The 72,089-nt window shown below is 38.1% G+C and overlaps 1 protein-coding gene and 1 non-coding gene across 2 annotated transcripts; both read right to left on the reverse strand.

The window, feature by feature from the left end:
• Nucleotides 1-8,010: 8,010 nt before the first annotated feature.
• LOC114663137 (sodium- and chloride-dependent neutral and basic amino acid transporter B(0+)-like) lies at nucleotides 8,011-26,562 on the reverse strand. The gene is made up of 10 exons (XM_051935401.1): nucleotides 26,516-26,562; nucleotides 24,567-24,699; nucleotides 22,908-23,048; nucleotides 21,682-21,910; nucleotides 20,814-20,939; nucleotides 19,325-19,443; nucleotides 16,922-17,021; nucleotides 14,857-14,966; nucleotides 9,150-9,317; nucleotides 8,011-8,352 (listed from the first exon to the last, which is right to left on the reverse strand). Exons 1-10 carry the CDS (start codon nucleotides 26,560-26,562, stop codon nucleotides 8,170-8,172), a joined length of 1,356 nt encoding a protein of 451 aa, XP_051791361.1. The 3' UTR covers nucleotides 8,011-8,169.
• Nucleotides 26,563-61,705: 35,143 nt separating this feature from the next.
• trnal-uaa (transfer RNA leucine (anticodon UAA)) lies at nucleotides 61,706-61,788 on the reverse strand. The gene has a single exon. It is a non-coding gene; the product is annotated as a tRNA-Leu (tRNA).
• Between the last annotated feature and the right edge of the window lie 10,301 nt (nucleotides 61,789-72,089).

Here is a 72,089-nt window from a genome sequence, read left to right on the forward strand (position 1 = left end):
AACCACCAGCTCCATTTAGCAGTGATACATGCAATGGAATCAGAACCTCTGGCTAAGAAGTTCTTTGACTGGTCAAATTCATTGAACACATTTTGTCACAGACATTATATTTCACACACATACAATACACCCACACTGAAAAGACTTCTAGAAATATGATGGATCAGTCATTATGATGTCACAAAGTCCATTGTCAACAATGAGGAAGCTATAAGGGGGCTTCTCTCAGATGTAGCAGAGGCTGACACTGCCCCTTTTGACATTTGCATAAAGCAGAATTTCTTCAATACAGGAAAATTCCTCCTTCATGTGCTTGGTGTGCTGAAACCAGCCAATGCAATTCTACAGGCACATGCAGTGGATTTGTGCACTGCTGGGGTGGTGGTGACAGCTTCACTGGCCACACTGAAGGAGATGAGATGCAACTCATTCCGGGTGGAGCATTTCTCTCAGTGTGAAAGTAGGCCTACCAATTCACTCAAAAGGAAACGGAAGGTTAATTCACAGCTTGATGATAGTATTGTCGTGTCTACGCTTGGGCATGGTGACTCTGATGAACAAATTGCTCCTGTGACAGGTGTCTGGTCACACTTACAGGTAATCTAACTTTGTCACCATTAAAATATCCAACTACGCCACCCAGTTTTATTAAGAGACTGGGAACTCCTGAAATTTACTGAAAATAGCACACAGGTTTCTTTAAATTGGGCGGTGAGTAAACACACAATGAAAGACACAACAGTAATTTCAGAAAAAAAAGCCACAGTAAGTTCTATTACACAAGACAATATAAAGTACATTAAAAAGATAAACGAACATAACAAAATCTAAACATATCAGGAACAAATTTCCTTTTTTTAAAAGGAAAACACACAGTCCATACTCTATAAGTCCGTTAAAAACAAGAATTGGAGGATACAACCTTTAGTGGTGCAGAGTCCAGTTTGCGCACTGTGTTACCCCAACACTTAATTGTTCAACTGTCCATGGATGCACTCTGATCACCGGACACTCGTTTCCCAACAGAAGTTGTGTCAAATCGTTGAATCCCTGTCAGCGTCTCTTCGTTGTTCCTTTTTCTTCAACTCTGGGCTCCTTGTGTTGCTGTGACCTAGGCACACCTCATTTCTCGTCTGTCAGCTTTGCTTGGTCCTTACATGCGGATTCCCTCTCTCGCTGAACCCACAACCGGCGTCTCCTTGTGGAGCTGTCTCTTCCTCCCTGGAATTGTTGCCATCCTTGTGCCTCACGTCGTGCCAGCCAGGTACCCTTGTCTGCCTACGAGCCCCTGTGCTCTGTCCGAGTGTCTTGGCAGCATTCTCAGTGGACCATTCCTTCTGCCTTCTGCTGCCCAGGAATTTAAATCTCCTTCAGTCCCTGCTGTTGTCAGTCCTGGACAATCAGTTTAATCAATGGCACATCTAAATTTCCTGGGTTTAACAATTAATGAAAACACAAGTTAACAAAATGTATTGTTACCAACCATTAATGAGTACACATCTGCTGATTAGAAACCAATATTGTCAAACATGTTAATTTCAGGTAAATACAGACATCCTCCAAGGAAGGAGCAGTTCTGTTATCACAACTTGGTATTGTTTGTAATCTCAACCAGCCAAAGTGACTCCTTTGCAATATGGCAAATACCTACATCCTGCACACAGCCTTTTAACTTCTCACCCCCCAATCCCAATAATGGGTGCCTAATGGAACCACCCAGTGCACAAAAAAATGTCCCCCTCTGACACTCCTAATCAGACTTTAAAAGGGCTATGTTCAGCATTCTTGATAGAGCTATTGTGGAAATGGAGACAAGATTCTCTCAGAGAAATGTTGAATTATTGAGGGCCACATCGCTTCTCCTGCCAAAATCAGAATTATTTCTTGATCATTCTCTCCTGAAACCACTTCAGGCACTTGCAGGCACAGAGCAAAACAGCACGAGCTTGCAAAATGAAATTGCTGTGGCAAAAGCAATGTTGATCAATAAACTGCCAGCTGATGCTAATCTCTCTGAAGCATGCAAATGCATTCAGCCGTACAAAGAGGTCATCCCTATGTTGCAATCGCTATATGTCACAGCACTCATCATTGGTGTGTCTTTAGCTGCACGCGAAAGCTCTTTCTCTACTTTGAACCACATTCTCACTCCACTCCACCGAACAATGCTGCATTCAAGGAAGAGAAATGTAGTCATTCTGGCACATGAGAAAAACATCACAGAAAATCTAGACATGAATGAATTTATTTCAGAATTTGCTAAGAGTAACCACAGACTGGCCCTGTATATAATATCCAGGTTAAACACTGGAAACTGATATCCTATAGTCTCCCTAATGACTACAATGAGCCACGTTTCTGTTCTTGCTCTCATATGTTGTATACATTTGACTTTTTTGATATTTACCTTGTAGATGTAGTTCTATATTTGTTCACAAAAAATAATAATACAAGTTCCATTGCCTCTGTTAATTTTATTGAACAATAGGTTATGATTTATGCCACAATTTTTGCTTTTATATGTTATATAAAACTATGTTGTTATTATTATTTGACCCCCCTACAAAAATGGGGATGGAAGGATATTTTTTGCCCCCGCCAGACAAGCCAAATACCCACCCACACATGATGTTCTCGTCACACCTCTGGTCGGTGTGCCGGTGACTGATCTGCGCCGTGTCTCTCAGCCACTCTGATGTGCTCCACATTGACAGCTTTGAATGTTTGGTGCAGCAGAGCAAATTCAACCTGATCTACCACAGTGGGTTTGTTATCACCTTATTCAAAGACGGGATTCATGGACGTCAAATGGCAATGAATAGAAGATGGATTAATGTAAATATGTGAGCTGCCTTACGCAATTAGTCATCGCATTTTGATGGCGATTCTAAGTGGGGATGATTCCCGAACAGATCACTTTTGTGATCCTTCCACAGTATCTCTCAAAATTATTTAGTTCAAATTGGTTATAAAGATTTCACTTCGGATCATTTTTATTATTATTAATTTTGATGAGTTTTTAAGTTGGATTGAACTCGGGCCAGCACTACGCTCAGAATTTGAAAAGCAACCACCTAAGTTAGTTGAGCCACTGACAGCATCTTTTCTTTGTAGCGAACTCATTACTTTTGTGCTCCACAAAATATTGTAAAGTAAAAGTAAAAATAAATGAAATATTTCAATACTTGATCAAATAATAACATCAGTGACTTAAGGATTTCACCTTTTCTTTCTCAAATGTGCTTACCTATATCATGGAAAAGTACAGGGATAAACCTTTATTTTCCGTCTACTCTGTTTTAATTAAGTCAGACCAAAGAAAACATTTAAGGCTATTAAATGTGATCTCAAGAAAATATGAGGGTTAATTATAATACTAATAACAGGAGCGATTATAATGATACAGTGCAAAAGTAAATACTAATTGAAAGAGCCGGGAATCCATGAGGTGATTCGTCTTATTTTGTTTAACTCTTGCTATCGTATAGTGCATTATGCCTGTCGGCGTTAGTTATATTTATATTTTTGAGACATCAGACACTAGAAGCTGCTGACGACCCCTTCTGTTCGTTGTCAGTCTGTAGCTGCGAAAATATAAAAGCAATAAGAGTTGTAACAGACGTCATTGAAGTGGATCATAAATTTGTGTAACGTTAATGAAAACAGCCAGGAGGTGTCACTAGAGAGGTGAGTGTCAAATGCTTCGAAGCTTCGATACGATTTCCGACACAATTGCTTCAAACATGTTGATGCTTCGTGAGGCTTCGCTCCGCCCATCACTACCTTTAATAAATAGAAGCCCAGCCGTCTGCTTTTTATATCACCGCGCTACAAGAGCTGGAAGTGACGTCAAACTGAAGCGCCGAAGCCTTGGTAAAGGCCTAATTAGGTAGCCCCGAAGCGCACTTTTGTAATATTTTTATCTAACATTATCCCGTACATACGCGCAAACATCTCATACGTACGTGAAAGTATCCCGTACGTACGAGATAAGGGTTATCCCATAATTTTTTTTCACTGCGGTTCAGAGCTTTTTTTACCTGCCCACATTAGAGAATGTGACAAGTGGGCATCACCATCACTCCTTTTGGCATAATACACCAATCAGCTACAACGTTAAACCTACTGTACCTGCGTAATATTTGAGTAGGTCCACCTTGTGCCACCAAAACAATGGAGGTAAGGACTCCACAAGACCTCTGAAAGTGTACTGTGCTATCTGGCACCAAGATGCTAGCAGCAGATCCTTTAAGTCTTTTCAGTTGCAAGGTGGGGTCTTCTTTGATGAGAATTGTTTTTGCAGCACATCTCACAGATGTTCAGTCAGACGGAGAACTTAAGAATTTGAAATCCAAGTCAACACCATGAACTCTGTCATGTTCCTCAAACCATTCGTACTTCCAAAACATCACCTTCAAGAACTGACTGCTGTTCACCTGCTGCCTGTCATATCCCACCCTTGACCGGTGCCATTGTAACAAGATAATCAATGTTATTCACTTCACCTGTCAGTGGTTTTAATGCTGTGACTGATCATTGTATACTAAGGTGAAAGAATGAGGGGTGGTTGCAGTGAATGATGTTACTTTTTTTCTCATGTTTAGTGTTTTTCTGTTTATTCTTGTTTCTAGTAATATACTGTACATCTGATCACAGAAAAAGAAGAGAGTAATGTCTTGTAATTAGGAAAATATGCCATTTCCTTTCAAACAATGTGACACTGCACTCATACATTATTGATATCCATTTATAACAAATTAGTTTCCATGTCTGAGCTGACTGAAATTTATAAAACAGTGCATAATACTTGTGAAACGTTCCTAAATCAGTCCTAATTTCTATATACTAAATGGTCCACTATAGTGGTCTGGGACATGGATGAATGGATCAATGAGTAATCAATGAGTACATGTAACGTGTAGTTTTAACATTAATTATACCCAAGAAGCCAATACAACAATTATGTCAAGACTGTGTAGGAAAAAGCATACCAAAAAATGTAAAGAATTTGTGAATGCAATTGAAATTTTTGAAAGAAACAAAAAAAGCAAGTCATCAAATTTATTGGAAATTTAAAATAACATCAAAAACCTCTATTCTTTACAAAAACTGTGCAGAATTCATTACCCCCTTTAAATTAGAACAGGATATGTACAATGAAATGCTTTCAAATTATCTAAGATTACATACATAGCTCAAAAAAATGTATTTTTAAAATGCACTACATAAAGAAAGACTTTGGCACTCAGATTGCTATTTACATACACATTTAAGAAGAAACTGAAAAAGTACAAAATGTGAAATCGTTCCCTTTCACTGATAAAGTGCTTCCTTGACGGAGGACATTTAATTGAAATGTTTTTCTTGTTTGTTTTTGTTTTTTTACAGTACTTTCACAACGCGATACCCTGTCTGCTAGATATTCACATATATTTAAATGCACAGAACAATTTCTAATCCAGTTTTATAGTATAGACATTTGAGTCAAATTTCAGATCATTTTGCCAATGAACACTGATGTTCACATGAACCTACCTAATATATGTGTGCTCAGAATATTTACCAAGCTTTGACTTTTCATTCCCATCTATAAATTCATACCATAGAATCATTTTCTATTGATTAAATCATCGATCCCTCATGATCTCTGGATAAAGGCCAGCCCGTTGTACATATGACAAACTGTGATTAGGTGCTAAGCTACACTATCATCTCCTTGATTTAGTCCCCATTAATATCTTACTGGACTGTGCCCACAAAATGGCTGTGTTGTTCACACAAAACAGTAGGGCAATGGAGCAACATAGTAAGTTATTTACATGTTACTGGAGTGATTCTTTGGTAGGATTATATTCTGATATAATGACAAATGGCCCTCCTCACCCTGTTAAATGTAAATGACACCAGTGGTGAGCATAAACCCGTGTATACTAAAACTGACCAAACTGGAACTAAAAAAGAAAATAAAAGCCCAATCTTTACATAGATGAGAGGTTCCTTTCTTCACATACAAATAATGTCTGATGACCTTTAGACAGTTAGAAGCATGAAATGTCCCATCAATAAAATAAAATTCAAGTAAACTGCCAACAGTAAAGATGCCAAAAATGATGTCCTCAATGACATTCAGTAGAGAAACATTTGTATCAGCTCAGAACTTAAGAAACAGACTAGCATATGAATAAAATCACAAAATTATGTTATTTACAGTAAATCTACTACAGGTAAAATTCCCAGGGACCTAAAAAATATTTCATTGTAACAAATATTTTGTTGTAATGAGATTCTGTATTTGTTACTATAGTGCTTTCTTTAACTTGTATACAGGTGTTTGCAATCATTTCAATAGCTTCTTTCGCATTACTTTTAATCTCCTCCTGCCTACAAGTTATGCTGATGAGAATTTTTCTCAGCATTTCCTTGCGATAATACACTTTCAGGGTGCAAATGATGCCCAAATCCAATGGCTGAAGCGCTGCCGTGCAATTGGGTGGGAGATATTCAAAGCGAACATTATCTGAATGTGGAAGCATGTTGTGGGCAGCACAGTTATCAGTCAGGAGCCGAATCATTATTTCTTCTTCATATTTTGAGGTTTCTGAACTCTTTTGAGACCCCCCACTCCCCACCCAACGGGAACAACACTCTGAAGTGCGTCCTGAAGCGCGATTGCAGCGTCTGTGGAAGATTGTTTGTCCGTTGTTGGGGCAGGGCAATAGGAGGCTCACATTGCTGCAGTGAAGCGCCACAGAAGCAAATCATAAAAGATCGGGGTCGCGCTATAAGTCCCTGTCTTGCACCCCAAAACACGAGGCTTAGTCTCAGTACTTTAGCAAAACCAGCTTTATTCAGCTTGAAACAGGAACGGCACAGTTATTTATTGTAGCGTGATCTGCCACTCTGCTATACACAGACATAGCAGTCAGGCAGGATTGTGGCCAGGTCAGTGATCAAGTAATCCTGTTACAGTATCTGCACTTACAATTTACGTGCTCCTAACCTTGCATCACTCATCGAGATCTTTTCTGTTTACTTTGGCGGAGAGACACAGCATGTCTGTAAGCCTGCTATTCTTCCATACAGACGCGGAGATCACACTTTGGGACACTCTGGCTTGCTGTCTAGTTGTGGTAGGTCCCAAGAGAGTTAAGAAACCTCACATTTTCTTGAATGAGTGCCGCATTAATAGGAATGCTTCTTGAACGAGCATCACTGAACCACATAAAAACGACTTTTTAGATGTCTTCAAATGCAGCAGTACACATACATTTGCAACCCGAGATTTTTCTTCTTTTTTTGCTCTGTCTTTCAAGAAAGTTGACAGTGTCGATGGCGAAATTCCGAATTCACTGGCAACATCTTTTTTCTTTTTGCCGCTATTGAGAGCTGCAAAAAATTAAATTTTTTTTTTTCTAATATGAACTGTTATTGTTTTTCCGGGTCTACTGTTTCTATTGGAGGGTGACAATGAGTTAAATTCCAATGGATATTTTTCAAAGGTTGACGAGCAATAAGTAAAAGGTATCACTGAAAACCGCTGGAAACAAATAAGGCAAAAAAAAAAAAAACAGTACGAGGAAAGTTCAAAGAAAGAAAAAAAATTACAGTGTTTCTGTTTGGGGATTGTTGTGCACAACTGAGCTGCAGCCACAGAACTAACTGCTCTGTGGATGATTCATTCAGGCATTTCAAGGTCTTTTGTGCACTTCGTTATAATGAAAGTATCTGCTGAATGTACTTCGTAGTAACGAAATTTCTATAGACTCGCATCATATGTGGAAGCTGTCAGGACCATAAAAATACTTTGTTGTAATGAAAATTCCGTTGTAAAAATATTCGTTATAATGGAATTTTACCTGTATTAACTGTCTTTAAATTTTACAGTAAAAATGATAAAATTATTATTTCTTCATACTAAATAATTTTGTTGTCAGTCCAAAATATTTTTGATCTTTAGGCTAAGCATATGATTTAAAATAAATTATGCACAAAACGCAGTAATATTTTGCGCCAATGAATACATGCTGTATGTGTGTCACATAGAGATGACATTTTCTTTTTGTGATTTATCCCATTAGATTGCCCACTGGCTTCAGATCTCACCATATCTGACTCCTTGCTGGTGATGGTTTCTACAATAATCTCTTTGGTAGCCTCCTACACGCGCATCTAATCACAGTTTGGCGATGAAATCATTATCATCTCATTAGTATAAACAACCGATAAATCATTTTCATTCTGCTTGGATTGCTGAATCCTCTGTGAACTCTCCTGATTCTTGTACCTTTCACCACGGTGGCATTCAAGGTAAGGACCCCAGTCAGGTGTAGGAGAAGAAATTTGTCTGAGGCGCTGTTTTGGAAAAAGAGAAATATCAAAATATTTTATTTTTCTTTGTTTTAAAACTTTTTTTAAATATTCATAATCTTGCCTGCTTAAAAATCCACAATGAGACTTAATTCTATAGGATAGTCAAAATTACAGGTGTGTCTCCAGCTACCATGCAACATTACCTTCTTATTCATTGAATATATTAAAATTATATTACGAAATGTCAAATGTAAGGTACATGGTTTAACCAAACACAAAGACAATTCATTCAAAGCAATACTATTTGAATAATGTTGACTCTGCGGTTCACATGCTATAAAATCAGTTAGTCATTCTCCAACCCTCTATATCCTAACACAGGGTCATGGGGGTCTGCCAGAGCCAAACCTGGCCAGCACAGGGCACAAGGCAGGAACCAATCCCAGGCAGGGCGCCAACCCAGAGCAAGACACACACACACACATACACACTAGGGACAATTGAGGATCGCCAGTACACCTAACCTGCATGTCTTTGGACTGTGGGAGGAAACCAGAGCACCCCGGAGGAAACCCATGCAGACACGGGGAGAACATGCAAACTCCACGCAGGGAGAAACTGGGAAGTGATCCCGGGTCTCCTTACTGCGAGGCAGCAGCGCTACCACTGCGCCACTGTGCTGTCCATGTTATAAAGTATTCATTATAAATTATTCACATACTAACAGTAGCTGTTAAATTCTTCACTTAGTTAGTTGGTAGTGGTCTACATATAAGCCCACTAAGATGCAGAAAATACAAACAGCAGACATTCTCTTTAATTTTAGTTTCTAGACTTACTTCGAATATGCCTCCCTTTGCTTTTGCAAAATTGAAAACAGCAAATATGGGAATCCAGATGATGCAGAAGGCTATCATAAACCATCCAAGCACCGTTCCCCATACTGGATAGAGAATAGGTCCATATGAAGGTGTTGAGAATTTTACCATGGACCACACCAATATGATCTGAATATATATATATAAAAAAAAAAAGTTGTATTAGTCTTGACTTCTAAAAAGGTCATATACACTTTGAAAACTGTAATTGTTGACATTAAAACTTTTCTAATTAAATATACACAGTATTTGGAATACCTTTGTAGACTGAAAGAGGCGGCAGGCTTCCCGAATGGAAGGACAGGGGGAGGTAGCTTATAAAGGGCATTGCCTCCCCCGAACCAATACGTCGCCATAGATTCCCGCAGGGCACGCTGGAAGTTAGAGTTTGCTACAGCCCTGCTGGGTTCTGTGTGGATGGCCAGGGGGTGCTGCAACGATTGTTGAGCACTTGTGTATAGGTCTCCCGCAGGTCATAAGGACACGACACTGGAAGCACTCCCAGGAACACGATGACAGGAGCCACCTCGTTTCAACCGGGGTGTCAGAGTCGGGTGGAAGAGGACGAAGCTTGCCAGATGAGGAGCAAGGGCGGAGCGAAGAAGAGAAAGAGAAAGAAGAAGAAGAAAGCACTGTGTCTTATTTGTATTGGTGCTAGGTCAGCTTTGGAACCGTGCTGCGATGGGGAGCAAGGGAAAAGTGCTTCCCCACTATAATAAACGTGTGCTGTGTGGCAAAATGTGTGTCTGTGTCAGGGCTTGGGCGACTGGAGAGCCATCTGATGGCAACAAGTCATTATTATTCATGTTATTATTTTTTATTGCAAAAAAAAAAAAAAAAAGAAAGAAAGAGTTAAAACAACATCATCATCGGCAACCGTGAATATGAAAATAAGTATGACATCTATGGTCATTTTCTTGTGATTTGTAAAAATGTTTAGTCAAACTGACGCGTTACTTGTATGTTTCTGTTACCAGATTACACACAGCACACTCAGTCCTGCTTTGACTTTGTAATTGCTCCCTGCAAACGGCCCGTTATGTGTGCTTCTTGTCTTACAGCATACCACTCCTGTAAAAATACTAATGCAGGTATTTTTATTACAAAAAAAGTATTTTGTTTGTGAGGTTACTCGTTACTTTAAAAAAGTAATTGGACAACGTAATGTTGTTGTGACAGATTATTCCAGCCAGGAGAAGGAACAATGCAATCGCTTGTACATTTGCCACCTGGAATTTATTTTGTGGACGCTTCTACCTGTGGCTGCTGTAAGCATGTGCAGCGCTACACAATAGCAGGCTGACGGAGTGCAACGTTCAAGAGAAAACTACAAAAACTAACAGTAATTTGGGTAAGGGTTTACATGCCCACTAACTGTGTTATTCGCTGAGGAATCTACCAGGTTTCTCAGAGGCCAATAACCTTATTTCTATAACCAGAATGAGGGTTTACGTGGCATTTTAGAAATTAGGTTTCCGTGGATAACCGGGTTATTGAGGCGCACGTTGACGCACTGAATATATAAGCAACTCAACCACGAAGCAAAATTGGCACCAGGTTACATTTAGGAGAGGCACTGGTTTTCACATTGGAGCACATTATCTTTGATTCATAACAGATAAGCCTGCAAGTGCACAAGCAACAGAACTTCACCCAGCACAACATAATGCTGAAGGATCCCACTGCAACAAGCCAGAGAAGATTGTATCAATCAAACCCAAGTAAGATGGCATCAGTACTTTTGCTTTTAAGTTTGCTGTTTCAACATCTCATTTGTAATGTTGTAATGTTATATACTTTATTGAATGCATTCCTAACTGGCACAACCAGTATAAAATACTATCCTGCATTGCATTTTGAGTTGCCTCCTCTGGCCGTATTTTTAAACTGTTGGGCAAAACTCAACTGAGGCATTGTGATACTAAAGAGTCTGTTGTGGAAAGAAACTCTCGGTGGATTCACTCTAGTATGAATTCTACATGGAGCTCTCTTTATAAAATATCTTTGGATTATTATTATTATCTATAAATACAGACAGACAGACAGACAGACAGACAGACAGACAGACAGACAGACAGACAGACAGACAGACAGATAGATAGATAGATAGATAGATAGATAGATAGATAGATAGATAGATAGATAGATAGATAGATAGATAGAGTTATATGAAAAAGTTTGGGAACCCCTCTCAGCCTGCATAATAATCTACTCTACTTTCAACAAAAAAGATAACAGTGATATGTCTTTCATTTCCTAGGAACATCTGAGTACTGGGGTGTTTTCCGAACAAAGATTTTTAGTGAAGCAGTATTTATAATCAAATGTGAAAAACTGGCTCTGCAATAATTTGGGTCCCCTTGTAATTTTGCTGATTTGAATGCGTGTATCTGCTCAATACTGATTACTTGCAACACCAAATTGGTTGGATTAGCTCGTTAAGCCTTGAACTTCATAGACAGGTGTGTCCAATCATGAGAAAAGGTATTTAAGGTGGTCAGTTGCAAGTTGTGCTTCCCTTTGACTCTCTTCTGAAGAGTGACAGCATGGGATCCTCAAAGCAACTCTCTAAAGATCTGAAAACAAAGATTGTTCAGTATGATGGTTAAGGGGAAGGCTACAAAAACCTATCTCAGAGGTTTTAACTGTCATTTTCAACTGTAATGAATGCACAGTTGCTGTTAAACCCAGCAGGTCAGGCAGGCCAAGAAAAATACTACAGACAACCCACTGATCACCTCCAAAGACCTGCAAGAACATCATGCTGCAGATGATGTATCTGTACATCGTTCTACAATTCAGTGCAATTGGCACAAAGAACATCTGTATGGCAGGGTGATGAGAAAGAAGCCCTTTCTGCATTCACGCCACAAACAGAGTCGCTTGTTGTATGCAAATGCTCATTTAGACAAGCCAGATAAATTTTGGAACAAAGCGCTTTGGACTGAAGAGACAAAAATTAAGTTATTTGGTCATAAGAAAAAGCACATTGCATGGCAGAAGAAGAGCAACGCATTCCAAGAAAAATACCTGCTACTTACTGTTAAATTTGGTGGAGGTTCCATCATGCTGTGGGACTGTATGGCTAGTTCAGGGACTGGGGCCCTTGTTAAAGTCGAGGGTCAGATGATTTCAACCCAATATCAACAAATTCTTCAGGATAATGTTCAAGCATCAGTCACAAAGTTGGAGTTACGCAGGGGTTGGATATTCCAACAAGACAATGACCCAAAACACATTCATGCAGAGGGAGAAGTACAATGTTCTGGAATGGCTATCACAGTACTCTGACTTGAATATCATTGAAAATCTATGGGATGATTTGAAGCAGGCTGTCCATGCTCGGCAGCCATCAAATTTAACTGAAGTGGAGAAATTTTATATGGAAGAATGGTCAAAAATACCTCCATCCAGAATCCAGACACTCATCAAAGGCTATAGGAGGCATCTAGAGGCTGTTATATTTACAAAAGGAGGCTCAACTAAGTATTGATTAAATATCTCTGTTGGGGTGCTCAAATTTATGCACCTGTCTAATTTTGTTATGATGCATATTGCATATTTTCTGTTAATTCAATAAACTTAATGTCACTGCTGAAATACTACTGTTTCCATAAGGCATGTCATATATTAAAAGGAAGTTGCTACTTTGAAAGCTCAGCCAATGATAAACAAAAATCCAAAGAATTAAGAGGGGTTCCCAAACTTTTTCATATGACTGTATTACTTAATATTTAAGAGGAACTTTAAGTCTCTGCATGACAGCTTACTTATAATGCAAAGGAGAGTTACAAGTCAAAGACATAATATAGAGAGTTTTAGTGATAATATAATTTCAGTTATAAAGTGAAAAGCACAAAATACAAAAATACAAAATTACTGTACTGTATAGAGTTCTACCTTAAAAAATTAAAAACTATTTTAAAAACAGAAAGGAGTCTTAACCTTCAACAAAATGCACAGATTAAATGTGGTATTAAAAGGGAGGTGAAGTACTGTATATCTACAAAGATTTCATTTGGAAATATCCCTTGTGACATTTTTCTGCTGCAACCAATACAAGTTAAATGTTAATGTTTTTGAAGTGAGGGAGAATGAATAAAAACCTCATTTGATTTATGTTTAACTGGAGCATGGGAAAATAGTTAATTTCAGACAGTAACTTATTAATGGAAAAGCTAGAAGTCTTAGAATACGAAAAACTTTACCAAAGCACAGGACACACTTGAGAGGTTTATGTTTGGGGCGAAGTCTAAATGGAGAGGAGGATTGCTTCATTATTTTCTGAGTGGAACACTTCCCATCTGAGAATGGACACTTTATACAGTACATCACACTCACCGAGAGGTGGAATGAGCCTCGTAAAATGTGTTGCTGTACAATCTCATTACAACTTACTTATTCTTAATATTTATGTACAATGGTATTACAACTTACTAATTCTTAAGACTTATGTCTACAAGTATGATCCCAGTAAGCTCTGCTTGAATTTTATATGTGACGTATTATTTCCCAGGTATGAATTATTCTGTGGTATTTGAAGGGGCTCATTGCTGACCATTTTTGGTATGTGGGTTGTGTCGTATACATTGCTAAAGTACATGCCAGGTTGTGATAAATAAAGCTACAGCCACAACCACTGTAATAAACAACAATTTGCACAATAGTCGGCTTTTATTTTTAAAATGTATTTTTTAATTATTATAATTTAAATACCAATTTTTGCTAATGATCCTGACAGATGAGTGTCCTCATTTAGTGGAGTTGAGCGCTGAAATTTTACCATTTTGTTTATTTATGCCTCAATATAGGGGTGGGGGCATACAACCCAAAAAAAGACAATATGAAATTTCCCTTAAGCTGGCATGAAATTCAGGACTGTACAAATTAACCACAAATGAATACAATACAAAATACCATATTACAAATAAGAAGCTTTTGCAGTACCAATGTTAGGTCAGAGACTGGGAAGATTTGTTCTGCAGTTTTAGCACACACTGTACATTTATAGTGCTTAATTCAAACTTGACCCAAGATAGGTTTGGGTCTGTTCATCTCAGAAAATAACAAAATAAGCTTTCATTTTAACAAGAAATGCATCTCACTCATAGTTACAGTATTTTCAGTTGAATATGCTTAGAGGTTGAATCCTAAGACTGAAAAAACCATTTTTGGAATTATTTTTGTGTGATTTTCTGTGTGTGTGCTTGTGCGTGTGTGTGTGTGTGTGTGTGTGTGTAAACATGATAACTTGAGTACACTTTCACTTCGGTCAACCAAATTTTGCATACAAGTATTAGGTACAAAACGTAGATTTCTATCAACTTTTAGGCTATTTCCGCTAACCGGAAGTGGTACTTAACCTTTTACTCATGCAACTATTCAACTTTACTTTTATAATAATTGTTTAATATATTATTAATTTGATTTGATTTGTTGTTGATGGTTCCTTAATATACATAATATAAAAATATAATCATTGTCTTGCGGTTTACTCCTCAAATGTCCATCCCCATATCTGAGTATACTGTATGAGAAAGTTGAGGGGAAACCACTCCCGATTTTTCTGTTTGGAGATGGACAGCACCTGTCTGAATGATCCTCACTTTTACATCTCCAATATTATGAATTGTTCCATTTTAAAATAAACCTCAAATGCAGTACTCACCGTAAGTAAACAGGGAGAAATGAAAAACCAGCAAGCTCTCCACCACAACCAGAAATAACAGTTTTTCTTGCCAATCATCATTTCAATATCCTCGATGAATCGATTTCCTCCTGGAGAACAAATGAGCAGAAGCAAAATGAGATAGCAAAACTTTTCACATAACAGTTTTATAAAACTTATGAAACAAAAACCAAAAGGATTTGATTTGGCCTTGACCCACAAAAATAGCAAAAGATGCTAATGAGAAAAACGTATTTACACAGTAGTATTTCCAACTTTTATTTAACTCCTATCTCTTCATATCCACAGAATGGCAGAAAGTTTCAATTGAGTCAGGTTTTTAGGTCTTTAGAAATTCTCCTGTTAAACAAGCTTGTATACATTCAGCTATTTTTTCTTTTTTTCTCTCTGTGTCCTGAAAGTTATGCATGACATCACTGTACTTTTGGCTTTGAAAATGGACCTCAGAGGAAATGAAAGACAACAAACTCACTGCTGGGAGACTCCAAAGTTAGACCACCAGATGAGCCCACCACAGTCGTGAACACTGGGCTCCACTGAGTACCGAAGAAAGACCCGAGTGGCAATGAGAGACCACCTGGATTTTTACCTTCCATTTTCTAATCACAATGGACACCTGAGGTAACATTTTGTTCAATGACCTTAATTCGTTTTCTTCTTCTTGATTGCAAATTGCCTTTACCATATGTTATTTACTTACATTTACAGGTTAATAACCTACAAGACTACAAGCGCCTAAAAATTACATTTATGTCTGTATGCACAATAAAGCTATTCATTTATTTGTATCCATCGTCTTTAATGAATTTGATGGTAACAACACCATTTTTCTTGTATGCTTTGACAGTTGTATGTATACAGGTATATGTGTAAGGTGTCATACATGTGCGCTTGGGGGCTCATTTAATGGTAATTCCACCCTAAGTCGAGGGTTGGCACTGTTGTCTAATGACGACAGGAAGCACCAGTGGTGTCACTTCTGGGTCATGGTTTCCTGGACCTGCCTCTTCCAGTAATGGTTTCCTCTTAATGGGTTCCATTGCCATCTTGAGATAATCTAATCTGTTGACTTGCGCCTCAAAAGATGTCTCATATATAAAGTTTGAACATACTTAAGATATTTTCATGATTTTGATAGAAAGTAATGTCTTTTTATCAAGATACCATGAAATTGACTTAGAAATACAGGTACAACATTAATAATATGGCTATTACTGCTAGAAATTTATGATTTTTGTTATTTATTATTCACATATGACTCCAAAGCTGGCGGCACGGTGGCGCAGTGGGTAGCGCTGCTGCCTCGCAGTTGGGAGATCTGGGGACCTGGGTTTGCTTCCCGGGTCCTCCCTGCGTGGAGTTTGCATGTTCTCCCCGTGTGTGTGTGGGTTTCCTCCGGGCGCTCCGGTTTCCTCCCACAGTCCAAAGACATGCAGGTTAGGTGGATTGGCGATTCTACATTGGCCCTAGTGTGTGTTTGGTGTGTGGGTGTGTTTGTGTGTGTCCTGCGGTGGGTTGGCACCCTGCCCACGATTGGTTCCTGCCTTGTGCCCTGTGTTGGCTGGGATTGGCTCCAGCAGACCCCCGTGACCCTGTGTTCGGATTCAGTGGGTTGGAAAATGGATGGACTCCAAAGCTCCATTTTCAGCAGCAATTCCTTCAGTGTCCTAATGGTCAACTCCCTTAGCTTATCCAAGTAGCAACAGTCATTAAAAACACTAGTAATGTCTTGGCTATATTTTAAAATGGAATGTAATGGTATTTTGATAAAAAGGGATCAATTTCAATCAAAAACATGAAAATTTCTGGACATGCCCATTCTTTTCACTAACAGTGTATACTAAAATGACCTTGGTCTATAACACACAAATTATTAAAAAAAAATATTTGCTATTACAATCAGTAATTCTTACAGTAGCTTCAATAAATCAAAATGAAAAAAAATCTAATTTCTCACAAGGGGCATTTGAACATACACACTGAGCTCATTATCAGCCGTTAAAAATAAGCCTGACAAAGAGGTTTACAAATAAGTTTATTTTACCATAGATGTAGATTATCCCAACGAGTTCCAAGACAGCAGCTATTAGAGGTACCCATCCAGAACAGAAGTGATCAATTAAATTCACCCAGTAGATTCCAGCCTATGGAAGACATCCATGATGAATTAATACAACATTGATACAACATTCCTTATCTATCTATCTATCTATCTATCTATCTATCTATCTATCTATCTATCTATCTATCTATCTATCTATCTATCTATCTATCTATCTATCTATCTATCTATCTATCTATCTATCTATCTATCTATCTATCTATCTATCTATCTATCTATCTATCTATCATACATCCACACATTCTTTGGACCAATTTAGGGTCACCTGTTTTTCTGTTTGTCTGACCTGCATGTCAGTTGGCATTTGGGAGAAAAACTGGGGGTCCCTGGGGAAAACTCACACAGATATGGGGACAACATCCAAACTCCACAAAGACAATAACCTGGAGCACGATTTAAACCCAGGACACTGGATCCATGGGGCTAACTACTCTACCAGCAATAAATAAATAAATATTTCCATAATCTAATTAAAATTAGCACATTGAAATGATACCAAATAAATAACACAAGGTGTTTGAATTACCTTGGGCCCCTTGCTGTGTGCAGTGCCACTTAACATGATTTACTTTCTATAGTGGCAAAAATGTACAAATAGTAAAAATGATAAATTCACACTAAAATTTTGTTCATCAGTCATTTAACTTGGAGGCCCTAATTACTTTCTTCAGTCATCTGCCACATTCACTTAGTTTTGTGTATTATTTTTTTTTTTTTGGTCTGCCTATTTATTGGTATTCACATCTTGATATGAACTACTTTTCCTTTTTATATTATGATTTGTACTTCATAAGACATACTTCTATATCACAGAATGTTTTCCCAGACACATGTACTACCTGAATTTGTTTAATGTGGCAAGGGGGTACAGTAGCTAGTACTGCTTTCTTACAGCTCCAGGTACTTTAGATCAGTTTTTCTCACAATCATGGCCTTTGATAGATAGATAGATAGATAGATAGATAGATAGATAGATAGATAGATAGATAGATAGATAGATAGATAGATAGATAGATAGATAGATAGATAGATAGATAGATAGATAGATAGATAGATAGATAGATAGATAGATAGATAGATAGATAGATAGATACCTTTTTAATCCCAAGGGGAAATTCACATACTCCAGCATCAGCATACTGATACAAAAAACAATATTAAATGGAGATTTGTGGTAATAAGGTAATATTTGTGGAGATTGTTAGGGTTTTTCTCTTTGGCTATTCCGATTTCCTCCCATACCACAGATATGCAAGTTAACTGATCACTCCAAAATGGCCTGGTAAGAGTAAGTGTGACTGTACCTTGGAACAATTTGGTGCTTATGTTAAACCTGGAACATCTGATCTCTGTTAATCTAAAACTGGATTACAAAAGTTTGGGAAATGGAAAGATGTATGACTTTTTATTTTTAGAACAAGTGAATTAGTAGTGTAGCTGAATTATCACCTTACAGATCTTCAGATCATATTTGAGGATATTCACCACAAATTATGGTTAGTTATTTTTTTGACCTTGAAAACAGTTTGCCTGTATTTTAAATATGTTATGTAGCAACTGCTACAAAACACTTTCCAGGTTTGTTCAGAAGACACTTCAGAGCATCTTTCCATTCTAAGATTTTGTAGTATTAGTATATTAAAAACATTCATATCAAGCCGTGTCTTATTAAATGAAGAACAATTGATTGAGTGAAAAATTATTTTAATTTAGCATATTAATAAAAATCAAAAGTGGGAGCTATAATTTTCACACAAGGATATCAAATCACACATGGTGTACCTCAGCAAATTAGTAGTATAGCTGAATTATCACCTTACATTCCTTCAAATCATGACTTATTTGTTAATGGGCTGTTTAGTGATAGATTTTGTCAAGAAAAGGCAATCTGTGTCATGTTATAATAAACTTCAGAACATCTGTGGTTGCCTTATATTTTAATTATCTTGCAGTTTTGTGTTGCTTATGGAAAATCACTTTGCGATGGGCAATGCAGTGAAAGGCACTTTATAATGATGATCTTCTATAATGAAGATTAAATGGTATAGCTCTTAAAATCTATCCTTACTTCCTAACTGCTACTGCACCGGTGGCAGAAGTAACACGTTCAGTATCACCTAGAGAGCCAGGGATGTGATTTTAAACCTTCAGCCTTGAGATCAGAAGTGCACTTCCTTAGTCATTACAAGACATCACCGTCAGTTTTAATTACATTATCAGCTACTTGGTAATAACAGCATCATTTTTGACAACTTAACCATTTTCCATATTAAATTGTTCCTTCTCCCTACCCCCCCATCAGGTTAACTCAAAAGATTTACTTACCCCAGTTACACAGGGCAGGCCAAGAAGATAAAGCACAACACAGGCAACTACTGTAATGAGGACTCTCCTTGAACAAAGGTACTTGGGAAATTCATCTTGTAGCACTGATGTAATGGTTTCTAGGAAAAGATAAGCATTCATTTACTGCAACTCCAGAAAAAATATTCAAGAGTTTTTCATGAAGCAATATGTGCTTAGATGACCTCTAACCAGTGTTGTCTACTCGATATGAAAGATAGCAACCCCGAGTTGGTTCTGACACAATTTTGGATGTCACTCAACCCAGACAGGTTTTACCCTTTTCTATAACTTCCATTTCTCTTGTCTTATCTGTTATTACACACTTTACTAAAGCACTATAGGAAAATTCAGCCATTTTCATCAGAGCCGCCTTAACGTATGGGCACAATGGGCAATGGCCGGGGGCCCCAGGACCATAGGGGCCCACAATGTTTCTGATGCCTATGCATGTTTCTGTTTTTCTATCAAAACAGGGGCCCCAGCACACTACTTTGCCCCGGGGCCAATGATGCTGGTTAAGAGAGTCCTGATTTCCATTCTTCTCATCAGCACGCTTTGCCATTTTTGTTATTAGATAATTACAGCCTCTTCCTATAGAGAGACAGCTTAGTATTCTATTTTAGTCCTGACTCAGCAGCAGGTTTTTACATTCACTAATGAAATGCAGTGGTCAAAATGGGAGAACATAATTACAGAACAGATGAAGACTGAGAATGTGGCCTACAATGTGTGGTCACACCACCATTATAGTAGGACTGACCTTTTTTCCTGTGGATTCAGCATAACACTGAGTAGCTACTGTATATTATAATGATAAAGAAATCAATACGGAATGCGTGGGCATTCTCATGGGCTTTTATACTTAAATGGAAAGAGGACAATCTAAGAGCAAGATGACTATTTTCCCTATTGCCAGCTGACATAGAGAATGGAGTTCTGAATTACTGAATTAAGTGAAAGGCAGGCTGGACTGAAATGTCAGGCAATATTAAACACTTCTAGATCTTCTCCTTTCCTCATCTCCTGATTCTTTTACCCAGGCATCAATTTGATTGTCATCAGTGTGACATCACACTCAGATTTGCTAAATAATGATATGCACTTGTACCACATTTCTCTAAATGTGGATAGACTGGAAAATCCATCTCTGATGCTGAAGATGTAATCAATTTCCTGCACAACCACATAATGCACCTGTACTTGTATTGCAGGTTTCTAAACAAGAACTGAATTCTAATCATATTACCAGTTTTTGAACCAGGATGAAGGGGTAATGGGTTTTTAGGGGAGTATTCCAACTAAAAATTCATGTGAAAGTGGGGAGAACCTAGAAAGGCACCTCAGATGGAAACTAAAAATGGCCGCCTACACTGATATGTTCAGGTAGACAAAAAATGAGCAGTTATAGATAACAAATCACATATCAGGACAGAATAATATGCAAACCATTACAAACTGGGACACTTACGAATTATTGTAAACTGAGTGCCGAGACCGAGCGTCAGTAGCATAAAGAAGAAAAGGACAGACCACAGTGGGGATACGGGCAACTTTGCTAGGGCTTCTGGACATGCAATAAAAGCCAAGCCAAAGCCTAAAGAGATAAAAAGAATTGGGTAAAGTCAAATATATTCCATTTCAGCAGAGGTGAAAGGCGGCTCTAAGAAGGAGCAGTCTAGAATAGAGGAGTCCAGGAAAATTCAAGACATACTATAACTTAGGTCAAAAGTTTAGTTATACATGGCAGACTTTCACTGACACTTAGTCCAATCACTTTCTTGAGAACTGATGTAGAGGTAGCAAATATCAGAATAGTATGAAGTGTCAGATTTACAATTTAGAATTAACAATTCATCTAGTTTGTGCATCGTCTTTTTCCTAATATAGAGTTGTGGAGAGCAATAGGCTATAACTGCAGCACTAGGTGCACTGTAGGAACCAACACTGGATGGAATTCCAGCCCAAATAAAGTGTCCACTAACTTTAAAAGAGAACATTTATGGTTACTAGAATCAGTTCTGGATAAGGTATCTGTCCATGATAGGGCCCGCATGAAGCCACTTTATAATCTCTTGTTAATCTAACTTGCACATCTTTGGGATTTGTGAGGAAAATAGGTGTATTGACATCTCACTAGGGAGATGTTCCACACAAAAACTGATCAGGCATGTGATCTGAACGCAAGACACTGAATCTGTGTATCTGTACTAAACAATGTACAACTATGTGCTTCCACTGCCTTTTATTTCTATAAAGAATATTTTTTAATAACAATTGATCAATTAAATAGACAACTTAATTCCTTTCTTAATGAGAGTACAGAGTAGTCCCAATACCTGATTGGGCGACTTCAGACACAGGCTTATGTGATATACGAGCAATGTGCCCAAGGACAGAAAAGATGGCAAATCCAGCAAAGACACTTGTAGCGAAGTTGGTAAGACAAATGATGATTGCATCTGAATAGCCGTTGTTGTTGAATTTGTTGTACGAAGACAGGGCAACAAGGCCTCCCCATGCAGTAGAAAGGGAAAAGAAGACCTGGGTGGCAGCGTCCTTCCAAACCTTTAAAACAACAAAAAAGGAAATATAATATTAAGTTAACTTAAAGGCTGATTACTGCTACATGGGAGCATCTGGCCTAAACTCAGTAACAGTTTAAGGGGATATACAGAGCCAGTTTATGTACTCTGGTCAATAACTTTTTAAGGGTTTTTTTAAAGGTTTTAAACGTGCTCCTTGACAGGACAGAGATGACAGTTCTGTCTCTCAATTAAAAGTATGCAAAGGTATCTTCTTCTTCAAAGGAGTACGTGTCAGGAGCAGGAAATGTCTGAGAGAGAGAGAGAGAGGGAGAAGCAAAAAAATCAATTTCAAATCTGACAGGAGCCCGTACAGGCTTTTTAAGTAAGTGGAGTACCGCACGAGAGGCTTATCACGTGACAGAGCCGCCAGAAAGGTAAGGAGCAATGTGAAGGTCAACATTTTTCAGGGGTTTTCCCAGGAGCATCTGTATTCTCTAGGGGTGCGATCAGCCCCCAGCTCACAACAGCAACATTGTTGTTAGCTGTTTGAAGTTCAAGGCCTTGGTCACAGCATTACACCATTTGCTTTGCCTTGAACTATGCTGGTTTAGAAAATGGGCTGATGGAAATTTTAGAAATATCTTGGCATTATAGGTTTATAGGGTTTTTCGTTTCCACAAGTACAGGGTAAAGTGAAATTCTTAGTTACATATGCTCTGAAAAAATCAAAATGTTACCACTATCCCTTCCCTAAAAAATCCCAGAACAAACAGTATATATTTTCCTGGGGTGCACCCCTAAACACTGGGGTGTCTGTCTCTTACAACATCTACTTTTTTGTAGCTAATAAAATTTTATTTACTAGCTCCATGTAATCTCCTCTAAATTTATTTGTAAAATACAAATATTATAACATCTTTATAGTATGTTTTATGGTGAAAATAACTTGCATTTATCCATAGAAGAAGACAAGCAAAGGCCTTAAGACTCAAATCAAAAGCTGTTTTCACAAAAGGATATCAAATCACATGGTGTACCTCAGCGTCAGACAGCTTTGAAATGTCTGAATGAGTTCCTATGTAGTATTCGATTCCTTCCCGAGCTCCTTCCAGAGTTACTCCTCGTATCAGCAGGATGATCAAAACAGCATAAGGAAAGGTCGCTGTGAAATACACCACCTAGGAACATCAAGGACAAGAAGTAAGTTAGTGTTGCATATGTACATCATCTGCAGGCACTTTCCAACTGCATGAACGTTTTTTTGAACCAAGAACTTTTTAGAAGCTCAGGAACTTTTGTAGCATTCCCTCCACTGAAACTTGGCATTTTATAGTTCTGACAGTTTTTTCAGCTCCTGCTCCATGCTAGGAACTATCATGTATGGGTCTCAGGTGACGAATTGTGCTGACTGGTTGACCACAAGCACTGAAGCCATCTTACAAAGTTGTTTGTACTTTGGAAAGTTATGGGTGAAGATGGTGTGCTGCGCTACCTTGAAGCAATAAGTGAACTCCAGATCATGCATCACTTTCTACCCCATTACTCTTCTTTGCACAGTTGCACATTTTGCATGAAGGTTATAGTTCCTGTTGTGCGGTATGAATGTAATGCAGAAACCAATCTCTCTGTTATATAAAAAAAAAAAAAAAAACTTGTGACAAGACGTGATCTTCTGAAGAGAGACAGAGAGACACTTCAGAAGAGAGAGACACTTTCACTTCCCGCGAGACACGCACGTAACGTCATACTGGCAACCTTTGTAAGCAAGTCCCTTGCTACACATGCAAGTTTCAGATAATGGAAGTAGGAAAATTCGAAAGTCTCAAAGCATACAGAGATCGCATAGTGTTTGAGGACAAAAAGACAGGTGCTGTACAGGCTTTTAGACATAAGAAGCGCCGCCCTAAATGCCGATCATGCGGAACGGAAGCAGCTGCAAGACAGCTGCAAGCCACAAGTCCTGCGAGACAGGCACTTCAGATTATACTTGCAACCTTTGTAAGCAAGTCCCATGATACACATTCACAGCAGGTTACAGATAATTGAAGTAAGAAGTTTTGTTGAAATGCGTGAAAACATCACAGTAGCGCAAACAAACGGAAACTATTACTTACTAAAATAATGGAACAGCGAAAAGAGATGGCATAGTGTTTCATTCAGCCACACTCCTCACAACGGTGCGTGGCGCTGGTGGGAGGTAGAGAAGTGGTAAGCAAACGATGTGCAGATCACACGACACATCAGCAGTGGTTTCGGAGAAGAGGCCGTGTCTCCTTGGGTTGTGCTCAGTCCCCCTCTTCACAATGATGTGAAGCGAATTGGGGGGATTAGAAGGGGTTGGCGAGCACCTATTCCTATGGTGGGAAAATACCTTATGTGTGAACAGGTACATGCTGAAAGCTGAGAAAGGCCTTGGGGGACTGGGGATGACTGCTGAATCTCAATGGTAGATAACGCTTTTATCCCATCTTTCTAACTATTCTAACAGTTCAATATCTTCTATTCAGAGATCAAAACAACCAGATTATCTTCTCCCATATAAAGCAGAAATATCTATTTTCTTTATTTTTAATTCAATTTACAACAAAAAGTTTGATTATCTTCTCCCATATAAAGAAGAAAGCTCTATTTTCTTTATTTTTAATTCGGTTTACAACAAAAATAAAGTCTATTTACATAAATAAAATATATCATACCTTTCCCAATGACTTTATTCCCTTAAACAAGGCAGCACCAACTATTATCCATGCCAGCAGGAGGCAGAGAGCAAGATGCCAGATAACACCTCCAGATTCATCTAATCCACTCGATCGACGAAGGGCTACTTTGCTGAAAATGTAACACAGATAAAATTTAAAATATGCAAACAGGAGTTCAACATAAAAACCTGCTTTTAGGAGCTGGACATACAACACATGCAATATAAGGCAACACAACAAACCTCCCAGATTAAGATGTGAGTGCAGCCATGCAACGGGTGACACTGCAGCTTCACACTGAAGAATGTGAGATTTTTTTTACTGTGGCAGGAGTGCCAATCCTGCCACCAACCCCCAGGTTGTCCCTGCAAGTTGGAGGACCTGGATGCAGATTAACGTCATACCAAGGACAGAGCAATTGCACGTTAAAGGCCTTGCTCAAGGGCCCAATGGAGCAGATGGCATTTAATCGTTAAGGAACTCCAATGTCTTCAAAAGCCTCCTTTTTGCTTTAATTTCTCATTTGTTTTTGGTCTCAACCGTTACGGGAGATAGACGTCTGAAGCGGAGCTCCATTGCAGCGGCTTTATTTTTTCTCTTATTTCTTATTATCCCGAGGTATCCTGTATTTACCCAACCTGAGAAGTTTCTACTACAGTATATAAACAAGAGTAACAAGAATGGGGGTCAGAAAGAAACAGAAACTTAAAGCTACACCCAAGTCTAGACAGGCATCAAGCCCAAGTGCAAGGTACGGCCTTTCAGAGACTGACCTGGAACAGGCAGGCAAAAGCACAACTTCCCAGGTCACTGCTCCACTGCATCATCTCCAGTTGAGAGCGAAAATGGGAGCGAAGGTGCAAATGATGCAGGTCACAACAGCTCGCTGATTCCAGAAGTTCACTTGAAACTAGAAATGGCCTTGCAGTCCGGGCTTTCATCTACTCCTGGCGAGCCTGAGGCATCCACTGTAACTGGGGTTGCCACCTCACCCGCGGAGCATGAGAGCCGAAACGATTTGTCCATACTGAAGGAAATGATCGTAACATTGGCCACAGCATGGTCATAAGTGAGCTCAAGAAAGTCATTCAGAAAAATATGAAGAAAGAAATAAATGGCTTGCTCAAGACAAATGAGAAGCTACGGCTGGAGATGTAAGAGCTGCGGTAGGATAATAAAGACTTGGAAAAATGTACATTTAATCATTTTGATGCAACCTTTAAAAGTATGCTGGGAAAAATTGAGGAACATATTCAGGAAAATGCATCTAAACTGGGAGAACTTGCCAATCAGCTGGAAGACGTTAAGCAGACATTCATGACTCGAATTGAAACAGCGGATCATTTTGCATCTACCGCCGATGGAAAAGCTACAGCTGCGAATTCCGAATGCAAAAAACTCGGAGAGAGACTTGCAGCTCTGGAAGATGGATGCAGAAGGAATAATATTAGAATCAAAGGTCTACCGGAGAATTGTGAAAGTCCATACCCAGTGAACTCGTAGCCGAACTATTCTCAAAAATAGTTGGAGAGGACTAAATCAGATATAGAGATAGCGGCATCTTATCGCATACATGGATCAAATACCTCTAAACCTAGGACTCTAATTGTCCGCTTCGAGAGATTACAATTTAAGCTTAATGTAATCACACTTCTCAGACAGAAACAAGAGATTATATTTGAAAATAACCACATTCGTATTTTCCTTGACTACTCACCCTCAACAGCTGCTAAACGTGCAGCTTTTAACAACATTAAACATCGGTTATGGAAAGCCAATATCAGATACAGCCTCTTGTATCCTGCCAGACTGAAAGTGGATATTCAAGACAAATATTACATCTTCTCCACCAAGGAGAAAGCAGAAAAAGAGTTAAGAAATCTGATCCCGACAGTTTTTTGAAATAGTGAGTCGCATCCTGTCATGGCATGGCAAGAAGATATTACCTGCTGTCTGATCCGCTTGTAACGATAGTTGTACCATAATTATACATCTTTTTCTCTTCTTGGACACTTTTTGTTTATGCCTACAATTATAGGCATATGTGTGGAAGAAATTAAAGTGTTTTGTTTTTTACTATTCTAAAGGAGACTGTTTAACATCATACCCTTGGTTTATTGTTATTGTTATTATTGCATTAGGGTTTACTATGCTTATCAAAGGCCACTTTTTAACACCATTCCCTGGGTTTACTGTCTCAATATTTCAAGACTGTTGAAGATTATATTTTATGCTTATATTATTTAGACTTTATCGGCAGTAGATATCTTTACTTTTTAATCCTCAAACGCTGCTTCTGGGGGGCTTGTTTTGTTTTGGACGTGCTCTGTCTCTAGGTATGTCAGAGGACTGGGACTTTGTGAAGTGGGGTCCAGCCTCACGTGGGGAGGCAAAATGGGGAGGTGGGGGATAAGGGGGTGAGAGAAAGAGGGCAAGCTATATCTAATCTATCCATTTAATTCTTATAATTATAACTACCAACGTAACAATAGGCTGCATGGCAATAACTTGTGGGAAAATTGGAAATTAAGGTTAAAGCTGTCTCACTTCCAGTTAAGACTACAAAATGACATACAAAATTCAGAATCAATGTCTCCATGATGGGACAGTTAACTTTGTGAGCTAGAATGTTAAAGGCCTGAATTATGAATTAAAGAGAAAGAAAGTATTCTCTCACCTAACAGGTCTAAACACTAAAATTGTATTTTTACAGGAGACCCACTTACTAAGCAAGGATCATTTCCAGCTGCAAAAAGACTGGACTGGCCAAATGTTCCATTCCAGCTTTACAAAGAAAACTAGAGGTGTGGGAAATCTCATACATAGAACAGTCTCATTTGTAGTATCAGATATTAGTATCTGATCCTGAAGGGAGATATGTGATTGTCATGGGCAATTTATTTAACTGTAAAGTGATTTTGATAAATGTTTATGCACCCAATGTCGATGATAGGGAATTCATGCAAAATGTACTTGCATCCATTCCCAATGTGAACACTCATAAAATTATAATGGCTGGGGACTTTAATTGTGTTTTAAATCCACTCTTAGGTAGGTCTCCTGTCACGGGGGGATGACATCTAACACTGCAAAGATAATTACACAGTTTTTAACTGACCACAACTTATCAGACCCCTGGAGGTTTCTAAACCCAAACTCAAGAACATATTCCTTCTACTCACCAGTGCATTATTGCTACTCAAAAATTTATTATTTCTTTATAGATAATAATTTCTTGCCTACTATTAAATCTTACAAGTACGACGCTATTGTTATTTCCGACCATGCCCCTCTGATCTTGGGGCTAAAATCATTATGCCCAACATACTCATCTCACAGATGGCATCTTAACCCACTTCTATTAGCAGAAGAGAACTGTACAGAATTTATATCAAAACAAATCAGTTTCTTCCTAGAGACAAACACATCCTCAGAGGTCTCTGCAGGAATACTCTGGGAAACTCTAAAGGCCTTCTTAAGAGGACAGATTATTTAATATCTTTCCCATATAAATAAATTAGAAACCAAGAAGGTATCAGAGCTCACCAGCGAAATTACTAGAATAGATCAAGAACATACCAGGTGTCCAAGTGAGGCTCTTCATAGGAAAAGGCAGGCTCTGCATTCAGAGCTCAACCTCTTAACAACCAAAGAAACTGAACAACTAATTTTTAAATGAAGACATCATTACTATGAACATGGAGAGAAAGCTAATAAGTTCTTAGCTCAACAAATCCACAAGCAAGAAGTTTGCAATGCAATCCCAGCAATCACCAACACGAACAGAGATAAAATCATTGACCATAAAAATATAATGCACACATTTAGATACTGCTATAAATCCTTATATTCTACTAAGTTTAAAGAAGACAACACACAATCTAATGCATTTCTGTATACATTACAGATACCACAAATAGATACTTTTAGTGTAGAGAAACTGGATAAACCTCTGGCGCTATCAGAATTACTAGATGCTATAAAGTTACTTCAGAGTGGGAAAGCAGCAGGCCCTGATGGCTACCCTGTAAAATTTTATAAGAAATTCTCCACTCAGCCATCTCCCCTCTTATTAGCAACATTTACAGAAGCTAGAGACAATCAAATTCTACCTCAAACTTTTCGCAAGCATTAATCACTGTGTTTCCTAAACAAAATAAGGACTTATTACAATGTGCATCATACAGACCAATTTCACTTCTGAATAATGATGTTAAGATACTCTCCAAAGTCCTAGCTCGAAAGATGGAGAAAGTGCTGCCTTCTGTAATATCACAAGATCAAACTGGATTTATTAAAGGCCGACACTTAGCTTCCAATCTTCGACGCCTGTTTAATCTAACATATTCACCTGCAAAGTCAAACACCCCAGATATACTATTATCAATGGATGCAGAAAGAGCATTTGATATGATTGAATGGAACTACCTTTTTACTACATTAGAGAAATTTGGGTTTGGCCCGAACATTTGTGCATGGATCAAACTACTGTATACCAATCCAGAAGCTTCAGTTTGTATTAACAACATTTATTCAGACTACTTTAAACTAGAACGTGGTACCAGACAATGATGCCTCTTGTCACCACTGCTATTTGCAATTGCCATTGAACTACTGGCAGGTCACTGTAGAAATTCTTATCATATAAAGGGGATTATCAGAGAAGGACTTGAACAGAAATTTTTTCTATATGCAGATGATATGGTACTGTATATATCAGACCCACAAAATACTGTACCTGCAGTCTTAACCACACTTACAAAATTTCAAAAGATCTCTGGTCTCAGAATTAATTTGAATAAAAGTGTGCTCTTTCCAGTGAGTTCTCAAGCACACAATATTAGATTGGACACCTTCCCTTTTATTATTGCAGATCAGTTTAAATACCTAGGGGTAAACATCACAAGTAAACATAAAGCTCTTTATCAATAAAATTTTGCCATCTGTATGGAAAAAAATAAGCAAGACTTGCATAGATGGTCAACCCTTCATCTCACTCTAGCTGGAAGAATTAATGTTGTTAAGATGAATATCCTTCCTAAGCTTCTCTTTTTATTTCAAAACATTCCAATATACATCAATAAATCATTTTTAAGCAATTAGATTCAACCATAACCTCATTTATTTGGAACTTAAAATATCCATGTATCCAAAGAGCGGCCCTACAAATACCTAAGGTATAAGGTGGCATGGCTGTACCTAACTTTGAATTTTATTACTGGGCAGCAAACATACAAGCTATAAAAACCTGGACACGGATAGATGAACATACACATGCTTGGTCCGCAATAGAAATAAAATCCTGCAGTACTTCTTTATATTCCCTGCATTGTGTCCCAATAAATGCAAGTTATTGCCAATATACTAATAACCCAATTGTGCCTCACTCACTCAGAATATGGAACCAATGTAGAAAGCATTTTAGGATGGAGAATCTTTTATCTCTGGCACCCTTGCATGAGAACCACATTTTTCAACCCTCGCAAACATATGCAGTTTTTAATATCTGGAAAACATTTGGGATTAAATTGCTTAGAGATCTTTATATAGACAACATCTTTGCATCCTATTCCAAATTTAACTTTCCAGCAACACGTTTCTTTCACTATCTTCAAATTAGAAACTTTGTTAAACAGAACCTGCCCGATTTTCCTCATTTCGCACCTTCCGCTATGCTGGAAAAAATATTACTCAGTTTTGAGGACACAGGCAGCATTTCTGCAGTATATAAAATTATTTTACAGTCCCTCCCTTTCAAAGTTCCAAGAGGACAATGGGAAAAGGATCTCTCACTCAACATATCAGAAAAGGAGTGGAAGGTAGCAATGCAGATAATTCACTCGAGCTTCATATGCACAAAGCATACAATTATTCAACTCAAAATTATATATTGAGCATATCTGTCTCGCTTAAAACTGTCCAGAATGTGTCCAGGGCAAGATCCAACCTGTGAACGCTGCAATCAAGTTCCAGCCTCTCTGGGTCACATGTTTTGGGCCTGCACCAAATTAAGATTATTCGGGACAAAAAAATTTTAAGTGCCTTTCAGACAGATTTGGTGTCACAATCCCTCCTAATCCACTAACAGCTGTGTTTGGTGTTCTTCCAGATGGGCTTAAAGTGGAGAAGGACAAACAAACTGTGATTGCCTTTACTACACTATTGGCAAGCAGACTTATTTTGCTAAACTGGAAGAATCCTAACTCTCCTCTTTTAAGTCAATGGGTAATTGATGGTTTATATTATTTGAAATTGGAAAAAAACAAATTCTCAGAGGATCTGTGCAGAACTTTTTCAAAACCTGGCAGGATCTAATCAATAATATTTTAGAATAAGCTCTTAAAGCAGTGAGGAAGTAGATTCTCTTCCCATTTATTTTTCTTCTCCATTTATCTTTATCCACCTATTAAACTCATCAATTTATTTATTTTTACTAGCTTTGTTTTACCCCATTGGCCATGCTCTCTTTCTCAGGGGTGGGGGTTGATTTGTTTTCAATCCTATTTTTTTGTAAAAATTGATCTATTTGTATGGAATGATGAAAATAAAATCACTAAAATTAAAATAAATAATAATATATTAAAAAAAATTGATTTCTCATTTGTTGATCAATGATAACAATTCTAAAGTAATTTAGCAGCATAAATGAGAACATGTACAGGCAGTACCTATTATTACATGCAAGGCAGCAATGTAGAAGCAAATCTGTACATCTCTATAACGCAAATGTTTGCAAAATCATCAGGGAGATGGCAAAAATAACATTAAAAATAAATCAAATTGAAATTGCAAATAATCATGACATTGAATGTGTGCCAAAATACCAAAATGGCTCATGTACCTGTAGGTGTGTTATTGATTTAATATGGTGGCCAATCTGGGAACTACACTAAGAAAAAAAGATTACAGAGCACAACAATACTGGGTCTAGGTGGAAATTGGTCACAATGGAAGGAGTCAAGTTAGGAAAGCAGCCATCCTTTCCCACTATGCCACTAATTTTACTAAATTACTAGTTATATCCCCTCAAAAAATCTCTAAAAATATATGACTACTTGTGTTCACACACAAAAAAAAAAACTTGTTTCGAGCAAACTTTAGGACCACTGTAGTTCTTCTTCCATCTTCTTCTTCTTCTTCTTTCAGCTGCTCCCATTAGGGGCTGCCACAGCGGATCATCTTCTTCAATATCTTTCTGTCCTCTGTATCTTGTTCTATTACACCCATCACCTACATGACCTCTCTCACCACATACATAAACCTTCCCTTAGGCATTCCTCTTTTCCTATTCCCTGGCAGATCTATCCTTAGCATCCTTCTCCAAGTATACTGAGCATCTCTCCTCTGCGCATATCCAAACCTTCCATAACAACTCACTAATGGAGAATGGATGAGGCAGTAGTTGCCAAAATAACAAACTATTTCATCAAATGTACAGACTGCAAATCAACCAAGTTAAAAATGGAAACTTGTTCTTCAAAACTAATTTATCTATATTAATAAAAGGCAAAGCCCTCACTGACTCACTGACTGACTGACTGACTGACTCATCACTAATTCTCCAACTTCCCGTGTAGGTGGAAGGCTGAAATTTGGCAGGCTCATTCCTTACAGCTTACTTACAAAAGTTAGGCAGGTTTCATTTCGAAATTCAAAGCGTAACGGTCATAACTGGAACCTCTTTTTTGTCCATATACTGTAATGGACTGCAGCTCGCTGGCTGTGGGAGGTGGAGTTGCGTATCGCGTCATCACGCCTCCCACGTAATCATGTGAACTGACTGTGAACGCAGTATGTAGAAAACAAGGAAGAGCCCCAAAGAGCGCTGAAGAAAACATTCATTACACAATTGAGAAGGCAGCGAAACAATAAGAAGCGAGCGAGTGACGCATACAAGCATATTCATAAGTACAGCTACGAAGGAAACAAAGCACGGTGTAAACCGTAAGTTTAAATTAAGTTTGGCAAGATTGCTTTTCTCCTGTACAACTATACGTTGCATTCTCAACAGTAAGCTTGCACGACTTGGTCATATTACAACTGGAGTGCTGAACTGACAACGTGGTATACAAAGAGAACTATAACAATCGTAATAAACGAACAATAAAACAGCGGAGAACCCATGGATTAAATAAAAAGGCTGCTTCCTTGGCGAAGCAAGGAAAAAGGATGGCCTTATATGGCGTTCGTTTATAAAACAGCAGAGAAGCTGTGTAAAGACTGCTTCACAAAAAAACAGCAGAGCGCCTTATATGAGCAGGCAGTCAGCTAAAGAAGGGAATCAATAAATAACTATAATCGTAATAAACGAACAAAAAATAGCGGAGAATCCGCGGATTACATAAAGGAAATGGGTCCCTGAACAGAAAAGTGAGTCTCAAATACCTACACAATAACTATAACAATCGTAATAAATGAACAATAAAACAATACAGAACCGCTAAGCAAGGAGAAAGGATGGCCTTATATGGCGTTCGTTTATAAAACAGCGGACAGGCTGTGTAAAGGCAGCTTCACAAAAAAACAGATCCTTAACAAATTGTTATTGATATATTTTCTCTCAATTTAAAAAGGTTTTCTTTTCTTCTTAATTAAAATTTAAAAGCAATACTTCACCGCTGCGAAGAGCGGGAATTTGGCTATATGCAGTGAGTGTGTACGCCTGATGAGCCCAGAATAAGGGCAAAACACGTGTCGCGTACTCTTTGCATTATTTGACAGTAAACTATTTTCAACCATTCTATGATCTGCTTCTTACAACTGAGGGCACCATGGCGGATGTTAGCTGACTTGCTGGCCAACCACAAGAGTTACCTGGTAGGTAACCACCCATACAATGAGATTGTGATTCAGACTACGAATGCCATGAATGTACCCCGATCTACATGCTGTCAAATAAACGAACCACATGCCGTGGCGCAATATTAGGGGCTTCGCCTCTAGCGCTGACGTCCAAGGTTCGATTCCCGTAAGGGAGTGCAGTGAGTGTGTACACCTGATGAGCCCAGGATTAGGGCGAAACACCTGTCGCGTACTCTTTGCATTATTTGACAGTAAACTATTTTCAACCATTCTATGATCTGCTTCTCACAATTGAAGGCACCGTGGCGGATGTTAGCTGACTTGCTGGCCAACCATAAGTGTTACCTGGTAGGTAACCACCCATACAATCAGATTGTGATTCAGACTACGAATGCCGTGAATATATATATATATATATATATATATATATGTAGATATGTATATATATATATATGTGAATGTATGTATGTATGTATATATGTATGTCTATATTTATATATATATATATATGTGCATATGTATTTATGTGTATATATATATATGTACATATGTATATATATATGTAGATATGTAAATTTGTATATGTATATATATGTATATGTAGATATGTGTATATGTAGATATGTATATATGTATATGTATATATATGTTTACATAACCTCTTTAACACACTACTTCTCTGCTGCGAAGCGCGGGTATTTTGCTAGTATAGATATATTTTACATGGCCTTGTGCCCTGTGTTGGCTGGGATTGGCTCCAACAGAACCCCGTGACCCTGTGTTAGGATTCAGCGGGTTGGAGAATGGTATGGTATGGTATATTTTACATGCAATGTAGTAAAGCTGGCTAATGTATTGAAAACGTAATACTGTGTCTAAAGATATGCTATCAACAGTTCAGATCACATATAACAGGCTGGAGGAATGTTGTTAAGTATTGTAATTGCTCTGCCTCTTGTTTTCCAAGGCTATAGAATAGATTTGGCATTTGCTGGAAATGTATGAAATGTACATCTTTTTAATTTAAGCTCTGTCTTGGCCTTATACCAGACTACAATACTCGTCTCTTTCAAGTTGCTTGACTACTCGTGTTTTGAATCTTTTCCCTTGAAGCTCAGTTATTTTTTGCCTTGGTATTTGTTTTGAAACTTGTTATCTGACATTCTACATACTCATGTTCTTTCTTCTTTTTATTACTTTTCATACTTGGATCGTTTACTTGCTGCATTGTACATGTTGCCACGTGAATGGCCTAACACTTAAAAGCTCGACAATACTAGTGGTTTGCGCCTCATCACAAAGGGTCATTTATGCCTGAGGTCCAGGCAAAGGAAAGCTTTGAGCACTTTAGAAGACCTAAGACCTGATCCAGAATGAGGATTTCAGCATGCTATGGGCTGGCTGACAAACTCAGAAAGGCTTAAATAAACAACATACAAACAAAACACAAAACATAAACTTACTCCCAATATTGTTCGCTTGGGCTTTGCACAGAGATGGAGAAGGTGTTTGATCCCTCACAGGTGGCATTGTTGTCGTTTAACCATGTTGAATTGACCAATACAAAGCTTCCATTTGCAGATGTAATGTTGCAATATTCTGAAAGAAAAACTTTCATAAGAATTTTGGTCTAAATAAAAACAGATCATCAATTTGAAATATGCTACGACTTTCACAGTGTTCCGCTTGTCTTCATCTTTGGCAGATAACAGCAATAGTCTTGGAGACCAAGTAATGGAGAAAAATGTTGTGGTATACTTGGCCTCTTAACAGACAACTCAATCACCTATTTAATCAACTATATATTCAAGAGCAGGGTCATAAAAACTCCTAGGCCAAGAAATGAGTCAATGAGAAATGAACGGTCAACCCTTGATACAGTGAAGTACTGATTAGTAACTGAGGACCTGCTTTATCCATTACAAGATATATGAAATAATTGCCACTCCGGAGTGGAACACTTGGCTTGTTGCCACCATGTGCCCAATCCCATCAGTATAGGCACCAATTTCCCATGACCCTGAACTAAAGTAATATGTTAGAAAATGTAAAGAAATTTTTGACATCTTTAAAAGATGACTTTTGATTTAGAATTCTGTAAAAGAATCAATGATGTATTTGTTGACTTATTCAATTTATGCTGTTATTTCCTTGCTCCTAGTGATAAGTGTGCTTTGCATATTTCCAAATTACACATGAAAATGTTTATTAATAGCTATTACACTGTAAATACTACAGCAGATGTGGTAAGGGTGACAGCAAGAAGGGTGCTTGGTGTGACATCTGGATAGAGGAAGGATGAAAATAAACCTGGTGGTGGCAAAGAAGAAGTGGGATAATCAGAGAGATGCAGAAAGTAGACAAGAGTACAAGGAGATGAGGCGCAAGGTGAAGAGAGAGGTAGCGAAGGCTATAGAAAAGGCATATGATGAGTTGTATGAGAGGTTGGATACTAAGGAGGGAGAAAAGGACCTGTACCGATTGGCTAGACAGAGGGACCGAGCTGAAAAAGATGTGCAGCAAGTTAGGGTGATAAAGGATAAAGATGGAGACATACTCACAAGCGAGGAGAATGTGCTGAGCAGATGGAAAGAGTACTTTGAGAGGCTGATGAATGAAGAAAACTAGAGAGAGAAGAGATTGGATGATGTGGATATAGAGAATCAGGAAGTGCAATGGATTAGCAAGGAGGAAGTTGTGACAGCTATGAAGAGGATGAAGAATGGACAGGCCGTTGGTCCAGATGACATACCAATGGAAGCATGGAGGTGTTTAGGAGAGATGGCGGTGGAGTTTTTAACCAGATTGTTTAATGGAATCTTGGAAAGTGAGAGGATGCCTGAGAAGTGGAGAAGAAGTGTACTGGTGCCGATATTTAAGAATAAGGGGGATGTGCAGGACTGTAGTAACTACAGGGGGATAAAATTGATGAGCCACAGCATAAAGTTATTGGAAAGAGTAGTGGAAGCTAGGTTAAGAAGTGAGGAGATGATTAGTGAGCAGCAGTATGCCTTCATGCCAAGAAAGAGCACCACAGATGTGATGTTTTCTCTGAGGATGTTGATAGAGAAGTACAGAGAAGGCCAGAAGGAGTTGCATTGTGTTTTTGTGGACCTGGAGAAAGCATATGACAAGGTGTCTCGAGAGGAGCTATGTTATTGTATGAAGAAGTTGGGAGTGGCACAGAAGTACGTAGGACTTGTACAGGATATGTACGAGGGAAGTGTGACAGTGGTGAGGTCTGCTGTAGGAGTGACGGATGCATTCAATGTGGAGGTGGGATTATATCAGGGATCGGCTCTGAGCCCTTTGTTATTTGCAATGGTGATGGACAGGTTGACAGACGAGATTAGACAGGTGTCCCTGTGGACTATGATGTTTGCCGATGACATTGTGATCTGTAGCAATAGCAGGGAACAGGTTGAGAGGACCCTGGAGATGTAGAGATATGCTCTAGAGAGGAGAGAAATGAAGGTCAGTAGGAACAAGACAGAATACACATGTGTAAATGAGAGGGAGGTCAGTGGAATGGTGAGGATGCAAAGAGTAGAGTTGGCGAAGGTGGATGAGTTTAAATACTTGGGATCAACAGTGCAGAGTAATGGGGATTGTGGAAGAGAGGTGAAAAAGAGAGTGCAGACAAGGTGGAATGGTTGGAGACTAGTTTCAGGAGTAATTTGTGACAGACAGGTATCAGTAAGAGTGAAAGGGAAGGTCTACAGGACAGTAGTGAGACCAGCTATGTTATATGGTTTGGAGACGGTGGCACTGACTAGAAAGCAGGAAACAGAACTGGAGGTAGTTGAGTTACAGATGTTAAGATTTGCACTGGGTGTGACGAGGATGGATAAGATTAGAAATGAGTTCATTAGAGGGTCAGCTCAGGTTGGACGGTTGGGAGACAAAGTTAGAGAGGCGAGATTGCGTTGGTTTGGAGATATGCAGAGGAGAGATGCTGAGTATATTGGGAGAAGGATGCTAAGGATAGAGCTGCCAGGGAAGAGGAAAAGATGAAGGCCTAAGAGAAGATTTATGGATGTGGTGAGAGAGGACATGCAGTTGATGGGTGTAACAGAACAAGATGCGGAGGACAAAAAGATATGGAAGAAGATCCACTGTGGCAACCCGTTATGGGAGCCGCCGAAAGAAGAAGAAGAAGACTGTAAATGGCTAACCCTAAGCCTTGACCCTTTTAAGTGTGATGTCCATTTAGTCCAATTTCACTCAAGTCAACCTGACGGGAATTCCAGTGTTGTTTGTCTGGTTAAGTACAGTGTAGGGCCATTAAGCCACAGTGATTGGGGTCCAAACTGCTTAACCACGGCTTAGGTGGTCCGCAGCTTAAATATTTTTTGATAATGCATTAATCTTCTGCTGCTACAGTGTCTGCTGACTTAATCTCGCCATTGATCTTTACTTGTGAAATGCCGTGTCGCTGTTTCCACCTTTTCAACCAGCCACTTGAAACTGTAAACTCAGGATCTGCATCGGGACCATGGATTTCCTTGTATAATTTTTCTGCCTGCGCTTGGATGACTGGACCAGAAATAGGGATACCATTGTTTCTAGCCTCACAAAATGCATTAAAAGTTGCTTTTTCTAATTCTGGATCTTTTGCTGTTCTGGCTCTCTTGCGTCTTAAACCACCTTCATCAAGCTCATCAAGAAATGTTCTTAATTTGTTTTCATCTTTGATCCATCCGCGTATTGTTGACTCAGGTACCCCTAACTCTCTGCTTACTGTAATGCGAGTTTCGCCGTTTCGTATTCTTTCGATGACATCCAGCTTTTGCTGAACATCATATGAAGCGTGTTTACCTTTATTACTCATGGCGTAAAAATTTTTAAAGCAAATATGATGTGCTCGCTATAGATTTAGAAACTGAAATGATTTACGTTGGGTTTGTGACTCATATTTATACAATTTCAAGTTATATCAGATTATCGAATTAAAAATAATACTTTAAATATGAGTCGATTTTTTGCGGATTTACCGCGGATTAACTTTGTAGCATTGTAAGGTGTGAATCGGTTACAATGGCGGCCTCCATAACGCTGACACTCAGTGTGGATAAAACGGATTAATATTTGAATTTCATTGTAAGTTACTTTATTGTTTATTGATAAATACAAGACTAATCTTCTATAAATACCTCTTTGAAGTTATAAGCCAGCATTTAAATATTTAATCCGCGATAGTGCATAGCATGTCAATCACGGACATTCGAAATGCCAAAATGACAGCTGTCAACACCTGTCTCGAGTGTTTGAGAGGCCATGTTTAGGTCCGTACGATCCATAGTGTCAAAAAATTGGGATCCAAGCTTTTTGCGCGGCTTAAGCGATTTCGCGGATTACTGGCCCGCGGCTTAATGGCCCTACACTATTTTAACTGTTGCTTATGTACACACTGCAGCCCTTAGAACTTTCAACAAAGCTTTTAGCAAAGTATGTAAAACAGCACTTGTGTTATATCATGCCTTCAATTTAATAACATAATGTTGCAAAAGGCACACCCAACAGATTCTAAAGCTGCACATCAGTAACCCTTGATAAAATGTTATCTCCATTCATCCATTTTCAAACCTGCTTATCTGTCTACAGTTGACTGCCTTTCTTTTTTTATATGAGACATTTTTAACATAATGTATGTTATTTGGTTTAACAGGAACATAACATATACATAGAAATTCAACCAATTTTCCTTATGTTTAGACAAGAATAGGAAAAGAGTATAGCGGACAAGGGCTGTTCTGGAGTAGCATCACCTGAGCTCAAGTTGTATCCGGTGTAAGAGGTTGAAAAACTGGCAAGGGATGGGTGGGGGTAAAAACTACACCAAATGGGCAAGATACAGTTAAAAGAACAAGCTGTATACCAACAGTAGTAAACAGACTGTTGCTTTATCCATATATGTTGGTAGACTAGGTTGGTGCAGGATGAAATGCCCTGGAAGCAGCTTCCTGAATGACAACATGGGGAGACAAAGGCTGAGGAATATTAGAAGGAAGTCAATACAATGTCTCTGGCCTTGTAGGTGGGAGCAGATTTATCCAGGATGGAACAGCTGGAACCTGGCTGTTATGATGTGAAATTTTGCATACAAGTTGATAAATATTTTGTATGTCATTATTTGTAACTTAGACAAAGCAATGTGATATTAGTGTTACATTAGTGAGACGTACTCATGTTTACCACCCCCCCCACACACACACACACCTTTTAGGAATGAGTCTCTTCGAATTTTAAAACAGGGTTGAGGGAAGTACCTAAAACAAGTTTGGTAAATTTTTCTCTGCTGTTTCTCAGTCAACCCCCACAGGAAATCCAGACTGCCTAGTTTGCAAACTTTAGCTCAACAAATGGTTTTGGGGGTGGCAGGTGTGAAGATGTTTTCTGTCCCATTTGTCTGAAGTATGGCTGTTTGGAATTCTCTTGTATCAAAAGCCTTTAAGTACCACGACACCCTATTGGCTGTAGGGGTCGGACAGAAAACCTATAAATTTTCTTGCTTCACCTCGCTCTCTCTCTTTCTCTCTCTCTCTTACCAAACTGATGACAGGCCATCAAACATCATGAACTGAAAAGGACAACACAATGAAGTGCACAGCTTGGCAGCCATATTGAGACAGGCCTGTGGCCTGTTCTGAAGAAAGCTGACCTCAAACGATGCCTTAAGTAGAGACATTTTAAGTAATTAACAAGTCTGTGTGCTGCCTGAAACTACATATCAACATTTATCAGGTTGTATGGTTGCCAATATTCACATGTACTTTGCATATTATTTATTAATACTATCAATAATACATTATTTAAAGTGTAACTTAATTCCTGCTTGTCTTTTACTACACTAATTGCCTGAGGTTATTAATGTAGAAGGGAAGGTGGGGAGAAGTTATATACCATTGATTTTTATAAACAGTGGTAAGTCTGGGAGATTTGAGGCATTCTGACAAAAGCTACATATTAATAATACAAAAGGGGAAAATAGAGTAAAATATTACTTTACCAAGACAAAACACTGGCCTTCCAACAAAACAAACTGGTGTCCTGGATGCTGCCTTTGTAGTCTGGCCCTTTAGCAATGAATAAACTAAAGGGATGGTCTCTTTAGGCTCTAATGGATGCCACTGTGAGCAAATGACCCTGGAGTATATAGGACCCTTCTGGCTCAAGGTGAAATTCCTGAGATTGGTCTGGAGTAACTCCTGGTAGAGTATACCAAGGTTATTATACTTATTAAAAACTAAAATCAAAACTGAAACTATTACTAGAAAAACATTTTCATAAACTGAAATAAAATAATTAACAAAACCAAAATGAAAAACTAAACTATTAAAGTAGCTGGAAAGACTAACTGAAATAAAATAATAATGTACTAAAAATGTTTTTAGTTTTAGTTTTTGAATGAATATTCTTGCCATTAATCTTTAAACCTTGTAATGTTTAACTCTAAAGTAGAAAGTCATCCACCACAAGCCACCCGCATATATTCAACCAGTGAACAGCGGCTGGTGACGTAGGGGGGCTGTTCACAAAGCATTTGTGGTGAGAAAGCAAGCTGACTACAGACACATAAAGCGTCTGAAATAGAAAGTGATTTACTCTGCCGACTTTCTTTGCGCTTGTTGTATATCAAGATGTAATCAAATGCCTGAAATCGGAATGTGCTGGTCAACAAAACCTTTACTGCAAGGACAGAAAAATTAGGAGTTAGTAACGTTTCAATTTATTTTCCAAGTGGCTGAATTCTTTTTTAATAATTCACCTGCCACTTTGCACAGGAGAAATCCTTTCTGAAAATAAATGGCACTGATCGAGAGACTGACTAGGTCATCATACAAGATCAGCATACTGTTACTGACCAATCTCTTTTGTTTATAAAAGGTCGTATAACAACAAGATGATACAAACCTTGTAAAATCCCTGAGTTGGCAAATATACTAATGTGTTTTTGTATTCATTCTCTATTTATTCATTTATCTTTTTTAGTTTATATTCACAGCTCAAAATACCTGATATTGTGAAAGTAATCCTGTAGCAGAATTACATTTTAAAATATATGTCCCCCTTTTTCAATTTTTCTCTTTCTTTTAAAATAGATAGTTGAAATATCATATTCTTTTTGTTCTTAACATCAGCCATGTCACACATATTGCATACCAGTGATTTTTCCTGCCTTGCCTCCAAACCTGCTGGGGTAGGCTCCAGGTTTCCTGTGATCCTGCCCTGGATAAACAGGTTTAGATAATGTATATATTGTTCCTAATCTCAGTTGCTGTCTCTGTTGTTTTTTGGCTGTCCGCACTCTTATTACCTGCTCTTACTCTGCTCATTAAGGGTTTACTGTTCTTATGATGGGCTATCACTGCCTCTAACCTTGACACTGTGGTACATGCTTGTTTTTCTTTGTTTCCCTCAGTTTAGCTAGGTGAGTTCTGTACACTGATTCAAGCCCAAGAGCTCTGTTCTTCCTTAGCCCTCATGATTGTCATGATCTTTCCTTTATATCTTTTCAGGCCTGCAGGTGACAAAATTCTGTCTATAAACTGTATGTGCCTGAGACGGAATCACAGATCAATATGGCTGATAGAAAATAACAAAGCCCGGTATAGGAGATTTTTGAATGCAATATTGAAGGCATTCATTGTAAGCACAATTTCTTGGAGCAGGATATGTTTTGTGCTATAGACACTTAGAGTAAGAAACCCTCAAACCTTAAAATTCACCTAAATTTCATTTCAAATTGGCCCATTCTGGTCAATAAACAGAAAAGATGAAAAGTGTCAACAGTTCAGCACAAATTTTTAAAATTCTAAAATTGTATTAGATTGTTCATATTCAGTATCTGGTTTTGATTATGCTTGTTTTTATCAGACAGAAACAAAACCGAATAGTAAACCATATACTGTATTGTAGTAATCTTCCACAAACATTAAACTCATATCCAAACCAGTAAAGTGTAGAGTTCTGTGTGATTGTGACACAAAACTAAACTCCATAGTAGCTCTTTAACCAGACCATAATTACTAAAACTAAAACTGAAACTAATAGATATAAAAATAAAATAGAAATGTCTTTGTGAAATAAAAACTAAATTAAAACAAAAAATATATGATGAAGGAAAACTAAAACTAAACTGAATTTCCAAGTAAGGTCAGAAAAAATATAGAAATAAAACTAATATAAAAAGGCAAAACTATAATAACCTTGGAGTATGCTGTCCCAAATAACAGCTAAGTGTATGTATTTAGGGGTATGAGTTCGATGGTAGCTTGGTGATACGGAGGAAGAAAGGCCAAATTGGGGTTGTGATAACAAAAGAAAGTGACATGAAGTAGCAAGGAGCACTTTGTAGTGGTTTAAGAGAGTTAATAGGTAGTCCTGTTAAGGCTAGAGCATTTGGTTTAATTCTTCTGCTATTTTGAATCTCCCGTGTTTATTCCTTTCTTGTGTTTTGCCTTTGAATAAATCACTAATTTTATTATGTTTTGCTCTCTACAATCACACTAGGCTGTCCTTGTAAATGAGTACTCACTCTCATTTGACCAAAACTTCATTCTGTAAATTATTTGTTTTTTAGGTCAGACTAGCTTTGTATTTAGGAAATTGTTCACTTTTGGTAACTAAGGATAAAAAAACATATGAAACTTGAAATTTAGCTTTACCCAATACCCTCAAACATCAGTCATAAGCCATGAGCAAGCAGTGCAGCGTTTTGATATACACAGAGTGTGGTCTAGAATGTGAAGAACTCACATGGTTGTAAGGTTGCAAGATAGCAACTACACTACTGACTTCCTGAGAGACACCAAACTGGTTACTTAATCTGCAGGTATAACAGTCTTGTATGTTGCATTTAAGGGATTCAGACACACTAGTGTTGTGTCATATAATCATAAAAAAATGTTACTTTGAGATTTTATATTCTGTATATGTTTATGTCAGTGAAGTTAATGCCTGGCACTGCTGAGTGCAAGGCCTCAACCAACCCTGGGTAGAGTGCCAGGATGTTCTGTAGTAAACTTTAGGCCACACCAGTTTAGATTCACCAGTCAATTTAACCTGCACATCCATCCTTATCACTATCTTCATCAAAGAAAAACCTCACAAAATCAGGCCATTCAACCCAACATGGTGTATTAGTCTCACCAGATATTTTGCAAAATAACAAGTCAATTAATTACAGCACTCTATGCACTGTTTTTCTGAAGCTGGGCTTAGAAGGAGACAGAAGACTGATTCATGCTGATGGAGTTCTCCTTTGGCTCAACTAGCTAAGACAGTTGCTTTCTACACTCTATATGGGGTTTGCACCTAAGTCACCCTGTGGGGATGAAATCTGAAAAGGATGTCATTTGTTCAGTGAGAACTCAGTTGGTTATGTATCTGCCTATCGTATAGTGCCTGTCACTGTCTAAATTAATTTTAGCATGTTCCATCTGTCTTCTGTAGGACATTTCATCGGTGTATATATTTATGTTGTTTATTAAGAGAGCTTAAACCTGTCCAGGAGTCACACTTGTACATCAAGTGATCAATTAAAATTATCACTAAAGCTCAAAGCATATTTTTAGAGCATTTGAAAAACTGTCCAAGGAAGTCCAAGTGAACATGGAGTTAGAATGTAAATTCTGCAGAGAACGCACAAGTACCATGAGGTGGCAATTCTGTTTGTTAGGTCAGGTATCCATACCGTTGGGCCGCGTACTGCAGTTCTCATCAGACCATTCAAAACAGTCACTCCATGGAAGGGGGAACTGGAAGGATGCAAACAAGTAGTAAATACTGTAGCCAATGATGCAGTTGTAGTAGATTGCCACAAGAGTTGATACCAGCACCATTGTAACACCAACACCTGTGGATGAAAAATTGGGAAAAAATGAACAAACAATGTTTAGTTTAATAATAATAAAAAAAAGAGTGTCAGCCTCTAGGAATGGAATATTTATGTATAAAGCATGGCTTTATTTTACTAAAAATAAAAAAGTGCAGACTTTCTCACAACGATGAGAAACCATTGCATCAGGAATATCTCATTTAAATCTGCTCGTGTGGGCAACTACTGCAGCTTTCTTCTTTAATTGAGTGTTTCTCATTCTAGACTTGCACCCATGCGAGTGACAATAGATGAAAAAGAATGGGAATATTAATTTGAGAAGTGTAATAAAAGTTTGTGTTGAATGTAATTGAAATGACATAGTAGTCTTTCCAGTAAATTCCTTCTGCATTCGTCATCCTGAGTTAAGCTTTCAGTTTGGTTTCATAAAGAGAACAGGTTGCAGGACTAGTGGCATACATTTAGGCAAAAAAGAGCACATTTTTTTGAGAGAAACTCCACTGCATAACATACTAGTCGATCAGATCACAGGGGGTCAAAAGGAGGCATTGCCCTGTCAATTGAACTCTCCTTGGTTTTCAACAAAATGGTTTTTAAAGGTTTTCCTCCTCAACATTTCTGGATCAGTTATGGGGTAAAGTGCATTTTCTCAGTTTTATTTTTGTTTTGTTTACCAAATGAATTGACGTTTCTAATTACATTAAATGTGGAGCACATAACACATCTATCTTATATTAATATTTGTATTTGTTGTCGTGAGGAATGATGTATCTGTTAATGAAGGTGTTGTGTTGGAGGAAGGCAACAATACAGCCATGTTCATTGTTTCTCAGGAAAGGTTGTAGAATAATTAAATATTAATTAAATAAAAATCCAACTTATTTTGTACTGTCAAATTTTAGGAGTGAGTACTTGTTGTTACTTCACTGTTAACTGGGAATAATAATCAGAGTAAAGTTTTACTTGGATAGTTGCAGTAACTCTGTTTTATCCGAAATGTCACTGCTCCTGTGCCTCAACAGAGATTTCTATGGAGGATACCGGAGTGGTTCACAAGTTTTGGATCATATTGACTTCTTGGGCTCACCAGATTATATAGCGCCCGGCATACATTGGAATGGTTGGCCACCAAGTTTGATGTGGCCAGGATGAGAATTCATTAGCATTTCTATACCTGAAGTGCAGGTTATGGAAGAAAACAGGCCAGTTGAAGAGATGCAAGTGCTTAGCGGTCTTGTTCAGAGAGTAAAGGTGATCATAAGAATAACCAATAAATCAACTTCAGATTTGTGAGTTAGAGTCAGATGAATCTTTCAATTTGCTACTTAATCTAGATTACAGGGGGCTTAATCTGGAATTGCCTTGGGAGCATCTGGGAATTCTTAAACTAGAGGTTAATGGATGGGATAGCCTGGTCTGTCCAATTGGTGTGTTGCTTCTGGCACCCTCAGCAGGTTAAGTGACATGTCAATATGATTGATCATTTCATTTAAATGGCTGCATTGCTCACCTTGGTTTTCTTTGTTCCTGTTCTGTGGATTAGTTCACTGCCGGTAGAAAACGTCTCCTCGGTTTGTTCACGTGTCTGCACCATGCAAGCTACTGTAATTCACTTAGACATAATGCTATACTGTGGCATGCAAATGTTTGGGCACCCTTGCTTAAAATGTTTGCTACTGTGAATAGTTAAGCGAGCAGAAGATGAACTGATCACCAAAAGGCATAAAGTTAAAGATGACACATTTTGTTTTCATCATTTTATACAAGATTAGTGTATTGTTTTTGTTTTGTACAATTGAACGGTGTAATAAAAAGAAGCACCATGCACAATTTTGGGCACCCTAAGATATTTGGTCTCAAATAGCTTTTCTCAAGTTCTCAGACCTTCATTAGTTTATTAGGGCAATGGCTCATTCACAGTCAACGTTAGGAAGCCCCTGGTGATGCATACTGTAAAATTGTATAAATTCTCTGACTCCTTAAACTTTGTCCCAACATTCAGCAGCCTTGGGCTCCTCTAAGCAGCTATCTAGGACTCTGTCAAATAAAATACTTGATGCTCACAAAGCAGGAGAAGGCTACAAGAAGATATCCATTTCCTCAGTTCATAATGTTATTAAGAAACTGCAGGTAACAGAGTGGTGGAGGTCAAGTTGAGCTCTGGGAAACCAAGAAAACTTTCTGAAAGAAGTGCTCATTGGATTAGGCAAATAAAAACCCCTGTTTTACTGCAAAAGACCATCAGGAAGATTTAACAGACTTCTAAAATAGTTGGGTGCATTTTGGAAAGAAGCCCTATGGACTGATGAAGTCAAACAGAACTTTTTGGCCACAATATGCAAAGGTATGTTAGGAGAAAAAAGGGCGCCGAATTTCAGAAAAAGAACACCTCTTCAACTATTAAGCATGGGGGTGATCAATCATACTTGGGGCTTGTGTTGCAGCCAGTGGCACAAGGAACATGTGATTGGTAGAGGGAAGAATGGATTTAAATAAATACCAGCACATTCTGGAAGCAAACACCACACCATCTGTAAAAAAGTTGAAGTTAAAATGAAAATGGGTCCTACAACAAGATAATAATCTGAAACGCACCTCAAAATCTACAATGGAATACCTCAAGAGGCGCAATCTGATGGTTTTGCCCTGGCCCTCACAGTCCCCTGACCTAAACATCATTGGAAATACATGGATAGATGATTAAAGAGCAATGCATGTAAGATGGCCCAAGAATCTTGCAGAATTAGAAGGCTTTTGCAAGGACAAATGGGTGAAAATACCCCAAGTAAAAGACTCTTAGCTGGCTACAAAAAGTGTTTACAAGCTATAATACTTGCCAAAGGGAGTGTTACTAAGTACTGACCCTGCTGGGTGCCCAAAATTTTGCTTCAGGCCCATTTAATTTTTTTGGTATTTTGTACCTATAAATGATAGAAATAAAAATGTAATCTTGCTTAAAATATTAAAGAAATGTGTCATCTTTAACTTTATGCCTTATGATGATCAGTTCATCTTCTGCTCACTTAACTATTCACAGTAACAGATGTTTTAAGCAATGGTGCCCAAACGTTTGCATGCCACTAAGCAGCGTCTATCAACAAAGCATATCTTAAAAGAATTACTGTTTTAATTTAATTTATTACATGCTTAAGGGTTCCAACCTAAAAATTGCTAGATACATTTGAGACCATGCTTGAGCAGCAATGCTCTAGGCAACAAAAAATGTTTTACCCTTCATTTTGGTTAAAATACAATTAAAGACCAAATTGCTGGTGCATTAGAAGGAAATAAACGCAAATCTCAGTACTAATGCGCTGAAGGCTCTTTAAGCTAGGGTTTAAAATCAACATTTAATGGAAATATTAAAAGCCTTTTCTTAAAACCAATGCAGTTTATACTGACCTTGCATGACTGGGACAGCCTTCCACACAGAAACAGGACCAAGGCTTGCAAACTGTCCAAATGAACATTCCAGAAAGAAGAGGGGGAGGCCCGCAAAGGCCAGCATTATGGTGTATGGAATCAGAAATGCACCTACAAAATAATACACATTTTTATGTTAGACTGAGACCTTTCATCAAATCATTAAAATACTTGAAGCTGTAAAATGTTACTACTAGTGATCTTCTAAAAGATAGGCCTTCAGAAATCACATTCTGTGTAACAAGTCAGTTGATACTGTTGGGGACAAGCACCACTTAGACTTCTGGGCTGATACAACTTCCATTTCTGTGAGTTTCCAATTTACTTCCACGGTCTACTAAACTGGACAAAATTGGCATCTTGTTTGGGGCAAGTTTCCTGCTCTCCTAGAAACATTATTAGGAAAAGAAGGATTAGAAAAATGGATGTCTGCATAAAATGCTACTAATCTGTATTTGCTGTAATTTAATGATGGGTTTTTCAGGGCCTTGTTTCTGTTTTTCTCTCTTTTGCAAACTGTAAGAAAGCGTAAGTATATTAATTATGGTAAAAAACTAAACAGTAATGTGTGAAGCTTTTTTAATTGAGATTGTGCTGGTGATAGTCTTGGTCCACCACTGTCTATACCGAGTCTTCATGTTCTCTTGTGTGGATGGACTGGTGTTCTGTTCAGCATTTGTTCCTGCCTGTTATCCTATAATGCGGGATACACTGGAATATGCCCTGGTTCTTCACAGCTCAGCAGTTAATGAATTAAGTTCATATAGTGGATGGTAAGCATGTATATTTATGTAGTGCTTTGCAAATAACAATTTATTTCTTGGTAAATGTGATATATAAATGTAAAAATTTCACATGATATATGTGATATGGACAACAGAACATCAAAATCAAAACAGACTACCAGGGAGTATGAGATCACCAGGGAATGACACCTTTAACAACAAGACAGGAGGTATCAGTGCCAATGAGGTGAAGGCACATGAAAACAGCCAAGGGGACACACTGCAGAAGGTAATTACACAAATACACAAGTGTGTGTCACCTGTGGAGGTACATCCTTTTATTTTCTGAAAATCAGTCATTAAAGTTTTGGTTACATTTTACAGCCAGAGAACCTTCCTGACACTAACCCTCTCTATATACCAAGTCTTGGGACTGGCACCAAGTTGGGGTGGTTTGCTCCCTTTGTGGCTACATTAAGTGAATAGTTCATTACAATTATAAAACTGTACTGTTATCACAGAAGACAGCTAGATGTTTAATGAATATATTCATAATCAACTAGCAATTCTATGATTCATTCAAACCCAGCATCCATTGTTAATACATAACAGCATTGATAAAACATTTTCACTTTCTAAGAAAACAAATATGGTAAAGTGAACAACATAGTCACCAAGAAGGTAAAGTAGATTCACACTAGGGAAATGAATACTCATCATGGTGACCAAGGCCAAAACATAAGAGCTTTCACCATTGATTTTTATAAATGCATATCTTCACACACATGAGCAAATCTCAGTTTCAAGTGCATCTTTCCTACATGTCTTTGAACTTTAAGAGAAACCAGAGTAAGTTTGGGGAACTTGGCCATGGAGAGAACAAGCATATTATTGGCACCCCAACTACTAGTCAAAACGTGAGCACAGGCTATTAGGCATCAAGACAACCTGCTGCCCATACATAGTTACAATTATGCAAATTCAATGTAAAATACCAGAAAATATTGTATAGTTTCTTATGTGTGCAGGACTCCACTGATTACTTATTAATGCAACTACTTCCTGAACATTTTTTGGCATTATGCAATTATTATACTTTAGCACACAGCAGATCTTCTTTGCTTTCAAATGCACTGAATGGCAAAGGAGTCAAAAACTTCAGTGGCAGTCAAATGTCTCTTGTAAGCATTTTTAAAAAAACTCAAACAAGAATAATAAAAAAATATAATGCAGCTTGGCTTTACAGAAAATATTGACCTAAGGAGGCACAATATAGTCTGTTTTTGTTACCTGACCTTTAAGATACTCCTTACTTCCTCGCAAAGCCCTTATTTTGCTATCGCACACTTGCACTGTCTTGGTTCTCTTTGCAGGAGTTTAAGAACACCAGTTTCCCATTTCCCTGGGATAGAATAGTTTTAGGTTTCAAAAGACTCCAGGCAGTGTTAGTCTTTTCAGTAATTAACGCCACACACTGCAAAGTAGGTGAATTTTCTGCTTTTCATTTCACAAAGCCTATATTGATTTTAAATAGCTGTTGGATGAGTTAATAAAACTGAAGCACAAGGTGGTTTTTTAATGAGTTAACTGCATATACGGTAAATCATTTAATACTATTGTATAACAAAACATTTGATTGCAGAGTGGCAGCAGCAAGCATTGTTCCATCATGGTTCCAGCATCCTGGGTTCAAATCCTGCACCTGATCCTTATCCATATGTAGTATGCACATTTAGCCCATATCTGCATGGAAATCCAGAACACACACACACGTTCTGTACATTTTAGGTTTATTAGGAGACTTTCAAAGTGGCCCTGTGTGCCCAATGTGCAAGTGTGTTGACCGTATGACGAACAGAAGCCCTATCCAAGGCTGGTTAGTGCCTTTTGCCTGCTGATGCCACATGATCCAGAGTTGGATTACTTGAGTTTGAAACAAGATTGTTATATTATATTATGGTATATTTTATGTTGTGGTAATGGGATGTTAGATTATGTCCCTCTGGTCTTTAGTTCTGGCACCTCAGAGCACAAAAACTCCAGTGTTATATTTATAATGCAAATAAACAATTACTTGATTGTGAAGCTCCTTATTCAAAATTTCCAAATTGAGCATAGTTGAGGAAGCTAATTTCTCTCTCATACTTAATTACATTTTGTTATATTTTTCTTTTCTTTTCTGTCAAAATGTGCACATCATTGATTCCAGATTAAAACTGACTTAAGCTTGAACATCTGGATTAGTGGCATGGTATTTTGCTTTTTTGTAATAAGAATAGTAGTCTGCTATATGATGATTATTTTTATTAGCTTGGAAGCACGAGACCACCAATTACGTTTCTCAGAAACCATTGTAAGTACATCATTACTTGATGAATACTATTCATCAGAATCTTCTTCTGTAATGTATCTCATATTTGAATAATTAAATTAATGTTATTAATTTTAAGCATAAAGGATCAATTGGCCATACCACCTGAGCTTCAGAACAGGTCATCCACCTGAAGCTAAGCATGTTTGTGCCCAGCCAGCTGGTTGGGAGACCATCTAGGTAAAGCTTTGGTTGTTGCTGGAAGAGGTGTTGGTAAGGCCAACAGGGGGCACTTACTCTGTGGTCTGTGTGTGGATTCCAATGCCCCAACCCCAGTGCAGGGACAAAGACACTGTGCTGAAAATATGGTGCATCCTTTGGATGAGACATAAAACCAAGGTCCTGACTCTATGTGGTCATTAAAGATCCCCAAGCATCTTTCGAAAAGAGTAGGATGTATCCAAATGTCCTGGCTAAATTGCCCATTATGGCCTCGTCCATTCCGGCCTCCTAATTATCCTCTGTCTCTAATCAGCTCTCTCTCCTTCACCACTTTACAACCTAATTGATAATTTGTTATGAGCACACTGGCACAACTATGGATACTGTTGCATCATCCATGTGGGTAAAACACATTGGTGATGGTTGAAGTGGTTCCCCTCTGGCCATGTATAAAGTGCTTTGAGTAGTGAGAAAAGCGCTAAATAAATGTAAAGAATTATTATATAGAGTGATACACGCCTAGTTGTCCTGTTATTTTTATTTATATTTGAAATATGATAGAAATATGATAGAAGTGCTTTAAATTTGGCAACTGGCAAAGCAAGTATAGAGACAACTTTGGGGCACAGTCTACACCTGCACAAGCTACACCTTCCAATGTAGCACCTTTTGACAGATCTGACAGGTAGGAAGGGTATGGTGAGTTCATGTATGAACTATCAATTGTCGAACCTTGGCTAATTTTTGAGCACACCTTTGCCAGAAAAGGAAATATATGTTTTCTGTCAAAACCAAAAATGAATGTGCTAGCATAAATTGTTTCCATGTTCATTAGCTCCACTATGCACATCGAAGCAAATATAAGAAATTTAGCAAATGAGAAGAGACCATTCAGTCCATCAAGCCCATTTGTTTAGCTAATAGCTAAGCTGTTCCAAAAAAGTTATGAGTCAGTCATTTTTCTAACAGATGTGGTACCGAAGATTTGTACTACACACAAAGTTTTGCAACATTTCCAGTATTATGTTTTGTGGATATTGTTCTGCCCATATTAAATGATTATAAGCCACCTCTTAAGTTCAGTAGGGTAGCTTTCAGACCTCTACCAGCATACCAAATGTGTGCCATGACCCAAACAATGTACGGTCAAATGCTTATTTTGTAAAATATTGTTGAAATTATTTTAATGACATTTCTGCGTATGTATTTCAATGATGTTCAAATGTTAAATAATTAAGCAATTAAATTTAACAATGTCATTACCTCCTCCGTTCTTGTAGGCAAGGTAGGGGAACCGCCAAACATTTCCTAGCCCCACTGCATAGCCAATCAACGAAAGCAAGTAATCAGTTTTACTTGACCAGTTTCCTCGATCCAAGTTTTTGTCAATTGTTCCAACTTGACTTTTCTGAACATCAGTCTTGTCCTTGAGAAAAAAAAAACTTTTACATTTTAGCAAAATTATGATCAATAAAGACAGAATTAAACAACAAGAGTGTGACTGTAAGACTTGGCTAAATAAACTGCAGATGAAATTTAATGTCGATAAATATAAAGTTTTACACATAGGAAGTAAAAATGTTAGGTTTGAATACACAATGTGAGGTCTGAAAATCGAGAATACACCTTATGAGAAGGATTTAGGAGTCATACTGGACTCTAAGCTATCGACTTCCAATCAGTGTTCAGAAGCCATTAAGAAGGCAAACAGAATGTTACGTTATATAGAACAATGTGTGGAGTCCAAGTCCAAGGAGGTTCTGTTCAAGATTTATAATGCACTGGTTAGGCCTCATCTGGAGTACTGGGTGCATTTTTGGTCTCCAGGCTACAAAAAGGACAGAGCAGTGCTAGAGAAGGTCCAGAGAAGAGCAACTAGGCTGATTCCAGGGTTAAAGGGGATGAATAATGAAGAAAGATTAAAATAGCTGAGCCTTTTCAGTTTAAGTAAAAGACAATTAAGAGGTGACATGAATGAAGTGTTTAAAATTATGAAGGGAATTAGTCCAGTGGATCAAGACTGTTATTTAAAAATGAGTGAATCAAGAACATGGGGACACAGTTGGAAACTTGTTAAGGGTAAATTTCGCACTAATATTAGGAAGTTGTTCTTTACACAGAGAACCATAGACACTTGGAATAAGCTACCATGTAGGATGGTAGACAGTAAGACTTTAGGGACTTTCAAAACTAGACTTGATGTTTTTTCTAGAAGAATTAAGATGATAGGACAGGCGAGAGCTGTATTCGTCTAAATGGCCTGTTCTTGTCTGGATTTTTCTAATTTTCTAACAGCTTGAATTGTTTAAGGCAATGGTTCAGCATGGTGCTGGAAACATTTCTTAGGGATTTTACTCCGCACTCACCTCTCTTTTTTTGGTCAAACATCTTCAGCAAACACCTTACCTCACTACATGCTCTATTAAACTGAAACATGACATCTCATACAGTATTTTTGCCAGCAGACAAGAACCAGCCTTTGACTGGATGGTATGTTATTTCAGGGTACACTTGTACATTCACATATTGTACAACACCCTCCCATACTAGCCAATTCTAAGTTTCCTTTAAATCTAACATACATATCTTTCAAATATGTTAGAAAAACTGAAGAACCCAGAAAAAACTCAAATTCCAGTCCACAGATCGCATGACTCGGGGCTGAATTTGAAATGTTTGACCTTAAGTTGTAAGGCAGCAGTGACTAAACACGGCATCATTGTTTCACCAAGCAATGATGATTCCTTAAAAGATAATTATTCAGATGTTATATTTGAACAGAATGTGTGTCATTATGTTATGTCGATTCTTGTATTAAAGTCTCCCAGACAATTGTGTAAAGACTGTATGTTTTTGTTTTTATCCATTCCAATATAGTTCCATATTAGTTCAAAACCATCTGTCTCAAGTAGTTTTCCAAACAAAGGTTTAAACATATTTAATAGATTTATTCACAAAACGGTTTCTCATGAGCCAACTTTTGCTTATTTGTATGTCAGCAATGCAGTACTTACACATTGTTATATTAATGTTTTAAAATAATATTCCTTCACTTAGGTGTTTTGGCTTGTTATCATTAGTTGAGAAGTAACTCACCAAGAAACAATGAAAGTCTTGTGACTGCTTGGGATTTCCTAACAATAAAGGCACCTTTTAGTTATTCCAAAGCCCTCTTAATTATTTGCTACAAAATATAGCTGGTGTCTGAATATGAAGGATAGGGAGTAAGTTTCTTTGCTTAATATTGTACTTTCTTATTATCATAAGTGCACTGAAATTTAAAAAGTAAATGTCACGATAAAAAATTGAGCACCGGGAGTGGCCAGTACATTAAACAACAAATGTTCAATAAAAATTATGAGAAAGAATTTTTGCATATAAAGAAAAGGCAGAGAAAGTCTGTCTTCACAATATACACTGCAACACAGACTGGTTGAAAATACATAAAAAGACAGTACTGTACTGTTATATAAGAAAACCAGCGGGGAATTGTAAGTCCACAACATTAATTAACAAAAAATGGAGATCAATACTTTCCAAAGAACAGCCTTTGGTTCTTACCAGCTCAAGCCTCTTCATGATATAAACTAAAGAGAGAAAGATAATTCCCACACACGGCAATGACAAGATATATTGCAGTCAGGGCCTTCCTGAAATTTTGAGCCTCTCCTCTTTACTTCATGTTTCTCCTTCCTCTCAGATTCAAGATGGAGTGCTTTTAAAGTAACCTTCCATGCAAACAGCTACACAAGGAAACCCAAAAGTATTGGCATCCCTACTGTTGATGCTATTATTATTTTTTTTTTGGAATCAGGAGATTTAGAGCAACTATTACTGTAATCAGAGGCAGATGAAATTAAGTGATGATTACCATTACCATATTTGACTAAGAATTCAGAACGTCAAAATTTTAAAAGACCTAAACATATTCACATGTTTTTCAGCTTATCAAAATGCACAGCTACGTCAATGGCCCAGGTGAAGGAATCCCTGCTTTTCCATTACATGATATGCCACTGAGCTATCAAAGATGTGTTTAAAAAGATTGCATTTTTCAAAATTTACACACCTTGCTAAATGAATTACACTTTTTACTACTGGCACATGGAGGAAATGTTTAGAAGAAATGTAATGTTAGATGTTTGCCTCTCATACAAAGTGATTGTCAGTAATAAGATGCCTTGAAAGAAGTCATAGCCCCTAATCCCTTAATGAGCACAAGCTTTGCATTTACAGTTTAATTAAGGAAGAAATAACTAATGAGGTAGTGGCTGCAGTAATAGTGTCACACATTTCTTTTGGTCATTAGATCATTCTGAGATGGTTTTGGGAAGGAAATCCATGCAGAGTAAAGCTGCCAGTTGAATGTAGTGATGGAGGAAAAAAAAAACAAAGAACTGGAGGCTCACAGGTAAGACTTAGCTTTGTCATGGAGGGTTAGGCTGCTGCCCACTAATTTCAAAGGTTGATTTGTTTTAATATTATTTGCAAAATGATTATTTAGACATTTAGAACATGGTGTCAGGCTGTATGTAACTTGACCCCCACTTTGTTTGTTGTGATCCAGTATTTGTAATAGGTTAGGTGCACACTGTAGATTAAAGTCTACAAAGTAAATTTGAGGCTATTAAAGATCCTAAATTACAGACATTTAGAGTTCCTATTATAGAACAGAAGCCACTGATTTACATATTAAACTAGAGGCATTTATGCCTATCCCCCACTAGAATGCAAGTATCTTGTTTCCATTACAGACTAGAAGCTATTACTCCATATACTGGACAAATGGGAACGACATGGTGGCACAGAGGTAGTGCTGCTGCCTCACAGAAAGGAGACAAGTCTTTGTGTCCTGGTCCTCCCAGCATGAACTTTGCATGTTTTCCTTGTGTCTAAGTTGGTTTCCTCTCACAGTCCAAAGACATGCAGGTTAACTGAACTGGCTATCCTGGTTATCCTAAATTGGCTGTAGTGTGTATATGGGGTTTGTGTGTTCACCCTGTAATGGACTGGAGCCCAGTCCAGAGCTTGTTCCTACCTATACGCCCCATGCTAGCTAGGAAAGGCTCCAGCACACCCACAACGCTATTAAGGACTAAGCAGGTTAGAAATGATTAATTACTGGACAAATGGTGCTTAATTCCAAAATTTCAAGCTTCTCAGTTCCAGATTAGAATGGTGTGCTTCCGATTTTGAAATAAGACTAAAAGAATTTGGGTTCTGTTATAGAATTGAAACTTTTTGTCCCATATTAGACCAATACAATTTTATACTTGTTGACTAAAGACTTTTGAACCTCATAATTAAATACAAGTATTTGTTTCCTTTTACTGTGAAGAAACGTTTAATACATGCATTGGGCTGTTAAGTATTTGTCATCCAGTATAGATTAAAAGCTTTTGAATCCCAGAGCAGATTGTGTGCACCTGATCTTCATTACAAACTATGTAAACTCCTTCCCTTTTTTTAGTTTTTGGCAAACTGGTTGCTGTTATTGACTGAGAACAATAGATTTATATTATAGAATATAACTATGTAGCACCATTCAGTCTGTGGACATTCAACATGCCATATAACCCAGAGGTATTTGGTATCCTTTCTAAACAAAGATCACTATGGGCCCAATCTTCTTCTTCTTTTGGCTGCTCCCATTAGGGGTCACCACAATGGATAATCTCTTTCCATATCTTCCTGTCTTCTACATCTTGCTCTGTCACAGTCACCACCTGCATGCCCCCTCTCACCACTTCCATAAACCTCCTCTTAGGCCTTCCTTTTTACAGACTAGCTATTCAGTTTTCATAATAAATACTAAATAATGGACAATCCTGCTTTGTCAGAAACTTTTAGAGATTGAAAATGTAAGGACTACATTAGACTATATTAAATGACTAAGTGTTTAAGTGCTCAATACCATTTCTTCAATATATTATTTTTCTATACTGGACACAATCCCATGGGGGCTTACAATTACCAACACATAATATAATTTATAAATATATAATTATAAATTATATAATTATTTACAGAATTTTGAGTGATGTGCTTATATGGTCACAGAGATAGTGATGGTGAATGAACAAGCATTGTGTGGTGTAAAATCCAATGCCCTTAACTATTAGACTATGTTTTGAATAACACAAAAAGCATTAAAAGTGATTCACCTCTGGAATATTTCACCTCCCTGACACTTACATTTGAAAAATAAAATTATCAGAAACAAAGATGCAAATGGAATTACAAAGTTATTGATAAAAGAAATTTGCCTAGTGTCAACATAAAGATTACATTCGGCCACAGCAGCCTACCTCTGTTTACACCTCTGCAAGTCCCAATGTACATCGGTCTATCATCTGATCTCACTTTATCAATTTCTAGGAATTGGGGGTGCACAGGATTTCTGGAGAGCATTGGGTACAAGAGAGGCCGGCACTCAATATGTCTCCACCACAAGAACCAGTCAGGCACATACAGCCAAACTCGTTCAAATCAATTAGAACTGCCAGTAAATTTTCACTTTATGTCCTGATGTGGGAGGACCCAAAATGCCCTCAGAAACCTGTCACATACATGGCAGAAACATGCAAACTCCACACAGTCAGGAACTAGGATGAGACATGAGCTCCGGTCCCTAGAAGTTTTTTTGGCAACTCTGCTAATCTAAATCTCAATCTGCTGTTAATTCTGTATTTATGGAGACATATATCTGTCATATTTACCCAAACTTTACACATTTTATAAAGTATTACTCGATTCCCTTTAACTTGTAATACGAATAGCTTTGCACAGTTCACTTAAAACACACAACCTAAAATAAAGATTGGTTGTTTTATTTGTGTATAGCATATTGACAGACTTTTAGATTTATAATATAGACACAAAAGTTATAAACAGATGATTTATGACTATCCAGAGTAACCGCAACAATAAAATAAGGAATGTTTTTAAAACATTCAACTGATTATAGAGAAAATTATATAAGATAAAGAGTTGACATGTGGATATTTTGGCAATATGTTCAAATCATCCTCATACAGGAGAAACAAAGTAGATAAAAAGTTTCAACACTAAATGAGTTAAGTTTAGTATCTTTCATCACACTCAGATATTTAAAATGACAAATATTTGCAAGATGTTGACAGCACGACAGGGCAGACAAAGTGATTTAGCTGCAAAAATCACTGAACTGTAAAGCACAAGTCTGACAGAGCTTGTAATTTTGAAAGACTCACTTAATCTACCAAAGCTCTAAAACATAGCATTCTTATATCCACAGGTGACTGAGGCCTATCCCAGCACCACTGGGTGCAAGGCAGGAAAACAGCCTTGGACAGGACCATCACAGGACCCACTAACACTCACAAGGAGCTAACTTGGTGTCAGCAGTCCTGACCTGAAAGTTTGTGGGATGTGGGAAGAAAAACTGGCTTAACTGGAAGAAATCAGATGCAGAAACAGCGAATTACTGTCATATTAAGTAGGTATTACACACAATATTGCTGTGTAAAGTAAATAACGAAATACACCAGAGATATACAGTAGTTAAAGTGTATGAGCAGCCCATAAGGTTGTCAGTAGGAACTAAACCTTTGAACCAGTGTCTGTTCATTTGTAAAGAAAAACTTCTGGGAGTATCCTTCCTTCCTCTGACTTTTTTTCTAGGTTTCTAATGCTGTCATCCCACAGCAGGGGTAGAAATTAACAATTTTATACTGTTTGATTAACCTAAAACTATATGCAAAGTGATTGCATTTGCTTTTAAATTACAACCCCAGACTTGTGCATACTGTTACATATTTCTTTATTTTGCTTTTAAAGCACTAAGCACATTTTCACTTGTTTTTCTGGTACAAGGAACAAGAAGAAGAAAATATCACTTACATCTTCTTTTTTTGTTACAGCACGGTTTGAAAAGTGAAGTTCCATTCTAGACACCAAGTTTTGACTATTCCTACTTCAGGCGGTTCTTCTGCCCAGCAGAGCTCCACGGCACCTGTACAGGTCTCAGCTACCTGCTTTATAACAGACCCAGCCCCTCTCCGGAGTACCGTCCCCCCCCCCCACACACACCCCCCCACCCCACCGCCCCCCCACTCCTCTAACAGCACTTTATGGTACTGGCCATACTTGAAGAAAGATAAGCAGAACTACCTAACAGTGGGTATTTTGTGTCAGACACATTGAAACCCATAATGATAAGCTGTTAAATAATACAAGCCAACATTCAGGGACTACAAAAAGTGTTAATGATAGGATTTGCTTTAAATTAGCTGCGTCCATCATTGCCATGCAAATTTGGTTAAGGCAGTCTCACACTAAAACTCATAAAGGATTAATCACCTTTCACATAAACATTAATTTCAAGTAAGCTGCACCACTTTTCCTTTCTCACTATCAAAAACGTACAGGTACGTTCATTAACAATTCCCAGTTGACTCCTGGACGGTGTTTGTGTGAGTGGACCTCACTACTTGTACCCTCTCTCTGTCATTCTGTGCTACACCCAGCTAATCCGAATTGGTTCGAGCGGGATTTAGGATGAGAGAAGACCATTATGTTACTTTTTGAGAGTCTCTAATTGGTCTTTAAAAACTCAACACGATCAACTCTCATTAAACATCTTGTAATGCACAATAGTAATACACTTTGTTCACGCGATCAATCTTTATTGTATACATTGCTTTCATTTACAGAGTCATAAAATATTAATGTTAATTACATTACCCGGTTATGCTGACCTGTTTTTATAAGTCGCTTTGGATAAAAGAGTCTGCAAAACAAATACAAGTAAAATATTAAATAATATTATATTATGTTATAATCACCAACATGCGTGATTTTAAACAATAACAAAGTTTTACATCCATTCATGTACCCCCCACGATCTCTGTTTTTCAGTTACTGGGTCACGGGTTACCTACAGTCGCAGTGCTTTGAGCATGGGAAAGGTGCTATATAAAGAAAATGCATTACTCATATTTTTAACCCTGGATGGAACTGTAAAGCAATGCAGGGAACGCTCAAGTGCGCACCAACATTCATTTATCACACCTGATTACTTATTTGTACTGTGCACGGAAGCTGAAAATCCGAAAATAAACACAAAACATTAAGTTCACACAGATGGGGAATGGAGCAGGAATCAAGCTCAGTTTCTCACATCTACAGGCGCATTGCAGCGCCATCGATCCTTGATAGTTTATCTTTGACTTAAACAGTGTTCTGCCCCGCCAAAGGTTTTTCTCAAAGTATGTTGGTTCTTTGCTTCACCATGAAAATGCACATTTTAGACTAATTATTAAAGTTTAGATCGGCCTGATTTGAGTGAATGAGTGTTTTAAAGTGTGCAACGTAATGTCCCAGGATTATACCTCTGAAACTGAAGCAGCAGCCACAAGGTGAGGCTTCGGCTTTATGTTGCTTTGTTAATGGAAGAAGTATTTTTGGAAAAATGGTGAATGATAGATACCTGCTTCTGCATTTGTCACCATAATAGCCCAGTTCAGTTTTGTTACATTTAAGTAGTATTAAGGCACGGTGTTTCTGTCAAAATGTCAATCAAAGATGATTAATGACTTGATGGCCCCATCCCTCTCCTGTGATTGGTGGATTAAAATGATGCACCCTGCCTCTTTCCTTTGATGGGTGTATTTAAATGATGTGCCCCACCCCTCTCCTGTGATTGGTGGATTTTAATGTTGCGCCCCACCCCTCTCCTCCGTTTGGTGAATTCCAACCTTCCCCTCCCTAACCCCACCTTAATCCCACCACCTCCACCTGATCGGTCAGGGTTTGTGTCAATAGCAGTTTGATGGGTGTTGGTCCTCCCCAGACCCCATCTTAATCCCATCCCACCCGCCTGATTGGTTCCGGGTTTGTGTCAAGAGCAGTTTGATGGATGCTGATCCCACGGAGCTTAATCCCATCCCACCCACCTGATTGGGCAGGGTTTGTGTCAAGAGCAGTTTGATGGATGCTGCCTCTGCATTGCCCCCAGTCTGTCAACACCTGTTTTGTTGGCTGGCACCCGCCTCCCTGCCCCTTCTCCTGAGGCCCTTTATATCAAAAGAACGACCTTTGCCAAGAACCCAAGGCCTGATCTACATGTTCCTGCTCATACCCAGCCAGCCAGGTCTCCCTTATAGCCGCTCCTGCATATCCTCTCAACGGTGCTGGAGCATGTCCCTGCATCTATCTATTATTATTATTATTTTAATATTATCACGGGATTAAAATTCTATCTATCTAACCTTTGCTTTATAATTTGTAAAAAAGAAAAGTCTGTTCTATCTAAACCACATTTAATTGCTCTCTGTAAGCTACAGTTTGATTCAAACCGCTCCCCTATCTCACAGAAAGGCACACTGACAGCCGCTGTGCGTTCATGTCTCAGAGAGAGAGCAACCACGTACCTGTTGCTTGAATCTGGCAGGCCAGCACCAGCCGCCCCCCCTCCTTCGCTGAGAAAACAGACGCTTGTTTAGTGGTTTTTGACTTTTGAAGGTAAAGGATTTTAGGTATTGCATGTAAAGCACAAGATAACTATTTCGATATAAGCCTTTTAAAAATCACTCAGAGGTAAATAGTATACAGCAATTCCCTTTTAAATCACGCTTGATACGTATTAAAAAATCTATCTATCTAAAACAAACCCTTTTCTATCAAATACACCACATTTTAAATAATCAAGTACATTTATGTATGTATTTTCAGCTGAGCTAAGGATCCACATTGCGAAAGCATTTTGCTTAACTTTCTAAAGGTGAGAGCTTTACCCAGACACAGAGTGAACGGTCACACTTGAATAACAAGCTACCAGAAGTGGGGATTGAACCCATGCAGGCATTTGCCCATTGGATCTTAAGTCCAACGCCTTAACCACTCAGCCATTCTGGTGGTAGATAAAGGTGGTTTAATCAGTCTTCACCACTCCGTGAAAACTGTGATCATTCTTTCAGCTCCTTCAAAAACAGGTGGAGACTTGGGAAGCCAGAAGGGGCGACTTCCACTTCAGCAGCACACAGCTGTGTGCCCCGCTCAAACATTATGTGAAATACTCTATGTAAGTTTAGCTTTTCCTTTGCTGATACACGTACTTGGGCGGCTGACACAAGAACAGGTTCACACACGGTCTTTAACATAAGTTCATATCTTCCTGTTGTAAATGTTGTGAATTGGGCGGCCCGGTCACAGACAGGCAGACACGTTTAAAGCCATCACCACACGTATTTACAAGAGTCCATAAGTGCACCGCCACACAAACCCCAACAGTCTCCCAAAAGTTCAGGCTTCAGTTAGCCACCTCTCTTTCTCTTTGTCTCTCCAGGCCTCTCCTTGCCGTGTCCTCTCCGACCTCGTCCACCTCCTCACCCGACTCCTGCCCTGAGTGAAGGGAGGTGGCTCCTTAAATAGGCAGGTGGCTGATGACCACACCCGGCCACCTGCCACAATGTAAAGCTTTCTTAAAATGGGTCAAAGGGGCACACATTTGCTAAAAGAAATCACTCTCCTTATTATAAATTCTGCTTTCAAAAAATCCCTGCTCTTTCGGTATATATAAAAAAGTGTTCAGGCCAGTCTATTACACAGCTTGCCATTAATACTGAAAGATGACTCCGAATCTCGTTGAAAGACAAAACGATGTGTCTTCAATATCTTATTAGAACAATGTTTTCTATTTTTTTATTTTTTATGGAAAGGACTAAATGAAATATAATTATTGTTAATACAGTCTATTCTCCCGAGAGGCCCGGCAGTCAAGATCACGGTACAGCATATTATTGATTATTATACGCGTCAAACGAGTATGCTTTAAAAAATGAATTGCCTCAATCCTTAAATTTTATCCTTAGGTCGATATTTCCAAGCTGATTCTCCAATCTATTACTCGGAAACCGGTAAGTCCCTTTTTAAAAAATCATATGTTTAAAACAAGAGGGGCTGGGGATTTAAAATCTAAAAAGATGTTGATCATAGGTTACCGTGAATTATTACGCTCAGTACCGTCTCTCTGTGTGTAGGCATGTGAGCGCGCTAGTGTGTGTATAATATAAGTTGTAGCATTTTATATTTACTTCTATCTATCTATCTATCTATCTATCTATCTATCTATCTATCTATCTATCTATCTATCTATCTATCTATCTATCTATCTATCTATCTATCTATGTGTGTGATGATTAATGTACAAATACAATGTTCATATTACTGAAGCAAGCAATATAAGTTTTTTCTGTTACCTAAACGGGCATTCCAATCAATTAGTTATTGTCTCGACCAGGCTGTCTGTTTTTATTTACGTCTTTAGATTTTAAAAGTTTTTATCCATACATTTTTCTGACTGTACTCGGAGATGAAAGCGAATTCCTTGTCACTGTTGTGTCACTTTTTATTTATCCACTTTTTTCACAAAGGTAAGGTATCTTTGCAAGATGGTCTTATAAAATTTTACTTTTGCATAGGCGCTCAAGTCACTGTGTTCTAGTATGAATTTCATTTGTTTATCCAGTTCACTTTTCGTAGCCCATAAAAGGTCACTGGAAGTCTGGGCTTTCTGTTGCAATTGAGCCATTTGTTGTTAAGGTACATCTTGCGCATGTATTCCATATTTATACTCTCGAATCTATTCAACTAGTAATGAAAGGAATGGCCGCGCTTAATAGGGCTCAGAGAAACTCTCCTTTCTGATTTAAAAGGGTTTTTTTTCTTTTTAACGGTTATTTTTTTATCACTGAGTTTTTTAATTTTCTCCTTCATATTACGTTGCATCAGTGGATTAATGTGAATACAAAGCACAAGCCTGATCCTAACATCTCCTGTGTTTTATAGTAAAACGACATATAGCACTTTCATAATGAACAATGTACATCCAGTACATGCAACTTTGGCTTTGAACATGCCACCTTATTACTTAAAGGTACTGAAATCCTTAATCCATCTGACAATTTCCCATTGGGATTAATAAAGTATCTATCTATCTATCTATCTATCTATCTATCTATCTATCTATCTATCTATCTATCTATCTATCTATCTATCTATCTATCTATCTATCTATCTATCTATCTATCTATCTATCTATCTATCTATCTATCTATCTATCTATCTATCTATCTATCAATGTTGGCATGCTCTTGTGGCAGCCTGAAATCCTCAGCATACTTCTCCATTGCATCGTACATTCAGGCTGTGTAGTCACATTAGAGTGAGGCTTCCATCCATTGGTCTGTTATCTGCTTTAGATTTTTGAAGCATTGGAGTCTATGTTGGCCTCACAGATAACAAGACAAAGGCCAATCCTGTATTGCGCACTAGTCCATCACAAACCTGTTCCCTTGAATTATTGACCTGTTCAATGTGCAATCTGTGCTGACTTTGTTCAATAATCTGTGGGTTTTGCCCATCTTAACTCGGAAACACCAGTATAATTCATTGGCAACCTTGTCATGCTAATATATAATGAGTCAAATTGTGGAATGTCTATTTTTCTATTTTTTATTTTTATTTTAGTGGCACAGATCAGTCTAAACATTTTAAACCACTGTATGTTCTTGTTAATTTTGAGTACGTATATCTGGGCTCTCTATGAATAAGTAGCTCACTTCAGCAACATATATTAATTACTGATTCACTGATGGCAGCATTTCTTCTCTGTCCTGGCCGTATTTTGATCTAGACATGTAACCTAATGGGGTATTGTTACTTTAAGAAAGGGTGCTGGGTAGCGAGAGTTATGAGAACTAGGAAGTTATTGTAAGTTTGTGCATGAATTAATAGGGCTTTGGAAACACACGGTTTTCTTACCGTGTCTGTCTTGAGTTTTATTTTGACTGTGGAAGTATTTAACGTGGAAAATAAACATTGTTTTTATAAAACAATGGAGTGGATTAAATATGAAATGACAAGGACTAGATATGCGTAAATTCCTGCTGTAGCCAAACTTTTTGTTTCACATCTTCACCCCCACTCAGTTTAAGATAATTAAGCTGCTTGTCTCACAGACTTAAAAAAAAAATGATGCACACAGTATGCTTGTTTCAAATCTGGTTATCAGTTAACATATTCAGCAAATGCTGTGGATCTCTAGACAGCATGTTCCTGGGAGTAGAGCAGCAAGGTACATCCTTCTGTCCTGGCAGCTTTACATGCTTGTATGGTTCTCCCCGGATGACTTAATCCGATGAAAGCAAAGTCAAGAAGAATGCTTCCTGGCAAAGTATCACAGGCTGACAGTGTCCAAACTTCCCATGTTTTAGATTTTAGATGACATTCATTATTGTAGCACTACTGAGCAATGGTATCATCGTTCTTTCTTCTTAATAAAAAGGCATTGAGTGAATTACGTCTGAAAGATAACTCGCATTCCACTGAAAGGGAGTTAGTTTTCCATTGAAATTCAAATGATCAGTCTTTAATGTTTTATTAACTTACATATAAAAATAAAAGTATAATGCAAACTACAGTGTATTTGTCATAATGTTTGGGGTATCACATCACCCCCCCCCCCCCAAGTTTCCCTTCTTTGCAAAACCAAATATCTATGGGGTGAAGTCACAACAGATCCAGCTTCTCTCATGTCACACTGTAGATGTTTCAGTCAATCCAAAACTCCAAAGGGGGGGGAGATGGGGGGGTCTCCCATATTGCAGCAGTTGCTTATTTTCTATCCTCATAGTTAAATTACTGCCTATGGAATCCCTGAAATACACAATAAAAAATATCTTGGATTGGATAGTATCTCATACTTTATTAACCAAGGATGTCATCTATACTAATAAATGGCAAAGCCCTCACTGACTGACTGACTGACTGACTGACTGACTGACTGACTGACTCACTCACTCACTCACTCACTCACTCACTCACTCACTCACTCACTCACTCACTCACTCACTCACTCACTCACTCACTCATCACTAATTCTCCAACTTCCCGTGTAGGTAGAAGGCTGAAATTTGGCAGGCTCATTCCTTACAGCTTACTTACAAAAGTTAGGCAGGTTTCATTTCAAAATTCTATGCATAATGGTCATAACTGGAACCTGTTTTTTGTTCATATACTCTAATGGAGGAGGTGGAGTCACGTATCGCGTCATCACGCCTCCTACGTAATCACGTGAACTGAAAACAAGGAAAAGATTTACAGCACGAGTCAAACGCGGGAACGAAGGTAAATGACGTTAATTGTTGAGTGTCTTTTAATACTGTGTAATCATACAAATTAACACATGTGCAATTAAACGTGTGCATTTACGGGGTGATTTCTCAGGCTTAAAACCTTGCCTTTTATTAAAAAGGTAAATGCAAACTGTTTTCATTCTGAAGGGCACAAACCACGTTAGATTTCAGCCGTTAAACACGCAAAAATGTCGGTACACCAGATAAATAAGCGCAACATATCAGTTGTATTGTATGCTTACGATACATATAGAAATGTGTTAATAGTTAACTAATAGTATGGGATGGTGTTTTTCGACTCGCGCCTTGATTTAAATGATTGCATGTCTTGGTGGGTTTGCGTAGCTTATTGTCAATATCTTTACACCTCTTTTTAAGACTTATTGACTGAAACGGGCTTTCACGAAAAAAGTTAGGGCTTTGCTACAGGATACATCCTCCACAAGTTAAGGAAGTAAAAATAAAAGGTATATATTTCTGTTTTATTTAAACCTTTTAAGTTCGTATGCATAGCCCCATTCAGCTGTTTTAGTTTTTTTTTTTTCTTCAGTAATATTTAATCTCCTTAAAGAAAAACAACATATGCATTTTACTTTTTTTGTATCTCTTTAATAATATTTTAGTGTAAAAGGATAACCAGTATTTAAACCTTTTATGTTACTTTATAAAGTTATTTTACACAATGTTGAAAAATTAATAAGAAAGCTACATATTTTGGCAGCTGCTGCTTTAATTTTCAATGAAATGAAAAACGCTCTCCAAGAGAAAACCTCAATGAAGAAGAAACAGTTTGCACTATCTAAAAAGGAGAAACCCTCATTTATAAAGGTTTGCTGCAGATGACTTAACTGAAAATAAATGAATAGTTCCTATGTGTATAATACATATTTATCTATTTGACTTATGCCTGTATTCCAGCAACTTGCAACATCTGAGGTACAATTTGTTACATTACTTTTGTTTTTTGCAGCACAGGCAGGTGAGGTCACACAGTGATGTCAGTACCAGGATTTGAACTGACAAGCTCCGGGTTTGCTGAAATATTACTGAAGAAAGAAAAAAAACGAAAACGGGCAAATGGGGCTATGCATACAAATGTCCATCCATCCATTATCCAACCCGCTATATCCTAAATACAGGAGCCAATCCCTGCCAACACAGGGCACAAGGCAGGAAACAAACCCCGGGCAAGGTGCCAGCCCACCGCAGGGCGCACACACCCACACACACCCACACACCACGGACAATTTAGAATCGCCAATGCACCTAACCTGCATGTCTTTCGACTGTGGGAGGAAAGCGGAGTACCCGGACGAAATCCAGACAGACACGGGGAGAACATTCAAACTCCACGCAGGAAAGCGAACCCGGGTCTCCTAACTGGCACTTTTCACTGCGCCACCATACCGCCCGCATACAAACTTAAAAGGTTTAAATAAAACAGAAATATATACCTTTATTTTTGCTTCCTTAACTTGTGGAGGGTGTATCCTGTAGCAAAGCCATAACTTTTTTCATGAAAGCCCCTTTCAGTCAATAAACCTTAAAAACAGGTGTAAACCTAAACTTGCAGCATCGCTATTCAATTACACTTGCCTAACGCCTCTCCTAAGGGGAAATACTGTGGGATCTGGGCATCCGTCAAAGCACCAATCACAGGCCCGATTAGAAAGCAGGAAGCTGTGATTTGTCGTCTCCCTCCCATGTAACAATCACAGCCCGTGTTACAACGCACTATGTATGTATGTGTATATATGTGTATGTGTGTGTGTATGTATGTGTGTATATGTATGTGTATATATATGTTGATATGTGTGTATATATATATATATATATATATATATAATATGTGTGGATGTGTATATGTATATATACAGTAATCCCTCCTCCATCGCGGGGGTTGCGTTCCAGAGCCACCCGCGAAATAGGAAAATCCGCGAAGTAGAAACCATATGTTTATATGGTTATTTTTAGAATGTCATGCTTGGGTCACAGATTTGCGCAGAAACACAGGAGGTTGTAGAGAGACATGAATGTTATTCAAACACTGCAAACAAACATTTGTCTCTTTTTCAAAAGTTTAAACTGTGCTCCATGACAAGACAGAGATGACAGTTCTGTCTCACAATTAAAAGAATGCAAACATATCTTCCTTTTCAAAGGAGTGCAAAGCAAGCAGTCAAAAAAAAAAATCAATAAGGCTTTTTGGCTTTTAAGTATGCGAAGCACCGCCGGTACAAAGCTGTTGAAGGCGGCAGCTCACACCCCCTCTGTCAGGAGCAGGAAGAGAGAGAGAGAGCCACAGAAAAACAAAGTCAAAAATCAATACGTGCCCTTTGAGCTTTTAAGTATGCGAAGCACCGTGCAGCATGTCCTTCAGGAAGCAGCAGCACACAGCCCCCCTGCTCACACCCCCCTACGTCAGTGCAAGAGAGAGAGAGAGAGAGAGAAAGTAAGTTGGGTAGCTTCTCAGCCATCTGCCAATAGCGTCCCTTGTATGAAATCAACTGGGAAAACCAACTGAGGAAGCATGTACCAGAAATTAAAAGACCCATTGTCCGCAGAAATCCGCGAAGCAGCGAAAAATCCGCGATATATATTTAAATATGCTTACATATAAAATCCGCGATGGAGTGAAGCCGCGAAAGGCGAAGCGCGATATAGCGAGGGATCACTGTATATGTATATATCTGTATATGTAGATATGTGTATATGTAGATATGTATATGTATATATATATGTTTACATAACCTCTTTAACACACTACTTCTCTGCTGCGAAAAGCGGGTATTTTGCTAGTATATAATAAACTCTAAACCAGTTCTCTTTGTTTATCTGCGGCTCCAGTGAGTAGAGTGAGACCTAATCCACTGGATTTTCGTTCAGCACTGAGGACCTTTTTGGGTTGTCTATTAAACCAATGCACATTGTCTTGTTTCATTCTGTCTTCCAAATAACCACAACTGTCAAAAACAAAACACAGAGCCTTGCTTGGCAATTTGGTTTTGCAAAACAACCTAAACTGTGTGATCTGTCTGGTATTCTGCCATTTTTTTCATCTTTGCTGCCTTACCACATTTTGCCAAAGTTGTCAAAGGACAGTAAAGGCAAATGTGACAGACATGGGGGAGAATTCATGCTTCCTATCTGATTTTGCCACATTCTCATACAGTATTTGAAAAAATGTGTAGGAAAAGAACGGAAAATATAAAAGTAAACAAAAAATAATTTGAATGAAGTTGCAATTAATACAGATAGAAAGTCATTTTATAATGGCAACTGGTATGATTTCAATGTTTTGTGTTCTTGAAGTTTAGGAACCATCATATTTCCTATTAGAGAATTCATCATACTCCTGCTAAATATCATTTCTCCCAAGCTAAACCAAGTAAATCATTAGCCACAAGGCTATGTAAATGGGACATTTTCTTAACTGTACCATCCATTTAGATTATATTGAGCACTCTTTCCAACAGCATGTCTGAAATTAATGTGTTTTGCTACAAACTGTTTACTCCCGACTCCCCATGTCCTTCTCCTAAAGCAATACATTTACTGCCTCAGTGCAACTTCTGAAACTCTCTTAGAATGACACTGATTTTCTAAATACACAAATCTTGATATAACAAGTTAAGATAGCTTATTCTTCTCTTGCCAAACATAGAGCTTCAGATCTTGACGAGATTCAACTTAAACTGATTTTAATTTTTGGTCACGGCTCATTCTCTTTCGCAAAATCTCATCCTTACCCTATATAAAATCTGCCATCATCTCCTTATTTCCCAAACCTGGCAATCATCTGATACAATGCCCTCTATAATGATTGGACCACTTTTTCTTCATGGTCCCCTCATTTGAGGGCATTATAATGTTTGGGATATAGCAATGACAGGTACTGTATATTGAAAGCAGTCATATTTAGTACTTAGTTGCTTATCCTTGCATTAAATAATTGCTTGAAGCCTGTTATTCATAGACATCACCAGGTGCTGAGCATCTTCTCCAGTGATGCTCTGCCAAGCCTCTAACACAGCTCCTGCTTGTTCTGTGGGCTTGTCCCTTTACATTTTCTCTTCAGCATATGGAAGGTATGCTCAGTTGGATTTAAATCGGCTGACTTGCTTGGCCATTCAAGAATTTTAAGTTTTTTAGCTTTGAAAAAAATCCTTGGTTGCTTTAGCAGTATGTTTAAGGCAATTATCTTGTTGCAAGATGAAGCACTTACTGGAACTTCAGCATATCAGACATTATTAAACACCTCAGAATTCATTGTCCAAGTGCCATCAGCAGTTACATCATCAGCCATACATGTCCAAGCCATAACACCCCCACCACCAGGTTTAACAGATGAGGTGGTATGCTTTGGATCTTGGGCAGTTCCTTTCTGTTTCTAAACTTTGCTCTTGCCATTACTCTGTTTCCATGTTCATCTTTGTCTCATCTGTCCACAAGGCGTTTCTCCAGAAATCTGTAGGCACTGCCTCCTTAAGACTGATTCTGATCTGTTAGACATACGTTTGGGATTTTTTCTTTACCATAGTGAGGATTCTTCTGCCATCAGCAGTGGAGGTCTTCCTTGGTCTACCTGTCCCTTTGCAATTACTGAGCTCATCAGTGCATACTTTCTTCTAAATGATATTCCAGACAGTTGATTTAGGTAATCCTAAGGCTTCACCGATGTCTCTAATGGTTTATTCTTGTTTTTCAACCTCATTACGGCTTCTTTGGCCTTGTCCTCATGTTGAACAATGACAACTGCAGAACCCAAAGGGTAGAAGAAAGCCAAGGTATCATATGAAGAAATGAAACACAAGTGAGTAATCACAAACACCTAAACATGATGGTGCCCTGAAATGGGGTTGTCAATGTATAAAAAGTGGTTATTTCCACATGCTGTGACCAAAATGTATGCAATTACCTTTAAATGAAAGTCTGCAATGTGCACTTTAATTACGTCTGAATTGTTTGATTTGCAATTTTAAACCGTAGAGCAGAGGGTGAAATCAAGGGAAAATTTGTCTTTGTCCCAAACACTATGGGTAACACTGTAAATGTTTCCAGTTATAGACCACTTTCATTGATGAATTCAAACAACAAATTATTAGCCAAATGTATGGCAGCTCATCTTCAAACTGTTATACACAAACATTTTCATCCAGATCATACTAGCTTCATTCACTTTCGCTTTGTCACACCTTGTATATTATTAATAAGGATCATTCCCAGGACACACCTTCAACTCTGTTTTCACTAGAGGCCAAGAAGGCCCTTAACAGACTGAACTGGAATTATTTATTGAAAGTTGTGTAGGTGATGGACTTTGGTGACACTTTGAATAATATGATTAAGGCATTGTACTCAGCCCCCAATGCATCAGTTGTTTCTAAGTCAGACCTACAGCATATCACCCCTTTCCTATCTGCTGGGGAACCAGATGAGGCTGTCGTCTGTCTCATATGCTCTTTATTCTTTCACAGGAGCCACTCAGAGTGTTCTAACATGACTCAAAGTTGATTCACCCTATAACAGTTAATGATACAGCCCATAAAATGCCTCTCTATGTTGACACAATTCTTCATTTTTCTTGGGAATATTTAATTCGATTTACCTACTATTTTAAATCTGTTTTGTAGAACTAGGGTGTTGCACCGTGTTAGCCATTATGAATGTAGAGAATAGCCAAACAAAATGACACCTTTTATTGGCTAACTAAAAAGATTACAATATGTAAGCTTTCGAGGCAACTCAGGCCCCTTCTTCAGGCAAGATGTAAAATGTAAATCTGTTTTGTAAATATAAAATACATTGGAATAAATCTGCCCTTCTGCTTTTTAAGGTCTTTAGTGGATCATTATGTATCCCTTCCTTCATCTTCATTGTAAAGTCATTTATATACCTAATGATTATTATTACCCCCTGTAAGTACAGGGGCAGGTGAACTGGCGTTCCAACTGGGTTCAAGGAAAACTCCCTATCCGGTGTTTTTCCTCATTTCTAAAAGTAAGACAATCTCATGATTAA

This window comes from Erpetoichthys calabaricus, chromosome 12 (assembly GCF_900747795.2).
Source record: "Erpetoichthys calabaricus chromosome 12, fErpCal1.3, whole genome shotgun sequence".
Taxonomy (NCBI): Eukaryota; Metazoa; Chordata; class Cladistia; order Polypteriformes; family Polypteridae; genus Erpetoichthys; species Erpetoichthys calabaricus.

Bases quoted from the DNA above. Each gene is read 5' to 3' on its own strand.
- LOC114663137 (XM_051935401.1), bottom strand. From the start codon at position 26,562: ATGTATAATTATGGTACAACTATCGTTACAAGCGGATCAGACAGCAG. The intron at 23,049-24,566 runs GTATGATATATT...TGATGTTCCTAG, and splicing joins GAATAAAGTCATTGGGAAAG to GTGGTGTATTTCACAGCGAC. The intron at 9,318-14,856 runs GTGAGTACTGCA...ATATATATTCAG, and splicing joins TTTCTCCCTGTTTACTTACG to ATCATATTGGTGTGGTCCAT.